Raw genomic sequence first — 70,721 nt, 5'->3', positions numbered from 1 at the left:
TTACTCAATATGTAAATGTGTATATGTCTGTCTATCTGTCTGTCCACCCATCTGTCTGTCTGTCTGTCTGTCTATGTATGAATTTGTTGGAGCTTTGCTCCATCCATCAATCTGTATACATGTATGTGCATGTGTGATTTATGTATGTGTATGTATGTATGTATGTATGTGTGTATGTAAAGCTGTTGAAACTTGTTCTTTGGAGTTTGCTCCATCCATCAAATGTGTTTATGTATATATGTGTGTGTATATATGTATATATGTAAAATGGTTGGAGTCTGCTTGTTGGAGCTTGCTCCATCCATCCACTATGTTTGTCTGTATATATGTATATATGTGTGTATGTGAAGTTGTTGGAGCTTGTCTTGCTTTATCTACTCAGTGGATATAGTGGAGTGTGTGTATGTGTGTGTGTGTATGTGTGTGTGAGAGAGAGAGAGAGAGAGAGGGAGAGAGAGAGAGAGAGAGAGAGAGAGAGAGAGATTCCTTTCTCTCTTCTTTTTGATGGCCCCCAAAGAATTTAAAAAGGTCAGAGAGTTTCTTGAAGGTCACAGGGAAGCTGGGCAGTGGTGGCGCATGCCTTTAATCCCAGCACTTGGGAGGCAGAAGCAGGTGGATTTCTGAGTTGGAGGCCAGCCTGGTCTACAGAGTGAGTTCCAGGACAGCCAGGGCTACACAGAGAAACCCTGTCTCGAAAAACCAAAAAAAAAAAAAAGAAGAAGAAGAAGATCACAGGGAGTGTCGGCCCCAATGAATCAAGCTTTATTCCCTCAGAGAAAAGTCTGCTGAGTGATTACTCTAGCTGCTGGCTGCCATGGCAGCAGCCTCCTTCGCTGCTATCTAACCTGACGCCCATCAGCTCTAATACTGGCCCCAGTTGGCTGCGACTAGCACTGAGCCCAACCACTGACTCTATACTTGCCCCTCCTCAGTTAATCCTATGATGTCAAAGCTGGCTTGACATACATGCTTATTAATTTTCTGTGTATACGTGTATACATGTTTGTATGTGAGGATTCACTGTCTAATTGGCACCCATCATCAAGGTTATTGACCAATCATTCTGTTCTATGATAAATAATTCAAGGAATAATAATTTCTTCCTGTGGGGCTGTCTTCTAGATCACTTAGTATCCTGCCAGTACATAAGAAAATCTTATACCACCATGGTCAGCCTAATTTGGGTTAATTGTAAACTGTTAGATATTCAAGATTACTGGGAGACTGAAAGCAATGGGATAGGCATTAGGACATTCAGTATTCCCAGGGCCCACATTGCATCCCAATGGCACGAATATGTTTTCCGTTGGTAAAAATGAACGTCCACCTATGGGAACAAATCTTAGGAAGTTAAAGATGGAGGATCTAGGCATCCTCATTCTGGAATCCCCCTTTCAATGGCCAATGTTAGACAATGCAAGGAGAGCTGGAAAGATTCATAACTTCCTGTAATTCCAGTTCCAGGGATCCAGTGCCTCTGACCTCTGCACCTACACTTATGCATGTAGATATGTATGTGCATACACACATAAGATAATTAAAAGCAAAACAAATCTTTAAAAATTAAAAATAAAGACAATGCAAAGAAATGTTATATTACTTTGCTTCGAACCTCGCATGTTTTTCACAGAGCTCACTTGGAAGAAACTGTGTAATTCCATCTCTCTGTTGCATAGCTGATGAAATACTGAGCTGCCATCAGATCATTAACTCCTAGGGCCAGTGTTGTTTCTAATTGATATTACTAAAAAAAGGTGGTGTAAGATGACGAGGTGTTACCAAACTCGATGGCATGGGAAGAACGAGAAGATAGCAATGAGCCCGCTGACCTTGATATGTGATGGAGGTGACTTAAGGGACAAATAAAAATCACACCTTGCTTCACAGGAGATTGATGGGGACCATTATGAAATACATAAATATTTTTCAGAGCGACTTACTATACTGGGTCTTACTATATTGGGCAGTCAGCCCTATATATCAGGAAAAAAGCTTCAGAAAGTGTCAAACCCTTAAATGTAACTTCTAGATGTAGCTTTACCATTCTTAAACTGAGGTCAAGTAGAGGAAGAAAGATGCATGGCCTGAGTTGGAAAGGTGGGTCAAAGGCTAGAAGGAGGCCAACCAAGATTTTGAGAAACCATGTCACCTCTAAGCCAGATAGGAAATACTTCTCTGATGGCACCAGGGAAGGAGGCTCACTTTAACTACCAGCATTGCCAAGCAAGGAATGCCTCAAGGACAGCAGTCACCAAGGACACTCTGCACCACAGACGGGCAAAGGGGGACGTTGTAAATAGGACTGTTTTTGACAGCGAAGAGCTAGAATCAGCCCCAGAGGGATAGTCGTTTGCCATGTCAGACTGAAGTGGCCAAATGCCCTCTTCACTGTAGATTCTACATTGCAGGGGGTGGTGGTGGGTGGTGGGGGGCGGAGGGGTCCCTAGAGACTATTGTGACCAGTTCAGTGGCTCTCCTTAATTCCTACCTATACAAAGGCCACAGAAGCCAGTTTTATTTTCTCTGTTTTCACATTATTTAAGTGATTTGAGGGGGGCTTCGGAGGAATTTAAGTCTGTTTACTGTGTCTGGGGTAATCACATAGTCATCCATCAATTTCTGATCACTCCTGAATGCTCTGTTCCCTTACCGAGGAAGGGATTCTTGCAGACTGGCTATTAGCTTTACCCTACCAGTCAGGGGTCCCATTAACCATCCTCAGTTAATATATGTGTAAACATTGCTGAACCTGAACACCATCCCCTACAGTGACAAATGAGTTATTCCAAGAATTCTGGGAGGCCATACCCAAATATACATGGTTTACTCCAGTTCTTGGAAAGGTCTTCCAGATGGGTGGCCTTTAGACACATCTGAAGGCAGAGTCCCTTTGCTGCAAAACCAAACCAAACCAAACCAAAATTCCAAAACCCAGTACTCTCTTCAGCCAGAAACAATATCAGCTTTAATAATATACAAGTCATTAATTGATGAATATATTTAATTGGGTCTTGTCAATGTACATGTAACATTTTTATCCTTTTTCTGTAAAAACTTAGTGGAGATGATCACTGAGCATAAGACCTTGTTGTATTCATTTTACATAGAGAGAGACACAATTGTCTGGTCATGGGCTGGGAAGATGGCTCAGTGGTTGGTTGCTCTCCCAGAGGAACTGGGTTAAATTCCCAGTACCCACATGGCAGCTTACAACCATCTGTAATTCCAGTTTCAGGAAATCTGACACCTTCTTCTGGCCTCCACAGGCACCAGGCATGTATGTAGTGTGGTGCACAGACATATATGCAGGGAAAACACACACACACACACACACACACACATTAAAAATTAAAAACAGAAAAACAAAACAAATGCCTATTCACCCCAGATGAGCACAAGAAGAGAACAAAGTGCTTCATACCAAAGTCTAGGTTGGTGAGACTGTGAGGTTCCAAGGAGACCTGGAAAAGTCACTCAGCACCTGAGGCTTGCAGCACTTCTCACTCCCCTACCTCTCCCCTCCCCCTCTCCACAGGGACTGGGCTTTTCAACTTCTCTTTCATATATGACCCAGCCATTTTGGCCACTTGTTCTCTTGGTCCTGTTCCCTCTCTTGGTCCTCCGCCCCTGACTCTCCTCTTGGTCCATTTGCCTCTCCGCCCCCTGCCCATTTCTTCTACGTTTGCTTCCTCCTTCCTGTCTCAAGGCCATTTCAGTCTGGGTCCTTCCAGATGCCTCTGGCTGAACTCTCCCTCATTATCTATAATAAAACCATCTCAAGTCCTCATTTTCTATTCAGAGACTAAAGAGTTTATTGGACTTGCTTATGGATCAAGGGTGAAGGATTGCCTACAGAGTGTGGGTGATCAGCTGCATCACTACCAAGTCCCATCCCATTACGGACACAGTGACCTCCTGGAAATTGCATCATGGGGTCCTGCTTGTCAATTAACCTTGCACTTTCTATATAGCCTTGCGGCTCTTGAGAGTGCTTTCAGATGCGGAGGAGGAGGCAAAACAGCAGCTAAGATCTTAGACAAGAGTCTGATTCTCCTTATCTCCACCTACTAGAGGGAACTAGCAGTTCCATAACCACCACAGACCTGGCTACCACTGTGTTGCACTGCTGTGGTTGTCATGGCTACCAGAGCAAAGTCCAAGATCGTGTTTTCTTATGATCTAAGAGCAGTAAGTAAAGCCAGTTTCCCCTGGAGTTTTCAATTACTATGTTTTCTCACACAAATGTTCTTCGACACCATATAGTTTAGTGCCTTGAGTCTAAAAGAATGGGCTGATCCTCAAACTAACGTTATGCAATAATACCTTTGAACTGTCCTCCTTCCGGGATCCTAAGACAGCCTTTATCTTTTTGGCAATGCCTTGGCTCAGGAACTTGGAGCTGCATCTTAAGGAGTGAGCCTGTCCTGAGTTACAAATGCCAGAAGCATAAATAAACTTATTTGTGCCTTTCCACAATGCCAGAATGTGTCGAGAAACAACATATTCAAAAGGTATGGCTCTCTGCTTCCTGTGTTCTGACGAAATGTGACCAGCCAGTGGCTCATGCATGCTGCCTTCTCTGACTGTTTCCAGGTCTTTCTAACTATGATGAGCTCTGTCCCTCTGGAACTAAAGCCACTGAGGCCAGGTAATGCATGGCAGGGTCACACTCACTGTGAGGAGGCCCTGTGAGGTCATTGTATGGAGCTGCAAAGGTGAAGCCTTGGTTTAAGTGGAGACCCCCAAGGTGTCATGAAGACACCTACCAAGAACTGCACAGAGTAGAATCAGATCAAGAGAGTGAACTCTCTTAGTTCGGGGTCCCTCTAGCCTGCGTGCGGGGGAACCCCAGTGCACTGGTATCAATAAACCTTTTGCGTTTGCATCAAACCTCATCCGTGAGTGTTTCTGTGGGAGTGCGTCCCCCAGTTTGGATCTTAGGGTCCAAGAAGATCAGAGTTAAAAGACTGACTTGAGTTTCAGAAGAAATTTTGGACTTTTGAAGAAAGTTAAGACTATTAAAAAACTATAGAGACTTTTGAACTTGAACTAAGTGCATTTTGCATCATGGGATGGTCATGAGCTTATGGGGACCATGGGTGGGATGTAGCAATTTGATTGAGAAATGCCCTCCATAGGCTCATGGATTCAAACATTTGATCCCCAGTTGTTGCTTGGGAAGGTTATGGAATCTTTAGGAAGTTGAGTGGGTGGGCTTTGAGGTTTATAGTTTATAGTTTATAGTTTACAGCCTAGCTGGTTTCTCTCTCTCTCTCTCTCTCTCTCTCTCTCTCTCTCTCTCTCTCTCTCTCTCTCTCTCTCTCTTTCTCTATAATTTTAAGTGCTCCATGTGCCCCAGCAGTCCCAACTCAACCTTCTAAGTTTACAGGGTGGCCCCTATTTAATTCCCAGGAATAAGTCATTTATCAGCAAGGGTTGTACTAGACAGGTGGTGGCATTTACATGTCAACCCAGGCATGCAATTATTATCCACTCTCAAATGAAGTCTAAAGCTTATAAAATGGAGTGTCTCAGGACAAGGCATGGCCTGACAACCCACTATTTTCTACAACATGGAGTAATTTAGAATGCCTTATTCTCAGCATGCCCTTACTCAGTATGGGATAATATTTTTTCTTTTCTTTTAATTTTTTTTGAGTAGTGGCAGCCCATGAGGTTGGCAGATCCCACCCCAACCCCTCTCGAGGAACAAGGGGGTGCCTTCCATTTATTCTACACCTCTATGTCTCTTCACTGTGCCAGACTAGAGTCAGGCTCAACAGGGTCTTCTTTCCCCACTGATTCTGCCAAGCCCATTCCTGTGGTTTCGCTGGATAGTAGGTAGGGTCAGTGGGAATCTCGTCCATCCATTCATGTGCATAGGTGACTAGATGACGAGGCATAATATTCTTTTCTGAGATCTCTCAAAGAAGGCTTCACAAACTAATACAATCATGGTTTGTATTTTCTTTTAAAGATTTAGGGTTTTTTTTTGTGTGTGTGGCTTAGTGTATGTATGTGTACCATGTGTTGGGTTTCCCAGAGCTGGAGCCACCTGTGGGTGCTGGGAACTGAACCCAGGTCCTCTGCAAGATAACTGCTTTCTTAGATGCTGAGCCATCTCTCCAGCTAACAAATACACACAATTTAGGTTTATAAGAATATAAATTCTCCCCTGCTAAGTTCCAAATACTGGGAAGAGAGCTGCCTCCCGAGGTTGGATTAGAGATGCTAATATCAACTCCTCAAAAACTAAAAGGTAGTTAACACTATTCATAAATAGTGGTATTCTACGAGATCTGGAACCCCAACTTGAAGTTGTTGCCCAGATTCTTTATCAGGCTCTGGATGGAAGGGGTCAGGGACGTTTTCTTTTGGTTCAGTTTGGTTCTGTTGATGCAGGGTCTCTCTATGCAACCCAGCTGGTCTCAGCCTCCTGCCTCTGCTTCCTAGATACAAGGTCTCTCTATGCAACCTGGCTGGTCTCAGCCTCCTGCCTCTGCTTCCTAGCCGCTTGTTTCCCATTTGTGCTGCTATACTAGGCTTGACTAGGAAATCAATGCTATGAGCAGCATTTACTAAGTCAAAGCATCCCTTAGTTCTTTCCCAACCCTTGGGCTGCCAGACTTGGAGTAGCCCTTCACTCGCTTTGTAGTGGGGACACAGGAAGTGGGATTATGGCTGCTCACTCAGAAGTTGGGTAGCATCCCCAGGCTTTTACTTATTTCTGTAGACAGCGAGATTCAGTCGAATAAGGATGACCTAGATGGTGGAGAATATTAGCCACCAACACTTTAATAGTTGGCCTTGACAAGGACCCTAGAGTTATTATGTCCATATCAAATTCAAGCCGTGATACAGACAAAAGGACATCCGTGGATGACTGAGGCAAGATGAACAAAGTTGTAGGCCTTGTTATTTGCTATCTGTAAAGTATTCTCATGGGGTTGTTGTGGGGTGTACACCAGAGAAGACTGCTTGGACATGGGTTTAAGCCAGTAGAAAGTCTTCATTAGCTGGCCATGGACTACACTGGGTGTCTGGGATCCCAGTGTAGCCCTAAGCCTTTCTCAGGGTGAGATTTTTAAGGACAAGAACCATGTCCTGGGTTAACATACTTCAGTTAACAAGAACAGTTAGCCAGAAGTGGAACTATGGAAGCCAAAAAGCAAGGTTTGTACGTTTAGAGACTCTTCTGTAGCTGCGGACTTTGATGGATTAAGCCTTTGTTTTGGTTTTGGCAGGTGCTGCTGTTTCCATGCTGGGTTTTATGGCCTCACTGTAAAGCTGAATGGAGTCAGTCAGTTGTGCTAAGGTCTGTGGCCTATTACCTTACCTGTGGTTCTTCCTGCCACTGTCAGACAACTCAGTGGTCTGTGGCTGCTACAAAGTAGGTTACTGCAGGAGGTGAGATTTAAAGGGCCAGCCTTTGGGCAGTTCATCTTTTATATAGCTTATGGATGGGAGTAGTGAAATAAGGAATGGTTTAAAAGCTTACAGGGGGCTAGGCATGCTGACACATGTCCTTAATCCCAGCCCTCGGGAGGCAGAGGCTGGCAGATCTCTGTGAGTTCAAGCCCAGCCTGGTCTACATAGCTAGTTCCAGGGAAGCCAGAGCTACATTGAGATCTTGTCTCACAAACAAGAAAAAGAAAGCTAACTAAATAAAAACTAGCAGGCTATGTGATGTTTGACTTCAGTCTTCCTATACAAACAGGACCATTACCAATTGGAGCCTCTGCCCTAACCTCTCCCTGGCTTTGAAGCTTGTGGTGGTTTGAATGAGAATGTTTCCCCATCAGCTCCTGTATTTGAACACTTGATCTCTACTTAATGGCACTGTCTGGGGAGGTTTAGGGCAAATGCCCTCACTGGAGGATGTATGTCACTAAGGGTGGGCTTCAAGAGTTCATGCTTGCACGCCTTTAATCCCAGCACTTGGGAGGCAGAGGCAGACGGATTTCTGAGTTCGAGGCCAGCCTGGTCTACAGAGTGAGTTCCAGGACAGCCAAGGCTATACAGAGAAACCCTGTCTCGAAAAATCAAATAATAATAAAAAAAAAGATTTCATGCTTTCTGGTTTGTGCTTTCAGTTCAAGATCTGAGCTTTCACAAGCTGCTCTTACAGAGGACCAGAGTTCAGTTCCCAGCACCCACATCAGGTGGGTCACAACCACTTGTAACTCCAGTTCCAGGGGGGATCTGACTGGCTTATATGAGACCACACATACACACACACACACACACATACACACACACACACACACACACACACACACAGTATGCACACACACAATAATTTAAAACCAGAGGCGAGCTCTCAGCTCTCACGCCTGCCTGCTGTCAGTGCCTGCCCACTGTGATGGTGAAGACTGATTGACTCTTATCCCTAACTGGGAATCTCCAACAAGAAAACTGACTGTAAACAACGAACATCCCAACTTCATTACCCTGTACCCTGAATCTTACATTTTGAACGGTGAGCCTGTCAGTGCCCTCAGGAATCTTCCTGTGATCTACTTTAGGCCCCTCAGACACCCTTGGAAGAGAATAGCTTCAAACATACCAAGAGGCTATATATGCCTGCTACAGCAACGGTGGGGTGTGGCCCTCTCTGAGACACCTACTTCTATGCTGCTCCTTTTGACTTTTTCCTGGAGTGTCTCTCATTCTCTTAAAATATATGTATTAATGTTTAATAAACCCCAACTCTGCTTCATGCCAACTCGTTCTGAAATTCCTTTCTGTGTCAAAGCCAAGGATACAGTTTTATCTGATTAAAGGAACCTCCTTGAGTTACCTGGAGTGATGGCACAGAACCCTGTAATCCCTTCTACACCGAAAATGTTACTTGGCACAAATGAAATCTGTGTTCTTGGGCCACTGTCCATCATACTTGGCCACAGAATGAACCACCTCTCATTCCCTTAGAGGCAAGAGCTGCTTCGCAGGGACAGCTCCTTGCCACAGAAGACTCTAGTCCCACCTAGTAGGAGAGTACACCATGGGGGCCCATTTGGACATTTTAAAAGCCATAGTAGAGGCTGGAAGGATGGTGCAGCACCTAAGAGTATGGGCTGCTCTTGCAGAAGACCTGAGATCCATTCTCAGTACTCACTCGGAGGCTCACAAATGTCTGCAGAAGTCTGCTTCACTTGAAGACTCATGAAAGAGATGGGAGGAGTAATCACAACTTAGCAGGACTGTGGCCAGTTACAGGCCTTTTCTTCCCCTTCTTTTTCTTCCAGATACTGACCAAAAGCTTATATATTCTTTCCCTCTGTGTTTACTTACTCTTTCTCTGAACATGCACCTTCTGGTCTCACTTTGCCCATGATGTCTCATGACAGTCATGAGGCAAGATTGCCCCTTAGGGACCCTTCTCCTTCCCAGTCTCTCTCTCTCTCTCTCTCTCTCTCTCTCTCTCTCTCTCTCTCTCTCTCTCTCTCTCTCTCTCTCTCTCTCTCTCTCTTTGTATATCTGGGCCATGATCAGGATCACAGAAAGCACCAATGTGCTGTGAAGGTGGCTGTGACTGTTCAGGGGTTAGAGATTGAAAAGTGCCTGGGGGAAGACACAAAGTGGAGTCAGGGCAAGATCTGGACAAAATGGCATTTACCTCAGTCACTTTAACCCTTTGAGAGGCTCACACTTTATAAGGCCATGAGTACATGGCAACCAGGCCAACTGTTTGAAAGCCTGTATACAGAACTGGCATGTGTTTACAAGTGGAAGTAGGCACCTTGAAAATTTTAATACACGAGTGCTCTCCTCTATATAAAAAGACAATGCTGTCTTTGATGTTTCCCCCTGAGGCTACTTTTTCCATCCTCCAATTTTCAGGCCAGGTTTGAGTGCAGAAAACCATCAGATGTTTCTATTTTAAGGTCTGGGTCACTGATAACCTAGAGGACTGTCTTAGCTGTGTTCTATTGCTGTGAGGAGAGACCATGGCCAAGGCAACTTATAAAAGAAAGCACTTAACAGGACTTGCTTACAGCCTCAGAGGGTTACTGGCAACTGCTTGGTTGCATTGGTCCTTCATATTTGTCCCAGAGTGCGCTCCCCACCCCCCAAAACCAGCCCTAGTCAGGGTGATCCCTGACCCTGTAACAGGGAGAACAAGAAGTAGTCCAAGCTGCACTGTGCACTTGTTTATCCCATCACATAAAAATGCCTGTCATGCCGGTGGTGGCGCACGCCTTTAATCCCAGCACTTGGGAGGCAGAGGCAGGCAGATTTCTGAGTTTGAGGCCAGCCTGGTCTATAGAGTGAGTTCCAGGACAGTCAGGGCTACACAGAGAAACCCTGTCTCAAAAAAACAAATAAATAAACAAACAAACAAATAAATAAAATAAAATAAAAAAAAGCCTGTCATGGGAACAGCTACAATGGTAATGCATCAGATGAGAAGATGGAAGAGGCCTTCTGCCTGGACATCTCTCAAGTGGAAATACCGGCACAGTGGTTTTAACAGGGTTTCCTCGGTTGGGTTGTTGATCTGATGATACTTTGCTATCTACCTGCTACTTGCTATTTACTATTGTATTTTTGCTTAATCTTATTGTACTTATATATTGTATATATATATATTATACTTAGTAAGTTCGTTGACTCAAAATGAGGATCATGCTTGCAGTAAGTAGATCACGTTCTAGACCATACTGAACACAAGATTTTTGGCTGTCTTTTTTAATCCTCTATGAGGTTTGTCTGAGGACTTACAATAGACAAAAGATTAACAATGTATATACAGATAATCTTAACTTATATTAAGCCATGTAGTTTGGATTCAAGTCTCTTCTAATAAGATGGTAAATGCATTGTTACTATGTCTTATGATACCAAACAAGGGAAATGAAGCAAATGGGAACGCCAAGTAGAAGAAAGAAGTGGCTCAAATACGAGTAAAGTTATTTTTGGTAAATAAGGATTTCTGAATGGTAAGGTTTTATCCTAAAGATAAAGATCCTAGATTCTTCCAGAAAAGGAAAAATAAGACAAAGCTAGAAAGCTTACACACATCACAAAACATCTGAATAAGTCATATCAGGTATGTAATAGCTGAGACTTGGATACGGTATATGAGTGACATTTTATCTAAAGTTAAATTTCAGCCCATTAATGACAAATTGTTACTGAAATCAATGGAGTTCTCTTATTGATTTCCTCTTGGTAACATTTACTAAAAAAAAATGTCTAGTAAAAACTGTGACTAATCAATATAACTATTTGGGAAACTGAGTGTTAATAAAACCAAGATTTAAAAGTGTTTGGTTATTATCAAAGCTTTATCAAAATGTTACACGTACTGGCTGATTTTGTGTGGCAACTTGACACAAGTTAAAATCATCACAGAGAAAGGAGTCTCAGTCGAGGAAATGTCCCCATGAGATCCAGCTGTAGGGCATTCTCTCAACTAGTGATCAGTAGGGGAGGGCCATTGTGAGTGGTGCCATCTCTGGGCTGGTGGTCCTGGGTTCTATAAGAGGGCAGGTTGAGCAAGCCATAGGGAAGCAAGCAGGGAAGCAGCACCCCTCCATGGCCTCTGCATCAGCTCCTGCCTCCAAATTCCTGTGCCCTTTGTGTTCCTGTCCTGATTTCCTCCAGTAGTTGGGTAGAAGTTTTGTGTGACTGTGGGCTTCTAACTCTGAAGTTAAAGTGCCATCCCATGAGGGAGAGAGCCTCCATGAAACTCCAGGACACTAATTCTCAAACTGTAGGTCAACAGTTGTCAACTGTCCCTTTCACAGAGATTACCTAAGACCATAGGAAAATAGATATTTACATTATGATTTATAACAGTAGCAAAACTAGTTATGTAGCAACAACAACAACAACAAAAATTCTATGGCTGGGGGTCACCATAACACGAGGAACGGTATTAAAGGGTCAGAGGAGGCAGGCTGTAGACCCACTGGACTTTTCTTCTTCCCAAGTCTCAAAATGTCCTTTGTCTTTCTAGCCTGCCTCAGATCTTTTCAGGGAATGGGTCTCTTATGACCCAGATTGGTTTTGAACCCATAGTCCTGTTGTTTCCACTTTCCAGGTGCTGGGATTATAGGCTATGCTAGGCAAATGCTCACTTTAGTATAAACTACTAACACTGGCACTCCTAAACCAAAATGATGTCAGACTGGTGTGATCAATGCAAAGATGGAAGAATCCATTCCATTGGATAACCACTTATAGTGGGGAACTATTGGGGCTGCATGAGGAAGACAGGAGACCTTACAAGGGATCCCCAGCGGGTCTCCTAGGTTCCTCCACCGATCTTAGGAGTTTTCCACTTTCTTCTTTGTGTCCTTTGACTGCCAGATCCATCCAAGAGCAGAGTTAAAGTAGATTATGGTTTTTCTAATTGCTTTATTTTTTAGAATTGAGCACTACATCTCAGAGAATAAGCCAAGTGCACACTGACATGAGGTTTTATAGTCAGAGAAGGGCTTTGAAAAGAAGACTGGCTTGTTTCCTTGGGAGGTTGGGTCAGAGATATGGAACAGTAGGAAAGCAGCTGCTTGCTTCAGGTAGTTAGCTTCCCGTCCAGGCTAGGATGAACTCCTTTTGTGTAAGGATTAAGACAAAACTTCTTTTATCAAGTAGGCAAGTTTGGGAGATTTGGCTGTTACCACTCTAATTCTTATCTGTAAGAGCAGATAAACATTTTAGTTTCATCTTGGTGACTTTAATTCTAGTTTGATCTTTAATCTGGCTTTTCAGATAGTTTCGAAACAACAGCTTCCTGTAATTCTGTTTCCCCTTAAAACCACAAAACAAAACCCTGACACTGTACTCCTGTTCTGTAGTTGAGGATTTTTTCCAAATTTTATCTATTTTCACGTGTGTGTGTGTGTGTGTGTGTGTGTGTGTGTGTGTGTGTGTGTGAATCCTTAGAAGCTAAGAGGACATTAGCTCACCTGGAACTGGTGTGACAGAGGGTGCTGGAAAGTGAAAGAGAGGTCTCTTTACTGCTGAGCCATCTTCAGCCCTGCTGAGCATCGGATCTTGAACTCTCAGTCCTCCAGCCTCTAGTGCCTGGGATTAGCAGCATGCTTAATCACACTACTAAGCCTGGCTTTAAGCAATGTTTGGGATCGAACCCAGGGCTTCATGCATGTTAGTAAGAATTTTACCAACTAAACTATGTCCTTAGACTGGTCTGCTGCATCTTTACTCTCAGTGGTTTCATTTGGGCTTTAAAGAAAAAGGTGTGTGTGTTGCTGGGATTCCAGGGCCTTGTGCATACTGAACACACACTTCAGTGAGTACTCTCATCTCTCCCACTCCTCAAGCTCTGAAAGTCCATGAGAAGCTTTTTGAAGTTTGGTTTTAAAAATGGTTTAATCTGAGTGTGAGTGTCAAAGTGATACACAGAAGGCAGTGGGCATGCTCAGTTAGGACTCTGGCTGGAGGCAAGGCTGGGGAAAACAGGTGGGAAAGCCTAGGCTAATAAGGCAGAGTACTGGGCTATAGGTGCTAGAGTTGGGAGGTAACGAGTCTCAGAGTAAAGGTGCCCCGTGCCACTTGCAGCTTTGCACTCTGTGTTGATGCCAGGTTGATTTACTTATGAAGGATAAGTGCTTATGGGGTCAGTGTGATTCCCATACACTCACAGGTCTCTGGTTGGAAGAAGGGACAGCAGAAAGCCTTTTAGGAGTTTGTTTTGACCAACGTACTCTGCCCTCGGTGTTTTGTGACAGACACCAATGGATATGTGCAACTTGTAAAAACAGTGGCAAAGCAGAGTCAGTTCTGCAAGCTTGAGAGAAATGCCCATGTGTTCTTACATGTTTGCTGAGTCCCTTTCCACAAGGTCTAAGTCACTTGTTGATTGGCTGGATTTATCCTGTTTTATGCAAAATAGAATTGATAAAATATTTTAACAAAATTTTAAAAGTGAGATACATGAAAATATCAAAATGGGTCATTATTTTGTATGTTAGCTGAAGATTATATAATAAGAGACCAGGTGTGGTGATGCACACCGTTAATCCCAGGCAGAGGCAGGAGGCAGCCTGAGTTCCAGGACAGCCAGGACTTGTTAGAACCCTTGTCTCAAAAAAAAAAAAAAAAAAAAAAAAGAAGTCAAATAAATGTTGGGATCTATTATGTGAAGGTGTGTCTCTGCATATTCAGTTGTTAATTCTGTATGGGCAGAGCGCTAAATGCTGGCAGCATCTTAGTTTTGTTATTTCTATGACCCGTCACCCATCTCCTATTTTGTAAATATTCATTCTTCCTCACATGCCTAAGGCAACCTAGAACTGTATCTGATTGGCTATAATAAAGAGGTGACAGGCAAAAGCTGGGCAAGAAGTGGAAGGCAGATCTTCTGGGCAGAGAGAGGGATGCTGGGAGAATATTTATACTCTTTATGACATAATCAACAATATAAGGTTGTTTTAGCAATTTTAGTCCTTTAAAGTTGGCACGGGCAGTGTGTGCATGTGCAAAGGCATGGAAGGCAGGTTAAAAAAAAATCTTTTGCGGGCTGGAGAGATGGCTCCTCCCGAGGTCCTGAGTTCAATTCCCAGCAACCATGTGGTGGCTCACAACCATCTGTAATGGGATCTAATGCCCTCTTCTGGTGTGTCTGAAGACAGCTACAGTGTACTCATATAAATAAATCTTTAAAAAAAAAAATCTTTGCAACCCTAAACACATTGTTCACTATGGGTTTTGATAGATACAAGAATGGATAAGACAGCTCGGTGATGGCGGGTCACCTGCTCCCATGTGGATCTCACTGCTTGTGCCCTTCAATCACCTGCATGCATGAACAGCAGCAGCAGAGAGCACGCCTATGAGACAGCATGACTGTCAACTCCCTCATATGAATTCTGCTAGCCATTCAGGACTTCATCAGTTTCAGAAGAGTCACCCATCAAAGATCAGATGTGTTCCACAAAGGAAGCCAGAATGCAGTGTTCTATAGGACTCCCCCCGGAGTCCCATTTTGTGTATGGTGAACGTGAGGAGGAGAGTATGGCTACACCTTTGGTGACCCCAATGGGAAGGTACCATAGATGTCAGGTCACAGACCAGAGGACCTGTTGCACGAGGCTCTGGGTTGGCTGTGACAAATGAACTGCAGATACAGACAGGAAGCACTGGCCACCAACATGGTGAACACAGCATAGCATACACTCACTGCACTAATGTGGAAGAGACATTCCAAACAATCCTGGAAGGCAAGAGGCCTTGTCACAGGCAAGGAACTGCACTGGGTAAATCAGAATACCTTGGGTTACGCCAGTATGCACAACTCATAGACCTAGACTGAACGCAATTTACTCCTTCCTGCTTCTGTGGAGGCCTGCTCCTTTTAACACAACTGTAGCCATTTTGTACTCAGACTTCATGTTACTCACAAGGTGAAATTAAGTTTATAGTTATTAGTGTCACTGACACTGAAAAATGCTACTGATAAGCCAAAATGACATGATTAAATCACTTGTACCCTGTTCTCTCAATGTTCTGAAATTCCCCTGTTCACCACCTGTCCGCCATCTTTCTTACCTCATGCAGGAGCAGTCTGCTTAAAGGTTAACTGGTAATACTTTACCTAGTAAGCCAACTGCCCACTCCTTGCCCTTTACTTTGAACCTGTTTTTTTTCTATAAAACATCTACTCTGAGAGCAGACTAGTGCTACAATTAGGTTTTTCCCTCTTGTGGACCTGGACGTCCAGTATTATGGTGTGCATTCAATAAACTAGTCTTGCTTAACTGAGACTGGTGTACGTATGGTTTGTGTGGCAATTTCCTAAACCCCAACATTTTCTTTGCTTTTTTGAGACAGGATTTCTGCAGCCTAGGCTATCCTTTAACTCAAGGCAATCCTCCTGCCTCAGCCTCCCAAGTCCTATGATTTTTTTATAAACATGAGCCACCACACTAGGTTAAAAAGGCTACTTTCATTCCTTAGTGTTAGTCAGAATATTAATATTCATAGAGATATATATTTTGAAAGCTCTAGGTGTAGTTTCAGGTGTTAACTTTGTATACCTCCAAACCATTTATTAAGCCAAAATCTTCAAGAATTTCAAGTTCATAAACTTAGCTCAACCAAATAGACAAAGGGGACAGCATGGCTCGCAGTGACCATCTCCTGCACAGCACACGTGCTACTGTGGTGTGGGCTGTCTTCCCATGTTTTCAAGCAAGAGTCTCTAGAGTCTCCAAGGCGGCTGGTTTAGCACCCTAGTTCTAAGGGTTGCTGCTCAATCTGCTGCACAGGAAGTGGAGTCAAACTCCCAGGTTCCTCTCTCGAAAGAGAGCAGAGCCTTCTGAAGGAGGGGCAATCTGCTTACAGGAGGAACCCCAGCATCAGCTGCCCTTATCCGATCAACTGCAGCAGGTCTTTACCTAAGGGACGGTGAGTCCTTGAAGATATCCTAAGTAGCCTCAGCTGAGACCATATCCAGGAAGAAGCCGTCTGGCCGCCTGCCTTGCCTTAGTTACATTTCTAAGAGCTGCTCCATTTCCTCCAGGATTATTGTGAAGTCGCTGGCTTCGCCCTGACATAAGGTTTGCTGTTCCAGGAACTGGATTCTTTCTTCTTCTTTCAACTTCAACTTCACCTTCAAGGCCTGAAAGGGAAATAATTCCAAAGGAAAACTCCTAACAAAACTCTTTCAAGACAGACAACACCTGGACCAGACCATTCTACCCGTGTTCCATGGCGGACAACGGTGGCGAGCTTAGTACTGGATAATATGCTATTTCCCACCTCGGAATTTATCTGTGCTGGTTTGGGGAATTTTCCCACTCCTATATTTAAACTGGAATAAGAAAATCATCTGCGTCTCCTGCCCCATGATTTATCTGGCAATCTGAAGGAGTCCAAGAATCTCACCATGTAGACCAGGTTTCAAATTTCCACAGACCCCTGCCTCTGTAATTAAAGGCATGTGCTATCATGCCTGGCTTCTCAATTTTTTTTTTTTTTTTCTGGTTAATTTATGTGCGTGTGTCCTCCGATATCAATGGAGAAGAAAACAAAAGGCATCAGATCCCTAGAGCTGGAGTTACAAAGTTATGAGCTGCAGGGAGCAGGACCTGGGACCTCTGCAGGAGCAGCAAGCACTCTCAACCGCTGACCGTCCCTTTAGGCCTACACTCTAGGTATTGCTCAGGTCTCCTGAGAAAAGCATGGATTTTGCATAGTCTCAGCTCTCCACTCTGAGCACACTATGGTGTGGGCCACTGGAGGTGTGGAGACTTTTCTCCCTCCCATGGGCCTTTCAATGGTTTTATCCCCAGGAACCTATCTAAGTCCTTAGGACTTAGATAGAACACAAAAAGAATAATTTGTAGAGGAAAAGCAAAAAAAAAAAAAAGAATTGATTCAGTATAAAGACTGGGAATTTAGTTAACAATGACACATCAGTGAGACAGTGTGAGGTATTATCCCCAGGGGAACTGAATTTCCAATATTACCTATGCAATTTTACTATAAATCTAAAATTATTTCAAAATAGTTCATTAAAAACAAACAAGTATGCTGGGCCTGGCCTGATGCTATGGGCTGCCTTCTAGGGTACATGTGGACCTTACCTTACCCACCTAACCCCAAGCCCTACCAGCTGCTCTTGTCCCTGCTGGAAGCCCAGGTCCCCAGCCCTTGACCTCAACCCCAGCAGGCCCTTGCCCTCCATCCTTTTTGCCCATCTAAGTGCAATGGTTCCATCCATCTGAACGTCAATAGAGGGAGCTATGATGGGCTGCTTGCAGGGAGCCCAGACTGGAGTGTAGAGTCTGTCTTGGACCCCTCCAGAAGGGAAGGAGGGAGTTGACCCTTGACCTAGGTCTGATCTGGGAGTGTTATTTAGGACATCCTTGGAGAGTTGATCCTGTTGCTCTATGACTGGTGGGTGACCCCTGAGCCAGCTCTAACCAGCAGGGAGCCCTGGCTACTTGATGTCTCTCTCCCCATCCCTACCCCTGACTCTGGACTGTAGGAGCCATCCCTTCCCCCTCAGCCTCTTCCTCCCCAGGGAGCAAAGCCTCAGGAGGCAAAACTGACGGGGGTTTATCTTCCCAGAGCTGCAACCATGATCAGGAGTGGGTTGGCTCTCAGCTCTACAGTTCTTGGAGGTATGGGCAGTCAAAACCAACCAACCAACCAACCAACCAACCAACCAACCAACTAACTAAATAGGAGGGGACATAGCATGGGGACAGGTGAAATCGTTCAAAGGTCATAGAGCCTGCCACTAAGCCTAATGACCAGAGTTTGAGTCCCATGCACTGTGGCATGTATGTACTATGCACTCCCACACAGGGGCATGTATGCAGTATGCACTATGCACCCACACACTGGGGCATGTATGCACTATGCACCCACACACATTCACACTAAACATGGCAATTACAGCTGCCTGTAACTCAGTTGCAAGGGATCTGATGCCCTTCCAACCTCCATGGGCTCTGCCTCTCACATTCTGAACGTGTATACACTTAGGCAAACTATACTCTAAAAAGGAAAGCTAGGAAGAACTATTCCCTGAGGCCATGAGCTATGGTGAGATGGCAGTGTTGTCTTGGGTGTGTCTGTCCTTACCTGTAGCTCCTCCACCTGCTTCCTGGCAGTTTCATTGAAAACCTTCAGTTCATCTTTCAAAGTCTCCAGCAGCAGCTAAGAGTGAAGAATATACACAGAGGTGAGCTGGGTGTGGTGGCACAGGCCTTAATTCCAACACTTGGGAGGCAGTCACAGATGGAGGTCTCTGAGTTCAAAGCCAGCGTGGTCTACATAGTGTGTTTCAGGATGGCGGAGACTATGAAGTGAGACTCTATTTCAAAAGTAAAAGAGGGGAGGGAGGGAGAGAAGGAGGAGGGGGATAGAGAGAGGGAGAGGATGTGTATGCATTCGCGCACACACACAGACACACAGATAGACACACAGATAGACACACAGAAAGAGAGAGACAGACACATAGACAGACAGAATTAGACGGTGGCTATCATCCTTTCTGTTCATGACATATTCTTAGCACTAACAGAACATGCCAAGATCCCCACTGGTCCCCTTTGAGGAAGCCAGCCCACAGGAGAGCCAGATTCTGAGTAGGTGCTACTCTTAGGAACCGTTTCTCTTTGCCACAGACCCCTTTATCTAGAGCAGTAATAGTCCCTCCACCTACTCCAGTAACCCACCATTTACCCAGGCAATCTCAGCAGACCCAAGAAGCTTGCTTTCTTACTACAGGCTCTTTCCTTGAGGTATCAAACTTATCAAATTTACCGTGTGTTCTTTATTGCACAGACCTCAGGAGCCAAGTCACAGCAAACTCAGAGGGAAGCCAGAGGTGGCTGTCTTGGCTGGCACTGTGATAACTGATCTTCCTCGGGGAAGAGATGAAGACAAATTGGGGAGCCTTTATGCCCCAAATAATCTACCTTTCTTTAGGGAAGGAGCCAAAAGGAAATTATGAATTCAAATAGGCCTGGCATTACATAGTTCTCAGCAATGGAACAGGAAGAAATTTGGTGATGTGCAGAAGAGGGGAATCGGATTGTCTCTATACAAGTTCTATCAGAAGTTTTTGTGTGTACACACACATGCATGTGTGGTGTGTTTGAAACACTGGCAGTCAACCTTAGATGTCAGGCATACTAGGTAAACACTTACTCCTGAGCCATATCCCCAGATTTCTATTATATAGGGTTTTCTCCCTGTCTGTTTGTCTGTCCGTCTGTCTCCCTCCCTCCCTCCCTCCCTCTCCCTCTCTTTATTCCTGTGGCATATGCACACATAGAGGCAATTACAAATTCTTGTGGAGTTCAGAGATTAACAACAGGTATCTTCTTTGCTTTCCACCTTTAAAAAACTATTATTATTGTATATGCACGTATGGCCTAGCACCATGGCCTAGCACATATGCAGAGCTCATGAGCAACTCTGGAGTGGGCTCTTCTCATCCACCGTTCCCTTCCAGGGATCAAACTCAGATGGCAATGCTGGTGTAGCAAGGACCTTACTCCACTGACCAGCCATCTTAAGCCTTCTGACCAGCCTCCCTCTCCACCTTAAAACATTAAAAAAACATTTAATATGCATGTGAATATGTGTGTGTGGAGGCCAGAGGGCAACTTGGGAGAACTGGCTTTTTTCCTTTCATCACGTGGGTTCTGGGATCCAACTCGGTTATGAGGCTTGCAACAAGAACTTTTACCTACTGAACCATCTCAACAGCTTTCTATTATTTAAAAAACATTTATTTATTTACTTGTAGGGAATGGGGAGAATTTAAACCACCATGTGGAGGTCAGAGGACAAAGTGAAGGACCCAGTCCAGGGATTGAACTCAGGTCATCAGGCTTGGCGGCAAGACCCTTTACCCGATCCCCCATCTCGCAGGTCCATCTCCACTGTAGTTTCTGAGGCAGGGCCCCTAAGTTAAGCAGCTGGTTAGGCTGGCTGGACAATGAGCTCCGGAGACCCACCTGTCTCTTCCTGTCTCCCCCCGGGTTTTACATGGGTGCCAAGGATCTGAACTGAGGTCTTCGTGCTCGTGTGGTCGGCGCTCTGCTGACTGAGCCCTCCCCTCAGCCCTGTTTTGTGTTTTAGTACGTCTTCAGTTCCCAGTCATGTGTATCTCCCTGTGAGGATAAAAACTACCTTTCAAGTCAAAAAGGAAGTGTCTCAGCATCTCTGCAAAGCACAGAGACCTTGGATCCTGCGTGGGTGATGGGCCAGCCTGATTCCATCTTAAGACTAAAAGCCATCTTGTTAAAAGGTCAAAATAAGTTCACTCTTGCTTTCTGTAGAACTTGGATTTGAACAGGTCTTGACCTGTTTTCTGGAATTTGACACGTTCCACACTCTATACCCTAACCTCCAGCCCCCACCCCACCCCCACCATTAGATGTTGAGCCAAATAATTTCTGAAATGTTCAGCCAAGTTCCTATGTAACCAAAATTCCTTTGGAAATCCTCCATTCCTCAAAAGCCCACTAGTCTTACAGTTTTGGGGGACTACATAAACCCCACTGTCTCCTATGTTCAATGTATCTTCTTGAACCCTGCTGTAGGGAAAAAGCACTGTCTGAGAAAATATAAAGCTTGCATAATTTGACCAAACAATCTTAATTATGGTCCTTACTCTTACTTGGTGGGTTTACTACTGAGCCCTGGCTGAGGGCCCTATACCCATCTATACCCTTGTTCTCACCATGGAGTCCGTGTGATCTGTGGTGGGTTCCTGCTTTGATGCCAGGGTCTCTTGGCCTAAAATGGATGGATACAACAAAGTGAGCCTCATGTGAGAAGATACCTTAAACCAGAGGAGAAACAGTCCTCCATGGACAAGTACACTCGTATTCCTGAGGGAAGCCTCTTCAGTGCCTGTTCCTGGAAACTCTCCCCTGAGCATGTCTCTCATTGGCTGCCCTCAGAGCTGTGTTTTCTTCAGAGCTGACTCTCTGGGTTTGAAAGTGGCCAGAGTCTGTTGAGGGGTGATCTTGTGCCGTGCGCATTCAGGTGCTGACTTCTGTGTTAAGCCCTGAATTTTCTCAGTGTTGGACAGTACTGAATGTAAATAAGTACTATAGACTACATAGCAAATGCTGCAGCTTGCTTGCTTTCTTTCTTTCTTTCTTTCTTTGTTTTTCGAGACAGGGTTTCTCTTCTTGGGGGTGCAGTATTGGAGATAGGACCCAGGACCTCAAGACCACATCCTAAACAGATGTTCCACCACTGAGCTACACCCTCCCCAGGAGCCCCACTGCAGGTACTGGGATAAAACCAACTTAGGAACTGTTGAGACAGAATTCTCTCTCCTGTCACCTGAGCAAGTTACGTTCTAAGATTTACCTACCGCCCTGGAAAGAAACACAATGCACTAACCTCTTTGCAAACTCACAGCTGTTGGCACTGAATGAAGAAACAGTGTTTAGCTAAGAACAAAGTATCTTTCTAATGATAGTCATGTCATTCTATTAGTCAGGTAGAAACGGACACTTCCTCATGTCTTAGGGTTGTCTAGTCACAGAATTTAGGGAATGTCTATATATTTAGAGAATTTATTGTAATGACTTACAGTCTGTAGTCCAACTAACCCAACAATGGACAGCTGTGAATGGGAAGTCCAAGAATCTAGTAGTTGCTCAGTCCTACGAGGCCAGGTTGTTTCAGCTGGTCTTCTGTAGAACAGATGTGCCGGCAAGTAGTGCAAGCACTCCAAGAAGAGTGAAACTTTCTTCTTCCAATGTCCCTATGTAGACCTCCAGCAGAAGGTGTGGCCCAGATTAAGGGTGTACCACCATGCCTCTATCTAAAACTTGGTTTGTCCCAGGCTGACCCTGAACTCAAGAGATCCACTTGTCTTTGTCTCCTGGGATTAAAACCTTTCCTGGACCTAAGACTTTTGTGGCCACTATGCCTCACGATCTCCATGTCAAGATTCAGGTCAGAAAACTGTCTTCCAGCCTCAAGATCTGGATCACAGGTGTGCTTTCTATTTCTGGATTGTAGTTCACTCCAGAGGTAATCAAGTTGACAAACAAGAATAGCCAACACATGTCAGAACATTAAGAAACACTGAAAAGCCTTTAGGGCTTGGCTAAGCAGCTCCTTCACTCATGTACACAGATCTCATGTGGCCAACACCGACCTATGTGTTGTCTCTTACCTGGGTTGAGACCTTTGCTCTCCAAAATTGCTAAGCAGTTATCCTGAAACTTTTCCAGCAGCTCCACTTTCTGTGTCAGGTCCTTCAGCTCTCCCTGAGTCTCGGTCAGCTTCTGCTGTAACTGCTTGTTGACTGCCTCCAGCAGCTCGTTCTTATCCTTCAGTTCCTCCTCTGGTTTTTGCTTATTAAATGGTTTGCAGCTAAAATAAAAGTTGCAGCAATAGAATAGGTGGCACGTTAGGAGTACATGCTACTGAGCTGTTCAAATGGGCTCCAATCTTGACTTCCTGACAGTGGTCTGTAACCTGAAGCTCTTTCCTCATTTCTAGACTTAAGACAATACCTCCATTTTATAATATTACTACAAATAAAAAGAGAATCCATGGACTAATGCTTAACCTGTCTGCTGACACATGGCAAACATGTAGTCATCAGCTGTCATCCTTAGCATTAAGCCTTCACTTCGAATGCCCCGAGTTTTCAAAAACATGTGTGTACATATGTATGGTGCTTCTATGTGCAGGCGCATGCAGAGGCCAGAGCAGGACTTCAGAGATCTTCCCTATTGTTCTCCATTTCACTCCCTTGAGACGGGATGTCTTCCTGAATCTGAAGCGCACCAGCCAGCAAGTTCCTAGAATCTACCTGCTTCCCCCAGTCCTAATTCTGGAGTTACAGGCAGGTGTGGCCACGCTCAGCGTTTTTACAAGGGTGCCAGGATTCTAACCCAGGTCTTACACTTGCACAGCAAACATCTTACCCACCGAACCATCCCTCAGCCCCGAAACTGTTTTTTTCTTTTGTGGGGGAGAGTGTATACTTGTTAAAATGGGGTTTCTATTGGTGTGATGGAACACTGTGACCAAAAAACTTGGGAAGGAAAGATTTTATTTGACTTGTGTTTTCAGATCATTGTTTGTGGTGGTTTGAATATGCTTGGCCCAGGGAGTGGCACTATTAGGATGTGTGGCCTTGTCAGAGAAAATGTGTCACTGTAGGGGTGGGCTTTGAGACCTTCCTAGCTATCTGGAAGCCAGTCTGTCTGTTTGCCTTTGGAACAAGATGTAGAACTCTCAGCTCCTCCGGACACTGCCAAGCGCCCACCTTGATGATAGACTAGGCCTCTGAGCCTGTAAGCCAGCCCCAATTAATGATGTCCCTATAAGAGTTGCCTTGGTCATGGTGTTTCTTCACAGTAATGAAACCCTAACTAAGACACTGTCTATCATTGAAGGAAGTCAGGACAGGAACTCACATGGGGCAGGAACCTGTAGGCAGGAGCTGAGGAAGAGGCCATGGAGGGGTGCTGCTTACTGACTTGCTACACATAGCTTACTCTGCCTGCTTTCTTATAGAACCCGGGACTACCAATCCTGGGATGGCCTCATCCACAAGGGGCTGGGCCTTCCCTCATTAATCTTTAATTAAGAAAATGCCCTACAGGCTTGTCTGTAGCTCAATCTTATGGAGGCATTTTCTGAGTTGAGGGTCCCTCTTCTCCAGTGACTCTAGCTTGTAATGACATAAGACTAGCCAGCATACCCTACAACCTTAGTTGGCCTAAAATGTAGCCTAGTATGGCCCTGAACTTGTGGGAATCCTGCCTCAGTCTCCTAAGAACTTCTACTGCAGGCATAATCCAACACACCTACAAAGCCTTTTCCGGTTATGGGGGCTGCGGAGATGGCTCAGTGGTTAAGAGCATGCACTGCTTTTCCAGAGGACCCAAGTCCAGTTCCCTAGCACTCACATCAGGCAGCTCATAACTGCCTATGATTCCAGCTTTAGTGGACGTCCGATTCTTTCCAGGCATCTGCACTCACATGCATACATATACAAGTAAAAATTTCAAAAATCATGCCTTAGAAAAAGCTTTCAGGCTTCCTGCCAAGACTACTGCTCAAGATGATGGTGGCACCTGGCATCTTCCCCTGATGGTGGTGCCTGTCTTAATCCCAAAAGTCCCCTCAGGTACATGGCATGGGACCCAGACTTGGACACATCACACAAGCCTAATGTGACTGTCATCTATATCCACAATGGTAAGCCTCCACCCTCAGTCTACCCCACACTCACCTGCTTCTGATGGTCCTCCTGCTGGCCGGCTCTGCAGCTTTTACCTGCCTATGGAAGGAAAATCAGAGCTCATCAGAGAACCACAGTACTTGGTACTACAAACAAGGTGCAGATAGGGACTTGGATTCTTTGCTGTTTTGAGACAGGGTTTGAAATCCTAATACTCCTGTCTCAGCCTCCTCAATTCTGGGATTGCAGGTTCATGCTATCACACCCTGACTTAAGAGAGTTGAGTTTCTGAGGCAAGAACCAAAGAGTACATCCCAGTAAACAGTACAGGCTGAGAGCTGAGTCCATGCATGCTGGTTTCACCTCCAACAACGGGACAGACCTGAGCTTGCTTCCGATGTTATGGCTATCTCATGTCAACCACATTCACCTAGGAGAGGGTCACTGTACATGCTAGATCCTGGGGCTGCACCCTGCTCGGGCCTGTGGATAAGGCTTACAGTTAGCCTCAGCTTTCAGGCTATGACTGTTTGGCCGGATTATTTTATTTGGATGGGTGTTTTTCCTATGTGTGTGTGATATATATCAATCACACACTCTCACACACACACACATATGCATCAAATGTGTGCCTGGAACTCACAGAGGTCACCTGAAACTAGGTTAAAGATGGATTTGAGTTACCATGCTGGTGCTAGGAACAGAACCAGGGTCTTCTCAAAGTCAGAACTGCTAAGCCATCTCGTCAATCTCTATTGAAATATTTCTGGTGCTCAGCAATTTCTAGAAAAGTCAGTATCTCTCCTCATCCCATCCTCTGCTGGGACAGTCAACCCAGGCCCTTGAATACACAGGGCAAGCACTTGGGCTCTCACAAGGTGTCATAACCAGATGTCAGCGATCTGCTCTTACCCATTCTCTCGTCTTGGCTTGGTGACTTTTGTAACATCAGGCTCTGAACCTCCTGGATGATGATGTCTCAGTGTATCAGCTTCTTTGGATTTAACAGGTAGTTTAGAAGTAGCTCGAGTTTGTGTATCTGAAAGGAAAAATGGGAGTGAAACCACAGCTGAGCCACCAGCTCCCTCACTGTGCCACACAGAGCCCACTGAGCTACCAGAAGTCCTCCTTTACATACCGTCCAATATTAGCATAGGTATAGAGGCTGTTTCCAAAGAAAGTCTCTACACTGATTTACTTCAAAAATGTAGAGGCTGCTCTTGACTTTACATCCAAATGCTGGGTTTGCAGGTGTATTGTTTATAAAACAAAATCCCCAATGTTTGATTTACCTATGAGGACTCAGAAGGCAATCACTGTGGTGAAAGCCTGCTAGCTCAGAGAGACATCCGGCTGACCTTCCTACTCCACTGATGTCCTAGAGGGAAAAGTTCCTTCTCCTTCTCCACGCTGTCCTAAACCCCCTTCGACTCACAGACCCTCCTTTCTCTTTCCTGGGTTTTCTTAGGTTCATTCCCTGTCAGCTGGTTGTTGTGCCACCTCTCGATCTGTCATTGACTTCAATTAACTCTTGTTTACACAAAGCACTTGGGTTAAACGTGTGTGCTAGGGCTGAGCCACAAGAAACAGGGTTTTCCAGCTCACAATCTCAGGGGTCACAATGTGATCGAGTATTCTGCAACAAGGTGTGCACCAACACATACGGCTACAGAGTTCATTGCAAGGATAGCTCCATGTGCCTGATACACCAAACTTGACAGGCTACAGCTACATGACAGTGGAGCAGAAGGAAGAGTGCAGCTGGAACTGCCCCTCGAAAGGCTCCCACATCCGTTCTCCCCAGACAACATCTTAAGTGTCGCCTACGTTCACCAAAATGTCTTCCCAAGCACTTTGAGACATCTCTATGTGCTGGCGGCTAGGGAAATATCAGGTACATGACCAAGGTTCAGGAATCAACCACAAGTGGAACAGAGGGAACACGTCAGCTACAGTCTGCTTCACTGCCCTGTACATATAAACTCTTTCCTCCTCCAGGAAGCGCCAGGCTCTAGAGATTCCAGTTCTTGGCCTTTCTTGATCCCTTGTTATGGGATTACTACTGGGCCCTCCTGCCGATCTCCTTACTGGGCCAGACCAGGTAACCCATCCCCACATACACGGTCTAACATTTACATGTCATACACCTGTCAGGCCTCAACCCCTAAGACGTTCTATTTCAGAAGTTTTTAGATTATACTAACTCCACTTTCTTCACTGTAAAATGGCCCCTTTAAGCTGGATGTAGGTTAAAAGGCATAATAATTAAATAATTAAGTTGAAGAGATGAGGTATAAAATACTGAATATTGTCATAGAGCACTTTGTATTTAATAAAAATTTTATTCAAATAACCTGCTGCACATTAATTTGGAGTAAACATAGTTTCTCAACTTAACACATTGTTTATAGGTACAATTTACAGGACATTACAACTTTAGTTTCAAAATTCCTAACACTATGCAATTATTATATGGGTTCTCTGAAGGTATCAGAAGTTACTTTGTGATATTATCTTAACTCAAGTAGTAGTAAGTTAAATACAATAATACATCTAGTCCATGTAATAACAGTTCATAATAAATTGAAAACAAAATTCATTAATTGCAATCAGCTCCAAACATCTATATCTGCTGAACCCTGAGGACTATACTGTAGGGAAAATCATTAGTATAATTTAAGATAGTCTCCTAAAAAGAGAGACGCTAATTCTAAAATTAGAATTAGATGGCTGGTGTAAAGAGGAGAAAGTTTATCAAACTTGTTCATTCAAACCCTTCCCCCCAGGGGCTTGCTGTATAAGCCTGGCCTGCAATTCACTACATTGACCAAGTTGGCCTGGAACACACATGTATCCTCTTTGCTGGGTATCTAGATTGCTGGGATGACAGGTGTGTACCACACCCACCTTCATTTCCTACCTTTGTTTTTCCTTTGTAGGTGGAGACCACCTAAAAACTTTACAGCTGTTGCAGTACATGTGACCATGAAGCTAGGACAGAGATTGCAAGCAGAGAGATGAAAACTTGGGTTTGGTTAGGAAGGCTGGTCCCTGCCAGCTATCCAGGGCACTATGAGGAAGAGGGTGGGGAAGCAACAGCAGAGGTCTCTCTGCAGAGCCCTGGCTCCACTCCTTAAGCAACACTTCTGCTGATGACGCCAGGATGTTTGGAAGGAACCAGGACACAGAGACTAATAACCCTTGAAGCCTGGTAGAAAAGCCTGTTTTATTTCAGTTCAGAGGCCAAGCCTGCCCGCTACTGTCCTCCAATCAGCTGCATGGAACCATCTGGAACGGAATTGTAAAAGGCTGCTCCAAAATCCCTCCTAACACCTGCCCAACGCCAGGACCATCTTCAACGCTATAATCTCCACATTGGGCAGTACAACCACTACAGACCTCACCTGATGACTTTCAACCACGAGAAAAATCAGCACAGAACAAGACAGAAAAGCAACTACAAATTGTTTCGATCACGCCTCTCTTTCCTGTCAAGGTTCTCAGTAACTCTGTCTGGGCCGGGCACTTCTCTGATTCCACTCAACATATATTGACAGTGTGCTCGGGAGAGCCACTGTGCACCTGTTAATGTGAACAAGGAATCCTGGAGCTCTCTCTCCACTATCCCACCTCTCAAATGATTTTCTTCTCTGACAACCCACACCTGCAAGACAACCAATCCTAACCTGGAAATAAAAAGGATAACTGCATAAAAAGAGATTTCTAGGGTTAGAGGGATGGCTCAGAGGTGAAAAGGGAAAATTACTCTTCCAGAGGACTGGAGTTTTGCTCCCATCTCCAGTATCAGGTGGCTCACAACTGCCTGTAACTCCAGATCCAGGGGTTCAAGACTCCCGGCCCTTCTTGGGCACCTATGCTTATATGCACAAGCCTCCCCTGCACCACACACATAATTTAAAAAAAAAAAAAATTAAAAAATAGGGTTCTAGAGAGGCAAGTGTGGTGGCAGTGAGCCTGTAATTTCAGCATTCTGGAGCTGAAATAAGAATATTGCTGAAAGCTAACGGTACCCAGGGCTACAGAGTGAAACCTAGCTTTAAAAAAAGGAGGGGGGTTTAGGGGATGGGAGTGAGGCCAGGCACTGGGGCATGGTGACACAAGCCTTTAAACACTCAAGAGGCAGAGGCAAGATCTCTGTGTGTTCCAGGCCACACTGGGCTGTATGAATTCCCGACTACCACTACAACACACACACACACACACACACACACACACACACACACACAAAGCTATTCCTAAACAACAACCAACAATTTGGATCTAACTGGTAAACGCAGAAGGGGGCTGGGTCAGGAGTAGGAAGAGGGACTCTTTCTTACACAGCCTAGTTGGGGGTGAGGAGGATGTCAGAGCTAACCGAACGCCGCCCCGACATACAGATTTCGACCCTCTTACTCCTAGCACAGTCCACAGAGCCCCGGCTGGTAGCGGTGTGTACACCCACCTGCGGGCTGCGCGTCGCACACCGTCTTAGCACTGGCCATCGTAGCCGGGTGGCTTGGCTGGACCCTGGAAGTGCAAAGCGGATATTAGCAGCGCCGGAGCCCCGCCACGCCAGCCCGCCCGTCCTTCTGCCCGCACACATCCCAGCCTCGGGCCCGTAGAGCCGAACCCCGGTGCCGGGTGCTCCAATCCGGAGTCCTCTCCGCTTCCTTTCAAATGATGCTCCGCAGCAACTGCCCAGTCCTCCGTAGAGTCTGCCGCCGCGCTTTCAAAAGGAAACTTCCGGGAGCTGGGCGGGAAGGGGCGCGGCTCCGAATCTGTGGGCGGCCCTGTTGTACGGAAGACTGTCTCCTGTGCCTCGGCCTTGGGAGCCGCCATGTTGTACGGAAGGTTCGAGCAGCGTTGCTCCAGCCTGTTGGTCAAGGCTGGGCCAAGGGCTCACAGGGGTTGGCTTGAATGGAGCTATTGAGCCACACTGTCAGATTCCAGCCTGAAGGCAGAAACGTGAACTAACCTAGCGTCCAAGTCACAATCCTCTTTATTTGGTCTGTGATTGTTAAGGATCCTGCCAGGAATACAGGTAACCTGAATAGAAGCTACCAGATACCAGGTGAAGAATAGGAGAGCCCACCTGAAGAATACCAGTGGGCTGAAATAGCTAATGTGCTTAAAAACCCGCATCTGGACTTAATTAGAAATTAAAGTTATTCATAAAAAACGAGGCAGAGTTTTCAATTGTAATATTAAAAACACAAATACCAAAGGAGCAGAAATCTGGTGCTGGACACTTAAGAGGGTGGATGGGGTTAAGGGGAGCAACTGATTCTCCATAAGAGGACTAACTTTAGCTCTGCCCTCTTGGAATTTATAATCTAGAAAAGACACTAAACAGATAACTGCAAATATATAACTACCATTCACGGTAAGACAGTGAAAGGAAAACAAAGATGCTCCAAGAGAGAAAAGCAAAGAACCAGTATAAACTGGAAAGACTGAGGTCCTGGTGATCCACAGCTGTAATTCTAGCATTCAGGAGGCTGCCGCTGGGAAATTGCCCTGTCTTCAGTCCTGAGTTCAGCCTACGCTGCATAGTGAATTCCAGGCCAGTTGGAGCTACAGAACAGCAAAATCCTATCTAAATAAAAAGATTCAGTGTGTTTGATTCAGGAAAGATAAGGGGTAGTTAATCTCAGGAACAATGAGAAATGTAAAGTTTTAAGGTTAAAAATGGATCTCTCTCCTGGTGAGAATTTTGGCATTTTTATTTCTTAAAAAATTACAGAACTATTAAATGTTTTTGTTTTAATTCCAGGTGTGGGATACGGGGCTGCTTCAGACTGTCCACAGCAGCTGAGTATGATTTGCTTTGTGCTCTAGCAGTGTGTGAAAGTGTTTGGAATTCTGGGAACTTTTCAGAGGGTATATAAATGCTAGGGCTCCCAGAGATGGTGTGCGTTGTTGGTTGGTTGCTGTCAGTCATGGTTGGTCACAGTTTGTTAAGTAGTCATGTGCAAAGAAGAAAGAAAAAGAAGAAATTAGATATTCTGACATTGAAGATCAAAGTTGCCCCCAAGGAATTCGATGGCCCTAATCTGCAGGAAGTGGTCTAACAATAATGTTACCTGCTTTGTCCTCTATCCCATTTAGTGTTAGGGGGTTGAAAGGGTAGAGAGGGTGAAAGACAAACCCACAAAGTAACCAAAGACAGGCACACACCTCCCCTCTCCTTTCTCCTATCTCCTACCTCCTCTCTCCTTTCTTGACAGGCTCTCACTGTGTAGCCCTCGCTGGCCTGAATTCACTACGTAGACCAGGCTAGCCTTGAACTCACAAAGATCCACCTGTGAATTACCTACCTATGATCTATCACAGAGATATACCTTTACCTTGGGAATGCTGGGATTAAAGACATGGACCAGACTTTTTTTTTTTTTTTTTTTTTTTTTTTGTTCAAGCCCTGAAAATCATTTTCCTCTTATTCTTTTTGTAACCATTTGGAATTTTCTACGCCTTCCCCAGTGCCCAAATAATGACATGGAGGCTTGTTTATTTATGAATTAATGCCTAAGTGTTGGTCTGGTGCTGCTGTGTATTCAAATGCTAAATACTGGCCACCAAGATCTTACATACATGAATTATTGGTTGAATGAAAATGGCTCCATCCAATTACTGGGGTGAATGAAAGTAGACAAGAGTTTGAGTTACTGGGCAAGTAGGGATGATGAAGAAGAAGAGGGAAGGAGAAGGAAGGAGGAAGAAGACGGATAGAACAGGAGGTCTCCATTAGAAGTGATGGATTGGGAGCATGTGACCAAGTAAAATGGACCCTGAGGATAGTGCATCATTTGAGTTTGGGCTACACCGCTTTGGATCCTGGAGGATTACACACATGCACCCGCCCACCCACCCAGGAGCTATCTGGATTCTTGAATGGAACACACACACACACCAGCTAATTTAAAAATGTCTTGGCTACTCAAAGGCTGGGCACTTCTAATCCTCTGCCTGCTACCCTAGGCCCAATCGGGGGTGATTTCTTCTTCTTCCCCTTTCATCCTAGCCCTTGCAACTCTAAGTGTCTTTGCTCTGTCTCCTTTTGCCCAGCCATTGGACGCTGGCATTTGTTGATCTATCAAAAACAAAATGGAGACAAGGACCTTTAGTGTCTCGACATTCAGATTCCCAACAGAATCAAAGCATTAGAACAGAACAGGCTGGTGGAACAGAAATAGCCCAGGAAGTTACAAGTGGCAAGTATTTGGGGATCACAGCTGAGGAAGTAGACAGTCTAGCATATAGGAAACTAGATTAGGGGTAATCCCCCAGTAACTGCACAAAAGCTATATAAATAAATCATAGTCTGAGTTTCATTAATTTGAAAGCAAGATGGGGATAGAAATAATTTAATAATTTATATCTGAAGCATCTTATGTGGGGCACAGAACCCAAACAACCTGAGAGAAGTTACTGGGTGGAGGCACCAACCCTCTCCTCAAAACATAACAGCTTCTAGCTCTAGCTATGTCAGTTTAATACTAAGAGGCTAAGAAATAAAGCCGTTAAAAAAACAAAAAACAACAACAAAAAAATCTCCTAACAACCACATATAGCCAGTAGCCAAAAAGGCATGGAAAGGCCTCTCTCAGATAGAAATTTCTCAGTGCACTTCCTGGGCTATAGCAAAGGGCACAACCAGCACCGCAGGCACTTCCCATGTGTTACAGTGCTTATACACTTAGACCTTCCGGCATAGAGTTTAGCATTACGATACAGAGCAGCAGACCAAACCTCAACAGAATCAATGCCACAGCCTCTTTCCACTGGCTTGGGGTCATATTTATATTCTTTCTAAATATCATGTGTTCTTTGCTTCAGCAAGATATCCTTTCACCTGTGTCTGCTTCAGCAAAACATCATATGACATAACTGAGTCTCCAAAGAAACCAGAAATTTCAGCTTCCAGAAAAACATCACATGATACAACTAAGTTGATAAGAAACCAGAAATTTCCACTTTAGAAAATGGCATTTAAAGATGTCTTATCAATGTAAGCTTCTTTTTGGACAATGAGATAGGTCTGTCCCTGGGAGTACTCCCAGTTCTACTTCAAAGATGATGAGCATCAGAAAACCTCTTTACTGAGTGTGTTTCAAATGTAGCAAGCTGCCACTGGGCAAAAGCTGCCCTTGCTTTAACTGCAGACTGTAGCCAAGAGCCAGGGGGGTCTTCCCCTGTCATATCTGATCTATATCACTCTGGAAGGGGCCCAAAGCCTTTTCTCCTTTTCTGTCAACACAAATACAGTGCCTCTCTCCCAAAATAACATGTCTTTGGTCCAGTAATTGGAAATTATTAAAGGTATAGCTTGACTTCTCTCCCAGAGGAATTTTAATATCATAAATACCACCAAACTTATAATCATCTTCATTTTGATAATTAAAACTACTCAGAGCAATTAAAACAATCTAAAAAATATTATTTATTGAGATAGTGCTCCTCTACAATCTCCTGCTTTTTTTTGTTGTTGCTGTTTTTTACACAATTAGTTTTTAATAGTGAGATCAAGGCCTAAGTTTCTACTGTCTGAGATAGGTTAGGCTCTGTACCCCCTGCAGGGACCTTCAGCGTTTGGATATGCAGATTCCCAATTTTGAGGGCAGAATTAAGACAAAGCATTAGAACCAATTCCTAACAGGGAGAATGAGTAGAAGACAAAATAACTAAAATACAAGCTATCTTTGGATCTAAACAGTCCATGTGTGAATCTTGTAATTTTTTTCCTACCAGAGTCAATTCTCTGTCAGCCTCAGCTAATAATTTTGAACTTAAACTCTTTAAGTCTTTATAAGGTTTGAGATAAATTGCTTACCTCTTGAGTAGTTGATCTAATTGCAAGCCTTAGCCAATTAATATCTTCTAACAAGCTTTGAAAAACACTAAGAGTTGGTAATTGGTCTCTTCTGATTTGTATTTTCTGTGGTTGACTCTTTTGTAGAACCATCTTATATTTTAGATAATTAATAGAATCTTTGTAGTTTTTCAGGAGCAATCTGTAATCCCCAACAAGGCAAAATTCTCTTTACTTCATCAAACAACTTTCCTAAGGTATTTGCATCTTACTCAGCCACCAAAATATGATTCCTATGATGGTAAATAATGGACTGAGGAAACTGCTTATGAATTATATCTAATAGCTGTTGTGCAAAATATTGTCATAAGGTAGGACTGCTTAACAATCCTTGTGGCAAGATCCTTCCATGGTATCTTTTAACAGGCCTGCAATTATAATAAATAGGCATTGAGCAAGCAAACCTTTCCCTGTCATGCTCATGCAAAGGGATTGTGAAAAAGTAATCTTTTAAATCAATCACTATAATAGGCTTATAGTGTTAGGTAACAAGGAAGGCAATTGATTTCTAGGCTGTAAAGAGCCCATTGGATGGATGATTTTATTTATTGCTCTCAGATCTGTTAACATTCTCCATCTTCCAGATTTCTTTTTAATAGGAGAGTTCTAAGGGCTTGTGGACTCTTCTATATGTTGAGCCTCCAGCTGCTCTTGGACTAGCTTTTCTAGTGTCAGTAACTTTTGGTGTGTCATAGGCCATTTTCCTACCCAGACAAGTTTGTCAGTTTGCTACTTTAGTGTTAGGGTAGCTGATGATCTAGGTAGTGACTTGTCAATATAAAGCTGAAGAGTCTGTTGTATTCTGCCTATGGATAGCCTTGTCAGTCTGTAACTGTCTTCAATAACATTTAAAAATTTTAAGATTTCCTTATTAGGAACGTCTCCTTTTCTACAGCCTGTTTCTAGAGTTGGAGGAATGCCAAGCTGTGCTTCCCACTGTTGCAATAGGTTTCTTCTCCTTAGATTTGTGGCTATATTAGCCACATATGGCTTTAGTTTTCCTAATTGACCTTATGGTTCTATGCATTTAATCTAGTTTAGATTTTGTTTTACCTGACGCAATATCCCAATTCCTATAAGCTATATTGATACCCTTTAAAGTGGCCAAGTTTGATTCCAGGAATCTTGTGAAATTATTGTTACATCTGCTCCTTTATTCATCAAGCCTTCAATCTCAATTCCATGTAACTGTAATTTTAACTTTGGTCTCTTATCATTTATAGAAGCTTGCCAAATTATCTGGTTTTTCCCCCATATCTTTAGAATCTCTTAGTTTGTGCATAGGAGCTGCTCTATCTCAATTAAATTGTTATTTACATTTTGAGCAGCTCTGTCTGTCCTATCAGGCTTTGATTTTTCTAGCTGTTTTTCAGAACAGTCTTTCCTTGGTGGACAGGAAACAGATGAATGACTCATGTTGGTTTTTTGTTGGGTCTTGAGCAAGGCACCTTAGTCTGTTTTCCAATGTTGAGTAATTGCCTCAAATGTCTTTGGATGGCCTACATTCATGAACCATATTACTGTTCCTTCCACATCTTCTACATTTTACAGAAAGCTTTCTTATGATTATTATAGAATTTATCCTTATGATCTGTTTGTCTACAGTCCTTTAGGGAGTGATCTGATGTTGTACAGCCACAACAATGGGTATTTTGTAATTTTGTATCTTCTGTAATTATTTGTCCAACCACAACTGAGTTATGAGCATTAGATTTTATATCCACAGTAGTTTTAATCCACTCATACAGAGGTGATGCTCTGGCCTTTCAGGGTCTAATGGCCTTTTTGCACTCAGCATTAGCATTTTCAAAAGCTAGAGATTCAGTTAAACTTTCTCTAGCAGTTGGATCTGATGTCACTTTATTTAGAGCTGAAGTCAATCTTTGAAAAAAGTCAGTGAAAGATTCATTTGAAAGATTCATTTGAATTATCTTTATAAATGATTCAGCTCATCCCTATTGTTCAAACTTGTCCTAAGTGTTTAAGGCTATTGTATGACATTATTCTAGAACAGCAATCAAGGGTATCTGTAATCTCAGTTCAGAATACAAACCTTCACCTAGTAATTGATCCTAATCAATATCAATGCCTCTAGTCCTATCTCATTGCTCCATAACTGCAGTCTTGTCTTTCCACCATATTAGCCATTGTAGTTGAGAGCCAGGCTAAGATGGTTGCCATCAAATCTCTCCAATCTTTTGGAATTACACAATTTTGAGTGGCCCAGTTGTTAACTATAGATTTACATATGGCAAGTGTAAGCCGTAGGTCATTATTGCTTCTCTAAATTACTCTTTAAGTCCTGGGCCTCTATAGGCTGCCTGAATTCTTGATAACCCTGTGCTTTCTCTCATCTCCATCTCAGCATGGCTGATTTTAGGTTTTGTTACGGATATAGACTGTCTTTTTGCAGTCTTGTCACAAGTGCTGGTGGCTTTGGATTGAATTCATCTGAAATTTTTTTCATGATTCAAAGGATTGTCTAAATTTTGTTCTATTGTTTGTAATGTAGCAAAATTTTTTTCAGTCCTTTCCTTATCAAAGTCTGCTTTCTTCTTATCTCTCTTATTGAAAAAAAAATAATTATTTATATGCTGATTTTGTAGGTGAAACAAAATTAACACGGGATCCAAAGCCCTTTGTCATCAGGTTTTTCTCCATTTTTAACACAGAAAGTATTTTCTTTTTAATATTGCTTTACTTTTTTTCTTGAGGACTTCCCAAGTATCTCAGCAAGTCTGCTGACTTTGTATCTTTTCTCAGCTGTCTACACCTGTTTGTAGCTGGCAACCATCATGTCTCTGTGCAGATCAGCTGGCACTTGGTGCAGGCTGCTGGCTCTGCTTCCCTCGGGTTGGTCCCTATGCAGGCTTTCACCCACTATCCCACGTGCTGTGCCATACTGGGTTGGACCTGACTCTGACTTCTGCCCTCTCTGAGAAGGTGGCTCAGGGCTGCACCAGGGCCTGCGAATGCCTGTTCTGGCTCTAGGCCTCAACTCACATAGTAACATGACACCTAAGCCACTAAGCTCCTTGGGAGCTCTTAAGCAGCTATGCCTCTTGGCCATGTAGTGCAGGCTGCCCCAGCTCTGGACAGCTGCAGGCTTTTCCAGCAGGCATAGGGTGTAAGCTGGTTTTCCTGTGGGCCACAGCTCATGAGAGCCGAGGGACCCAGCTAAGCATTGCCCAGTCCCTCTGGTGTGCCTGGGAAGTGCACTAAGGCTCTGGTTTGCTCTCTTTTAAAAGGACCACCTTCTCTCTGGCTAGAAAACTGCTCTGGGAAGTGTTTGTTCCCCACCTTTCCACTCAGGGCTTTTTCTTAGGCTCTAAGCTTGGATTTTAGGAGCCCTTATGTTGGATACTATTTGTAACCATCTGGGCTTTTCTATGCCCACCCCAGCTCTGGAAAAATGACACAAGAGGCTTATTTATTTATAAATTAATGCCTTAAGCCTTAAGCTAGGCTTGCTCTCCAAGTAGTTCTTAACTTATTTTAACTCGTTTATATTAATCTATGTTCTACCACATAGCTGGTTACCTCTCCTCAGTTGCATATGTCTGATTTCCTGAGTCAGGTGTGGTGAACCCCAGAGTGCCTGTCTCTCCTGGAACTCCCACCTTCCCTGCCTTTGATATAGCCCATCGGCTTTTGTTTTATCCAATCATAGGGTGTCTTCATAGAGTACATATAAGCATTATTGCTACATCTTTTATTTTGTGTATGAGTATTTTGCCTGTGTCAGAGGCCAGATGAGAGCATTGGATCCCTAGGAACTGGGGTCACAGAGACAGAAATCAACCACCAGGTAGATTCTGGGAATTGAATCCTGGTCCTGTGCAAGAGCAGCAAGTGCTCTTACCCGCTGGGCCAGCTCTCCAGCCCACTGTTAGTATTCTTTAAACAAGATAATGGCAATAAAACTGGGGATGTGACTCAGTAGAGTGCTTGCCAAGTAGACAGGAATACAGAAACCCCAGGCATGATCCCCAGAACTGCATAAAGCTAGGTATGATGCCCATACCTGTAATCCCAGCTCTCAGGAGATAAAGGAGGGGAGGAGTTCAAGGTCAGTCTCAGTTTCAAGTCAGTTTGAGGCTAGCCTGGGCTATGTAAGACACTGTTTCAAAATTTTTTTAATAAAAATGTGTCAATGATGCATATGTTATTTATACTCGATTAGGTATTATAGGCAACCTCAAGACAATTTAAAGTGTATAGGATGATATATATCAATTATATGCAGATACTCGGCCATTTTACACAAGGGATTTGAGTATCCTGGGATTTGGATCCTGTGAAGTTCTGTAACCAGCCCACTGCAGGTACTTAGGGGTGACTGGACTCTGGGAGTTATTGGTATACAAATGTGTTAAAGTTATGATGCTTGGTAAGATTGTCAAATGAAGTACATAGAGAGCCTTGAAGCCAACGGCAGGGACTCTGCATTAAGAAGTTGTGCTGAAAAGAAGGTCTCTGTCAATCAACCTGATAAGGAGGTACAAGAGAGGCAGGAAGGAAAGCAGAGCTGTGCCCCAGGAGCCCAGGAGGAAGTGGCAAATGTCATCGTTGGGAAATGATGGGAAGGAAAGGGCTCTCAAGGTTCAGGTCTTCAGGGTGAAGAGGTCAAAGCCAAACTGTGCAAGGCCCTGTCAAAGAGAGCGGGAGTTTGAACAGTGGTACTGGACTTGCCCAGTATGTGTGAGCCCCTAAACCCAATCCCACTACTGTGATAAAATTAGTAAGATAAAAAGAGTAAGCTACACCGGGCAGAGGCAGTGGTGAGCATGTGTAATTCCAGCACTCAAGAGGGAGAGGTAGGCAGATCTCTCTACGAGTTTGAGGCCAGCCTGCTCAATCTACAGATCCAGGACTGTTACTCAGAGAAACCCTGTCATGGAAAAAAAAAAAAAACCAAATTCAAAAAAACAACAAAAAAAAACCAAAACAACACAACCCCCACCACACCAAACCCAAAAAAATAAAAAAAAAAAAAAAAAAAAAAAAAAAAATCAATCTAGATGAGACCTAAAAAGAATCCATTTAACTTAGTAAACACAAGTCTTGGTGAGTCTAACAAGAGAAACTATGGTTGGTAGAGACACTGGCCACAGTAGATGCTGTCAGTGAAAGAGGAAGAAGCCAGAGTCAGGAAATGGAGACTAGAAAACGAGGATGAGTTGAGATGGTTTTCTCAGAGATGTAGATACCAGAGTTCGTGCGTGGTGACAGGAGCACAGCAGTTTAGACAGGAGCAGCATGCTTTGAGGGAGAGATGGGACGGTCAGAGAGCAGGGGGGAGGAAGGCGGATCTAAAGTAACATCTGCACACTGTTTTCTTCATGTGTGCCCATAAAATAACAGTGCTGTTGGTATCTTTCTGTTTGCTTTTGAGGTAGGACTTCATATAGCCTAGGCTGGCCTTGAACATATGATCCTCCTGCCTTTATTACCCAAGTATTGGTATTATAAACATGTGCTACTATGTCTAGCCCAAAACAAGTTTTACAAATGATAAACTAGCAGTGTGTGGTGACTCATACCTGTAATTCTAGCCCTTAAGAGGTGAAGGCCAGAAGATGACTTTATGGTCAAGGTCAATCTTGGCTGCACAGCGAATTCTAGGCCAGTGTCTTAGTTAGGATTTCTATTGCTGCCATGAAACACCATGACCAAAACCAACTTGGGTGTGTGTGAAAGTGTTTATTTCAATCATACTTCCATATTACATCATCATTGAAGGCAGTCAGGGCAGGAACTAAAGGTAGGGTAGGAACATGGAGACAAAAGCTGATGTAGAGGAAGAACACTGTTTACTGGCTTGTTCTTCACTGCTTGCTCTACATGCTTTCTTATAGAACCCAGGCCCATCCGCCCAGGGTTGGCCCCACCCACAATGGGCTGGGCCCTCTCCCATCAATCACTAATTAAGAAAATGCTCTACAGACTTGTCTATAGCCAGATCTTATGGAGGCATTTTCTCAGTGAGGTGACCTTGTCTCAGATGACTGTAGCTTGTATGAAGTTGATGTAAAGACTGGCCAGCACTGCCAGGCTGGACTACAGGACGAACCTTGTCTCGAAAAATAATTATAAAGGCCAGTGAGCTGCCTCAGTGAGTAAAGATACTTGCCTGCAAGCCTGACAACCTGATCATATTGTGGAGAAGTTCTGCCATGACCCTTGCCCAACACAGGTTATTGCACATGTGTTTCCAGCAAACCATAAATAAACAAATAAGAGTTATTTTTTTAAAAGTACCCTCTTGCTTGTTTTTCGTTGATGACTAGTTTTTTTGTTTGTTGGTTGGTTGGTTGGGTTAAGACAAGGTCTGTCACTACTCCGCAGCCCTGGCTGGTCTGGAACTAACTATTCAGACTGAATTGGCCTTGAACTTACAGAGATCCTCCTGCCTCTGCTTCCCAAGAGCTAGAACTAAGGGTGTGTGTGGTTATTCCTGTCCCTTGTCTTTGGATTTTTGTTATTGTTTGTTTGGTTTGGTCTTTGTCCATGATTTTAGATAATTATAAGTGACATAGTTTCAGTATGGTTTATATTTTATATGATTTTATGCATTCATATATTTTTCTTGGTGTTCTGTTTGTATAATTACTGTTATTATGTCCTCATGGGTGAGAATTGAAATCCAGAATTTTGAGTATGCAAGGCAAATGTTCTACCTTTAAACTATGTCCTCAGACCCTATTGCTATGGCTACACACACACACACACACACACACACACAGAGACACACACACACACACACACACACACACACAATTTAAAAGATAATAAAACAAAGCAAAAATAATGTGTGGAATCTTGTCTTCAGTTCCAAACACAAAACAAGAAGGACCAGGTCAAGTGGGGAGACCTTTAATCTCAACTCAAGGCTATATGATGAGGCTGTCATGAGAGAGAGGGATAGATAGATAGATAGATAGATACATACATATATACATACATACATACATACATACATACATACATAGATGTAAGGGCGTTAGGTGGAACGGAGCAGTGTTTAAGCTGGGTCTAAGGACCCTTCTCCACAGCTGAGGAAGTGTTCCATCTAGATGGTGGAAACAGGCACCCATCAGTTCGTATGTGAATAGTAGCATCTTCATTATAGTTGGTGAATCTTTCTTTAGATTCAAGTGGTTTCTTTATTCTTAGATTAGGGTTTATGGCTGCCTGGCTGACTGGGTGAACACTCCAAAAGATGGGGGATGATATTTTTTTCAGAGGCCCCAAAGTTCTCTCTTTGAGCATTCTCCAGTACTATGTCCTGAGCACTATGTTCCCCAAACTCTGAACTGACCTCCAAGGCTCTGCAGTGCTTGCCCAGGCTCTCCCTATCCGTGCTACATACTGCAAAGGCTGCAGTAAGCCTGGGCACTCCTGGGGCCTGGCCTTATTAGTTTCTTGTCTGTCAGTATCTGGTCTTTGCTGTCTGATGTCCAGGGTGGTGAAATCCACCATTTCCTGGCTTTTGATGTTTGGTTGCTTGTTTCAGACAGGGTGGTAAATTTGGTTCCTGATCTCCATTTTTGCTGAAAGGAAATTTTTTGTCAAATTTTATTTGTTTGTGTTTATTGTTGAGACAGGATTTCACTATGTGATCCTGGCTGGCCTAAACTGCTCTGTACACTAGGTTGGCCTTGAATGCATGGAGAGCCTTCCACCAATCTGCCTTCCACTGTCTCCCTAGTTCTGAGATTTAAGGGTACAAAACACCACACCTGGCTCTGTTTTATTTTAATTTTTAAATATTTTTTATGTGTATGAGTATTTGCCCGCATGTATGTATGTGTACCACATGTATCCCTGGTACCCACAGAGGTCAGAAGAAGGCATTAGATCCCCTGTAACTATAGTTGCAGATGGCTGTGAGACACCATGCTGGAAACTCAGGTCCTCTGGAAGAGCAGCAAGTGCTCTTAAGCACTGAGTATCTCTCTAAACCCATTGATTTGTTTCCTTAGAGCACTGAGGATCAAACTCAGGGCCTTGCATGTGCTAGATGTATCAGAATTTTAAATATGTTCTTGCTTAAACTGTGGAGCAGATTGAGATTATTCTATTTTGGGGGTAAATGATCACCATATGTTTTCTTTGCAAGCTGAAGACAGAACCTGAGGCCTTGCATACACAGATGCCCTGTCGCTAACTTATATCTCTTGTTTTGAGACAGTCTTGCTAGTTAGCTTAGCCTGGTATTAAACTTGTCCTCCTGTCTTGGATCACAGGCGTGAACTACAATGCCTGACCCAATTTTCCTTTTCTCATCTATTAGCCAAATCAAACTAACTTTCTATAAGAAAGATTTTATTTTCCTATTCAGATGAATGTGGCTAATACATACTCTCCATAAACCTTACTTATTTTTATTATTTTAATTGTGTGAATGTATGTGTGCCTAGGTGGGTATTTGATATACAAATGCATGTACCAGCAGAGGCCAGAGGCACCGATTCCCCTCAGACTGCAGTTACAGGTTACTGTCAGCGTTCAATTTCCTGACTTGAGATCCTCTGGAAGAGTACTATGACACCCTTAACTGATAAAGTCGTCTCTCCAGCCTTTCAACCTTGCTTTTAAAAATTGAATTATTTTGAAAGGATGCTGGGGATTTGAACCCAGGGCTACACACATGCTAGACAAGCACTCTTCTACTGGAAGCCATCATCAAGTTGAATGCTTTTGACACAAGTCTCACTATATATGCCAAGCTAGTCCAGCACTGAGGCAATCTTCCTGCCTCTGTTTCCTAGTGTTGGGACTACAGATGCTCTCTGCCATCCCCAGCAAAACTGAAGTTTTTTCCTACAATGGAGGTGGGGGTGGGGAGGCACTATGGATGTGCAGACACACTTACTTTGTGGTGTTCATGTAAAGGTCAGGAGATAGTCTTGTGAGTCTGTTCTCTTTCCACCTGTATTTAAGTTCTAGGGATGGAACTCTGGTTGTCAGTCTTTTGCTGAGCCATCTTATCCATCCAAAGCTGAAGTAAGTTTTTGTTATTGTTGGTTTTCTAAATTAAAAAGGAAAAAAATCTCTCTAGCCTCACTCACATGTGTTCATATGTGGGTATGTTCACATGAGTACAGGCACCAGTGGTGGTTTGAAAGAAAATGGACCCCATAGACCCTCAAGAAATAGCCTTGTTGGAATGGGTGTGGCCTTGTTGGAGTGGGTGTGGCCTTGTTGGAGGAAGTGTGTCACTAGGGGTGGGCTTTGAGGTTTCAGAAGCTCAAACCAGGCCAGGTGACTCATTTGCCCTTCCTGCTGCCTGTCCATCCAGATGCAGAACTGGACTTACAGACAATTGTAATTCCTGCCATGATGATAATGAACTAACCCTCTGAACTGTAGGCAACCCCAGTTAAACATTTTCCTTCCTAAGAGTTGCTGTGGTCATTGGGCAGTGGTGGCACATGTCTTTGATATATTCATGTGTTGTTTGGGTATTTTGCCCATACTTATGTCTGTGCACTGCTTTTGTGCCTAGTGCTTGCAGGCCAGAAGAGGGTGTCATATCTCTTGGAACTGGAATTACAGATGGTTGTGAGTCTTGATATGGGTGCTGCAATTGACTCTGGGTCCTCTGGATGACCAATAACTGTTCTTAACTTCTGAGCCATCTCTCCAGCACTAGCAGTGTGTGCTGTTAACCACATCTCTCTGGCCTCCCTGAAACTGTTTTTATTTTATGTGTATGTGTATATGGAGGTAGGCACCATGTGTGAGCAGGAGCCCTTAGACGTCACAAGAGGTATCAGATCTACTGGAACCCAATTTACAGAGCTGCCATGCCGGTGCTGGGAACTGAACCTGGGTTCTCTGGTAGCGTGTAACTATCTGTACCATCTCCTCAGCTCCTGTATTCTTAAACAGAATTGAATGAACAGCCACAGAGCTGCTGCTTTGGGAGTTCTCACAGAAGTTCTTCTGCACTTTGTTCCTTTATAATCTTGCTCTGAGAGCTCATTCCCATAATGCTCTTCTGTTGCTGTGGTACACAGTGGCTGTCCAGAGCCACCTGAGTGAAAGGGACAAGGAGAAGTTCTATAAGAAAGCAGGCTGAGCAAGCCATGAGCAGCAAGTCAGGAAGCAGCACTCCTCCATGGTCTCTGCATCAGCTCCTGCCTCCAGGTTCCTGGCCTGTTTGAGTTCCTGTCCTCCACTGTTTGTTATGATAAACTTTTATATGGAACTGTGAGTGAATTAACCCCTTTCCTCCCCAAGTTGCATGTGGTCATGGTGTTTCATCACAGCAGTAGAAACCCTGACTAAGACAAGAGATGATACTGAAAGTTAATTTCCTGAAAACTCAATGTCCCCGCCTTCCCAGGAAGTTCTCACACCCTCGAAGAAGAGCATTGGCTCTTGTGTGAAAGGCTGACATGAAAAGTCCAGGAGGATGTTGGTGGACACCGCCTTCCTTCATCAGTATAGGGAAGATGAGAGAAATCCAGGCCAAGGCAAAGACAGGGAAGTCAGGGATTTGATAGCCTGTCTGGGATGGGCAGTTTTTTTTTTTTAAAGATTTATTTTCATTATTTTTAATTATGTATATTTGTGTGTCTATGTGTGGGTCTGCATGTAGGGCAAAGGCACCAGATTCCCCTAGAGCTAGGACTACAGGCTGTTGTGAGCTGCCTAACACACTGGGAACCAAGCTTGGGACCACTTCAAGAGCAGTACATGCTCTTAACCACTAAGCCATTTCTCAAGAGATGTTTTTTTTCAGACAGGTTTTCTGTAGGTAGGTTTTCCTGGCTGGCCTTGAACTCTTGGTTCTTGTGTCTCAGGTGTATGATGCATATCCTAATACAATTCTAGTCCTGGGAGCCACCAAGCCTGTAGGACCCTAGTTTTCCTTGGTAAGAATGAGTTCTGTTCTCTGAAGCAGGGGTGGGAGGAGCGGGTCGAATAGAGAGAACCAGAAGATGGGAGAAATACTTAACAGTCATCTCAAATGATGGAAACTAGTAGTTAGAGTAGAAATCCTCGCTAGGCAAGACTGAGGGTGCAGGTAAAGATGACAAATTCAAATCTGCATGAAAAAACTTCCTAAGTCTGCTCCAGTGTATGACTTTGTTTGTCTCAGAGATGTAGCCCAGGCTGACACATATTAGCCAAAGATGACATTGATAATCTCTGCTTTCACTTCCCCCATGCTAGGCAGGAACTCCTCCAGCTGAATAAATTTTTAGGCTGTATTGTTTTATTTTAGACATGGTCTCATGTAGCCCAGGCTAGCTCCAAACTTGCCCATGTAGCTGAGGCTGCTCTTGAAAATTCCTGTCTACCTGCTTCTACCTACCAAGTGCTGGGATCACAGACCTGTGTCACCTTGCTTATCACTCAGATGAGTGTTAGTGCACTGTAGTTTTAAGTGCTCTGTAGAGAGAAATTATTTTGTGAATTTTGCTGAGCACACATGATGTTTTCTTTGATTGTTTTTTTTTCAAGCCTCAACAGCATGCTCTTAAACCTCACATGTCCAGGGCCGTACACTTAGTTCAACTGCTCCAAATATAAGGTAAATAAACAGATATGCTGAAATGCAAAACTTGTAATACTTTAGATCTTCATTCTAGCATCAGGGTTGGAGGATATGGGTTGCCTACAGTTAGTCTGATCTATCTAGGCGTGAAGTTATATTCATGTTTTTTTCTCTCTTATTGTTTGCTTTTCCAGCACTGATGACTAAACCCAGGGCATTTGCACATGCTGGTAAACTCTCCATCATTCCACCACTGACCTATGACCTCAGCCCCAAGGTGACATTTTAGGTTATCACTTGGTTTTTCCAGTCCCCTAGGCCTGGTGTCATGCAGAACAGATATGTTTGATTCGGCAGCTGTCTTCCTGTAGAGTTGTGCAGCTATGACTTACAAGAATGGGACCTAGAAATCCTTTAAAAAATATTCTTAGGTGTACTTGAACCCCCTGATTCTGACACATGCACCCCCTCCCACACTCTTAAGACTGTGAGAGAGGGAGAGAAGGAGAGGGGAGTGTGTGCTTATAGATTCTTTGTGGGAGAGTTTTGAGGCAGAGTATCATGTAGCTGGCTTCAAGCCAGCTCTAAGAGGCTGGCCTTGAACTCTGGATCCTCTTGCCTCCCTTGGCCAAGTTCTGGAATCATGGGCATGCACTACCACACCCAGCTGAAGGATCGACTTTTCAGGACTCATGAACTGTAGTCTCCCACAACACGCAGCAGAAAAGCCAAGGTCAACTGCTGAGAAGTTACTGTACTTTCCTCTTGAGTTAAAGACATTTTTGTGGGGTGGGGGTGCTAGAGGTGGATCTCACTGTCTCCTGCATGCTAACCACGTGATGCACCACGAAGCTATACCAAGCCTGAGGCATAACTGCTTATGCCAAGGAACATAAGTCACTTTATCCTCTCTGTGACTCATCTTCCCAGCCCAGCTGTGTGATGGAGAAACACACAGTACATGTGAGTATAAGCCAGGATTCTGTTGAACAACCACAAACTGGAAAAGTGGAAAGCTATTTGGGTGTAACCTGTCCCCCTACTCCGTACTCAAAAGGACAGGTTTCCAAATATTAGTTAGCTCTTCTCTCTCTCTCCCCCCTCCCCTCTGTCTCTCTCACCTTTTTAGACATGGTTTTGCTATGTTGTCCAAGCTGTCCTTGGTCTTCTGGGCTCAAGTGATCCTCCAGGTTTAGCTTCCCATGTAGCTGAGACTACAGATACACGCATGGAGCCCAGCACGATCAGGAGTCATTTATCTCAAATTAGTTATCTTGCAAGGAATTGGCTTACACAACCAGCTCTCTGTGACCTTACCAACCACACAGACCCAGAATATTTGGTGTGTGTGTGGTGTGTAAACCACACCCAATCTGAACACATTATAAAAAAGAAAAGAAAAAAACAAAAAATTCACCACACACATATTATTTTTCTTGTCATTATTACAATAACATGGTGTAAGGACTGACATAGCATTTATGTCATATTAGGCATTATAAGTACTCTAGAGATGATTTAAAGTATACAGGAGAATATGCATCATTATATGCGAATACTACACCATTCTATGTGAGGGACTTGAGCATCCTCAGATTTTGGTGTGCTGGAGGGTGAGGGGTGTGCTGGAACCAGTTCTTCATGGATACTGAGGGAAAACTGTCTTCTGTCTTTTCCACATTCTTTTTTTTTTTTTTTTTTTTAAGATTTATTTATTTTATGTATGTGAATACACCGTTGCTGTCTTCAGACACACCAGAAGAGGGCACCAGATCCCATTACAGATGGTTGTGAGCCACCATGTGGTTGCTGAGAATTGAACTCAGGACCTCTGGAAGAGCAGACGGATGCTCTTATCACCGAGCCATCTCTCCAGCCCTCTTTTCCACATTCTTATGTTCTTTTGAGTTTCTGCACTTGTCCTGGGCTACTTGGGATGGGAGGTAGGTTTTGATAACACAAGAACTCAACAAAATAAAACAAAAGTGTTCTCTGGTTTGCCCCTAGCCTTACCTTAGATTGTTTGGCACTGAAAAATTCCTTTCTGATACTCATATATAAAATGACCTAGATGGGTGGACTTCATGCCATGATCTATGGGTCTTCCAGGAACCTAGAAACCCCTGGAGATGTGCACTAGAAAGGGAAGCTGAGCTGGTAGCCTCCTTAAAGCTCACACTCACTGGAGTAGGAGTTTTAGACACAGGAGTTCTCTGAAAGAATGGTCCTTAGGGGACCTTTAGAGCTGGATCAGTATGTCCCCCTCCTGTCTGATATGCTTGATCTTCTGAAGCCCAGCTCAAACTATCCTTCTCCAAGAGATTTTCCTGGTCACCTCATGCTGGGTACCTGAGCTCAGCAGTAACACTGGCCCACTAATGCCTGCTTCCCAGCAGAAGGCCAGCTCTCCCTTTCATGCCTCTCTTCCTTATAACACCATTTCCAATGCAGGTGTTCCAACTTGCTGATGTTACCTAGTGTCATGAGCTGTGTCACATGTGATAAAACTTCAGGACAGAGTTGTGCTTTTGGGAGAAAGCCAATGGTCCTGAAACAGGCAGTCAGTCAGGAGGAGACAGGGAGCCATAGTGGCAGAATGGAGAGCACTCTGCCATTAATCAAGTGACACCGTCAATCAACCTTACTTACTCATCTTGAGTCTACCTAGAACCTTAGATAGGTCTAGTTTTTAGAAACTGGGGACCTGACCTAGAGAAACTTCGGGATCATGAACAACCCCACTAGAGCAACTCTGTGTGCCTGTCTTAACTAGATTCTGTTCACATTCTTCTGTCCCTCAGTCCCTCAGGCCACATTGCTAGTAGGCATCTCAGACAGTTTCAGAGTGGGGAAGCACAAAGGAAATGAGGAACTCTCAGGTCTACTCAGACTACAACTCTTTCTGGAGGTGGAGGCCCAAAGGGGAGGGAGGGCTCACAAAGAGATGCTCAAGAAAAGAGAGTAGGTAAGTGCCAGAAGCAAAGGGTTGAGACAGCCAGGGGCCAGGGGCCCTGAAGCAGACAGTCAGGAGGAGACAGGGAGCTGCAGTGGCGGCACGGGTCAGGAGAGGACCCTGCTGCTACCCAGTAACATGACTTTGGGTAACAATCAACCAACCATCCTTAGTCAGTGTCGTGACCAACTGCAGGCCACTCTGGAGTAAATTTGCAAGGTCCAAGAAGACTGGCAGGTGTGGCAATGGTAAGGGGTGACTATTGTTCACCAACAGGGGAACATTCTGGAGTCAGCTTCCTGTGGGGGAATCTTGGAATTTAGGGATGCTCCAAAGCTGACCTTCATGTCTCCTGCTTCTCTCTCGGCATCCACCTCTGTCCTGCTTTTGGAGAGTGTCTAGTCACACTGGTGCATGTGAGCAGAACAGAGCAATGCAGGACAGAGGCCCATGTTCACTTCCGGCCCAGAGAAGCTCCCCAAGAAGTGAAGTGTCCTGATTAAGAGCTGATGAGAAGGGATGGGATTCAGTAGGCTCTGGAGGTTCTTAAGGGTTTTTCTAGTCAGTGAGGTACTCCAGCAGGATTCCAAAGATGGAGTACCTTAGTGTCACTGAACTTCTTGCCTCCTGGGAGACAGCTGATCAGTCTCCCCAATGTCTGGAACTGCACATCTGGCCTCCCTCCTTTCCAGATGGGGGCCTTGTTGGCACTGTGGGGGCAGATGAGTCCTCAGCTGGTCACATGGAGAGCCTGGTATTACCTTGCAAGGCCCTCCCACTGAATCCTCCAGATGTAGGGGTAAGTAGCAAAGAGATCAAGGATGGAACATCTGGCAGGGTTTAGAATCCATAGTTGGAGGATGAGACTTCATGTCGATATGGAGAAATATCTTCAGGCCCTAGGATAGTGTGGCATCTGCCTTATCTTCACCAGTAGGGTTCTAGACCCTGGTCTGGCCTTCCTTGGCCTCTCTTAGCTGCTGTAGCCAGAGGTGTAGGTGCTAGGCCTACGGAGCCAAACATCTGGAAGATCTGGCTGACTGTTGGGAAGCACCACAGGGCTGATATCACCTGGCCCTCCACGGCCCTTCCAGGATAAGCTACTGTGGTGAGAATTGGGCATGTTTGGGTCATAGATGGTCTCCTTCAGTGCCAGCCAGAGGGTGTCACGCTTCCCGTTCAGCTGACCCCGTTCAAGTATGGGGTGTCCAGTGCCATTCATGACTTCTGGGGAGGTGCCCACAGAATCTGGCACACGGACACTGGGCTCAGAGGCACAGGTGTCATCTGAGACACTGAGTCCCTCCAGGGTGCTGGCCGAGGAGCACAGCCCATCAGGGAGCTCTTCGACTTTGGACTGAGGGCAGTGGGCAGGGCCCACTGGTAGAGCCTGCAGGGGCTCAGTTTTCTGTCCCTGGGAATCTTGCCTGATCCAGGTTTGGGGGTTGGGACCAGCCTGCTTATATGGAGAGGAGGTTTGCAGGGCTGGACACTGGCTGAAGACTGTCTGGTGGTCCAGGAGCAGATCCCTTGGGGAGACAGGGGCTTGGGCGTGCTGGTGGCAGCAGCTGCCATCATGTATCTGCAGGTCTTCGGACAGTATGGAAGGCCGATGGGAAAGCTTACTGGTGGCTGTGCTGGTGTCGAAGCTGGGACTCCGGCGCCGCGCCAGTGGCTGCAACTCGTAGTGCTCAGAGAATCCTGGCGGCCCTGTTCGTCCCTTCTCATCAGGATCCTCAGTCCCGGCATCCCATGGCAGATGGGCACAGGGCCATAGGATCTGCCCACAGTTCTTCTCTGGCCCGAAGAAACAGCACAGGGACTGGAAGAAGAAGCTGGCAAAGCCACAGCCAAGAAACTTGACCATCATGACGATGATGCCCAGCTTTCGATAGAGCAGTATGGTGGAAGGCAGCATGATCACGCCAGAGGCAAACAACACTCCAGTAGTCATTGCTGTGGCCCGGCTGATCTGACGTAAGGAGAAGGCCACACGGCTCAGGCGATCTGGGTGTGGGCACAAGTGATAGGAGATACAGTAGTTAACGGTTAAGTCTACAGAGAGGCCCACAGAGGCAGAGAGAAAGAGGGCCTCGGCTGTGTTGATTTGCCACTCAAGAAGAACCAGCAAGCCCACAGTGAGCAGCACGGTGCCAGCCACAGCTGCCACAGAGAACAGGCTGAGGGGAACATTCCAGGTGCCCAGCAGCAGTGTGGCAAAGGCTAGTGCCAGAGCCAGACCAAGCACCACAGCAGGCTCTGTGCTTAGACTATGCTGCAAGCTGTACAGCTCCAAAGTGCTGGTGAACCAGCCCTGGTTGAGGCCAGGAGGTGCCTTGCTCATCTCGGTTGACAGCCAGCGGCTGATTTCAGTGTAGAAGTGGTGGACCGGGCCATACTCTGTACTGTATGGTAAGTTGGTCTGGAACTTCAGAACTAGAGCTGCCAGGTTGCCATGAGCATCGAAGCGGAGTCCCAGGTCACGTGTGCCATCAGGACTTTGCTCCAGAGCCATCATCTTGAGACAGTGCAGGTAAAGCTGGGGGGCCCAGGGGAATTCTGATTGGCCACAGCATAGATCGGGACCCAGGCGGCCACAGCTGGGGCTCTCCATCCACTGCTGCAGGGCCTCCACTAAACATAGCGTAGGCCAACCCTCTGGCTGGTCTCCAAAGAAGCTCTGATTCTGGGCTCCGTGGCAGAGAGCCAGGAGCCACTCCTGGGCCTCGGGGCTGCTGGGCGAGAAGTCAGGATCGCTTACCACTGAGCTGTTGGTGCGAGGGTCCAGGGGATCACTAGTGTCCACTGGCAGGACTCCCCACACCAGAACCACTGGCAAGTTGCCGCCCTCGTTTGGAGGCAGATCCTCGAACAGAAACTGCTGGCGGTACTCTGCATCAAAGCGCTCAAAGGGATGGCTAGACCGGAAGAACTGGCCGCCAAGTGGCAGTAGAATGGGCAGGTGCAGGCGAGGGCTGACGCCGCCGATGTAGGCGCCCCCTGCCGCCAACGCGGCAAACCAGCAGATCCAGATGTACCGAAACTTAATGACACCACAGGGCAGCAGGCGCTGGAAGAGCAGGCGCGAGAGGATGGAAACAATCTTGCGAAGAATGCAAATCCGTCTGTGCAACCCCAGCAACATCCGCAGGGGGTCGCTGCCACCCCTCTGGCCCTGCGCTTGAGCCACACAGCCGTGTGCCAGGTAGCGCTCATGGAGCACCACGGTGGCGGGAAGCCAGAGCAGTGTGAGCCCCATGTGCACTAGTACAGCGGTGCCCATGAAAAGAGCAAAGCAACGCAATGCGGGCAGGCGGCTCAGGTAGCTGCCATAGAAGGCAGCGCTGGTGGTGAGGCCTGACACCAGAAGCAGGTAGCCAAAGTGGTGCATGGTGCGGCCCACACGGTGTGCTAGGCCCCCGGAGGGCACCTGGCTCCTGCTGAGGCGCCACAAATCGAAGAAGACGAGCGTGTAATTGACACAGACGCCAGTAAGCAGAAAGAGAGACGCTAGATTGACAAAGGGGAAGTAGGCCATGCGGAATGCCACATGGTAAAGAAAGAAGGCCACCATTAGGGAGCCCAGTACCCCTAGAAGTGACATAAACGTGATGAAGAGTGAGCGCAGGTAGAGGGACATGCCAAAGAAGATGACAACCAGGGCTAGCAAGGGGTACATGGTATCTTCCGCTAGGTAGTACTTCAGTAGTCTGGGCTTGAGGCCCAAGTCCATGCCACTGATAGATGTGTAGTTGTCAGAGACTTTAATTGGGTCACCTAGGCCGTCCAGGTAGATGTCTAGAAGAGAAGAGGTCTTTATAATGGGCACGAAGAGCAGGGCGAACTTGAGGGAGGGCACCTGGTAATCCGCAGTCTGGGGACTCAGAAAGTCTCTGTCTAGCAGGAAGTGCAGGAATTCATAGATAAGGCTGCTTCCGGTACACTTGGTGGGAACTTGGGCACAAAATGGGGGTTTGTCCTGCCCAGATCCCACACAAGCAGGTACCAGGACACCACGATGGTAGTAGGTGGCACAGAACCGTAGCAGGGCCAGCGTGCGGTCTGTATCAGCTTGGGTAGTGTCTTGGCAGGAGGAGCGGTTGGACAGCACAGCCAGATAGTTGCCCAGGGACCAGCTGGGGCAGCACTCGTTGGCTGCTGATCGCTGGCACAGAGCCCCAAAGCTGATGTGAGAGCGGATCTGTGGGGCACACAGAAGTGGGGTGTTGGGGGGCGAAGCTCAGAGGGAAGTCCAGAGGCCCAAGTTACCTTAACCTGTCTTGGGCCCTCTAGCCTCTTGTCATGCTGAAGGGCAGAGAGTAAGAATCTTGACAGCCCAAAAGAAATGCTTTGTCTCAAAGCTGTGTTTGCCCCTGGCCTACCTTCCAGTAACTATATCTTGCCTGGGGAAGTTTCTCCAGACCTTTCCCAGAGGCTTCCAGAAGGGCTCCTATAGCCCCTCCCGGCCAGCTCTGCAACTCCCTAAGTCAGGAATGAGAGTGGATGTGACAAGCAACACATGGAACAAGGCCAAGAGACCAGGGAGCTGGAAGCAAGCAGTAGAAGACATTCCAGGGTCAGGGTCACTGAGAACTCCCAGCCCTTCTTTCCCTGGGTTGCTTAGAGCCTCTTAAGGCCAGAACGTCCTCTTCCCACCTTGTGCCTCCTTTCCTTTTCAACCCTGCTGTTCCCATCACAACAGCTGGTGTAGTACGAAGCTCCCACCTGGGAGTCAGATGTCCTGTTCTGCCACTAACCACATGCACGTCCTTGGGGCCTAGTTCATAGTGCTGCTGCTGCTGTACGGTTATCAAGTCATTCCTAGTGCCAGCATTATGTCAGATTCTTCCAAATTCTACCTCATTTCACAGTCACCATCCCTATAAAGGATATACTATTGTTGTCCCTATGTCATATATACAGGGCTGAGGATGTACCTCAGTATTAGAGCATGTGCTCTGTATGCATAAGTATCTAAGTTTGATCCCTGGCACTATAAAAACAAATCAAAGAAAACCAACCAACTAAGCAACCAACCAACCAACCAACCAACCAAACAAACAAACACCAACACATATGAAGCAGTGAGAGATTAAGAAGTTATGTACCAAAGGAACCCTAGAACTGGCCTTGAACTCAGGCATTTGAGGGCAGAACACATATTCTTAGCCAGTGTCCTCTGGTGCTCTGGACATCGTGGTGTGACACAAGGGACTTGGGGCACAGAGCTACAGAGTGGTTTGCATACTGTTTTTTCACAGCAAACACTTCCACAGATGGCATTGTATACAGTTTTCTATTAGCATAACTGAACTGGCACCGCTTGGGTTGACAAGGCTGCAGCCTTGCAGCCTAGAGTCTCAACTTCCCAGGGCCAGCGTCTCTTCAACACACGTTTGAGATTCTTTTCAAAACCTTTAAAACTCCCTATGCTCTGCTTGAGTTCTGTTTGCAACAGGAGGTTGGAGCTTCTACAATCAGCCTACCTGTCTTTGCTCTGGCCCAACCCAGAGCCTCCAGTAGAATTGGGATAGTTTTCTAAGCAGGAAGAGCTCGTCCCAGTCCACCTTGGCAGTCCTGGCTAAGCAGTACTACAGGCGGGTGACTGGGTCCTTTGTGTCCTCAGTTCCCACCCACACCCTGGCATGTCCCCAGCCAGCTCACCTGCTCCTGTTCTATGCGACACATGGAATGGATGGCTTGCAGGTTCCACAGGCTTCCCCCAGAGGTGGACACAAACACCAGCTTTGCATGGCTCTTCTCTGCAACACAACCCCCACACAGCTCAGTGCTTTGACCCCCAAACCTGGGCCCTCTAAAAGAGAAAAAATCTCATCCTGGGCCACCTGAAGCCTTGATTCCCAGCAGCCTGATGCCTATACCCGATGCCTAGTCTTGCCTGCGTTCATTCAGCTTGACTGCACCTGGTTGGAGCACTCGAGACAGATTTCATTACTCCATCTTCCTTGGCTTGGGCATGGCTAGTGGCCATTTTCTTGTCCCATCTGCCCATTATTTGCTCTGGACCTGCTCATCCTGCTAGTTGAGGGTAGGGACTCTCCACTGAAGTCAGGACTGGCCATGATGCAGCTTACCAGGGTGGCCACAAAAGAAGTTCTCCTCTTCTTTGACTTCCACAGGCCCCACCATCCTCTTGGTCCGGACCACACTTTCCTCGGCCCTGCCCCAGGCTGCAGGGCTCAGGGTGCTGAGGAGGCTTGAGCTGAGGTAGAGAGAAGAGTTTTCCCAAGGTACTGTTCAGGATGGCAGACTCACAGGAAATGGAAGGAGCACCAGCCACCTCTCACATGTCTTTGGAGAGGTCACCTGGTGTGCCTTCCTGGAGTTCTTCCTCCCTTTGCTACTCTCAGTCGGAAGATGGGGACATGTTACCTGTTCATCTCAGGGTCCGGGGAAAGAGAAAAAAGATTCTTGGGACCAGTGAGGACCTGCATGGCTTTCCAAACTTCTAGCCTTCGGCTGATCTCTGTGTCTCGAGGCTCAAAACCCTGCAGGAAGAAGAGCAGAGAAGAACAAGTGTGCAGGAGGGGTGAGGGCAAAGGAAGACTACCCTCCCTCTGGGTCCTTCCCAGCCGTGCCCCTTTGGTTCTCTCCTACCTGAACTGTAGACATATGATTTCTATACTATCCCTGGAGTTCTTTGGTGATCCAGAACTCACCAACATCGCTTTATTCCCCAAGATAGGTCAACTGTCTGCCCCAGACTGAGCTGTAATGTTCAGTGTAGGGGTCTCTCTCCTTCCCATGGCCTCTCACCAGTAAAGGCTCAGAAAAGTCAAGTGGTGGGCTTCCCAACAGCCCAGCTAGGGTACAGAGGAAGATGAAGGCCAGACACCCCAGGAGCACAGCCGTTGGCCACTCAGCAATCAGATGAGAATAGCTGGAAAAGAGGGAGAAAGCCTGCATGAGTTGATGTTGGGTATGGTGACAAAGCTGGTGATCTGGGGTAGTAGAGAAGAGAATCCACGGAGTGGATACCAGCCTAGCCACTCCCGGGAGCACAGAAGAGGACTGGCCCTACCTCTTCGGCATCCGGAAAGTGCGTTCCTGCCTGTGGAAGATAAGAAGAGAAATTTACCATAGTCTTCTGGTGTGTGTGTGTGTGTGTGTGTGTGTGTGTGTTGTGTGTGTGTGGCTGGTTGGGGGTTGGGGAAAAGATTGAGTGCACATTGGGTTGGGAAGAGAGGGGGTGCAAGGCAGAGGACAAGGCATAGAGGAAGTTGGTATTAATTTTTAGAGTGGCCCACCCCCAAGTTCCAGCTTTTGTTTTTGTTGTTTGTTTGTTTCCTGCTCCATCCAAGCTGCCTCCTCCATTAGAGGCAGGGGACATCCAAGCCAACTACTAAGAAAGGAACTGAAGGCTTCAGTGTCTGCTGTCCCTTTTAATGGCTTTTTCAGCCTCCTCCTTACCTGACACTGACCACATGACGCTGCACAGAATGTGGCTTCCAGACCCCATCATGCTGAGAGGGGTCTATGGAAGTGCTGAGGTTGGAGACATGGGCACACAGAGATGCTTGATCTCCTAATCCTAGTAACGAGCTTCCTTCTTGATAGTCTTGAGGTGCTCGAGGAAAGGCAAAATGGCCAGCTGTTAACGGACTGGTTGGGTCTATAGCCTGGAGCGTGGAAACTGTTGGTGGTGGTACCGGAGCACCGGTTGGGTCTTCAAGTGGACAGGTGTGGAGGGAGCAGCTTCTCTCTGGGCTTGCCTCTGGAGCCATGGCTTTGGTCTAAGACCTGGGAGAAGGCAGGCAGGAAGGATGGGAGGTAGTGGGTTATCTGTGTTCTAGAATTGTTCTGTGAGACAAGGAGATAGGAGCTTAGGGTTGGTGTTTTTTCTTTTTTCTTTTTTAGTTCTGCGGACAGATGAGGAGGGCAAGGGCTCAAATCATGCAGGCCAGGGTCTACACTCTCACCCAAACATCATGCATTCACAAAGTATCACTGGCAATCCTGCCCTATGTCAGATACTGATATCAAACATGTTTCTACATACATGGTCTACAAAACCAAGAAGAATTTTCTTGCTTTAAAGGTTTGGAAAGAGATTCAATGAGAGGTAAAATTAGAACAAAGTTCAAGGTCTTCTGAAATTGTAGATGGTGCACTTCCTGTATAGTAGTTGCCTGTTTATAGTCTGTCTGTCTGTCTGTCTGTCTGTCTGTCTTTCTCTGTCTCTCTCTCTCTCCCTCCCTCCCTCCCTCCCTCCCTCCCTCCTTCCTTCCCTCCCTCCCTCCCTCCCTCCCTCCCTCAGTATGTAGTTTGGGCTTTCCTGAAACTCGTTATGTAGACCATGTTGTCCTTGAACTCAGAGAGATCTGCCTGGCTCTGCCTCTCCAGTGCAGGGATTACAGGTGTGCACCACTCTGCTCAGCTTGTCTATACTCTCGACAGACATCCTTGGAGTATCTGCAAAGGGTCACTCGTTACTCTTTCTAAACCAGTCACCTGCACCCTCTCTGCTCCATCGCCCTACTGGATTTTTCTTCATGTATTTGCTGCAACTAGTTATCAGATTAGAGACAAGCATGCCCCACCTCTCAGGTGCGCTGTGGAAGCTGGGAAGGCAGAAACTGACTCAGAAAAGTTCATCTCCATATCCACAGTGCTGTGAACAGCTCTCTGACACAGAAGGTGGCCAGTGTCCATTAAGTGAACACAGTGTTAGACTGGCTATTAAGAGTGGCATTGTGATAAATAAGACCCAATACATGGCCCTGGGAATTCATGATAGTTGGGAGGTGTAGACTGCCCAACATGTTGGTTTCTATGAGAAAGAAATTCAGATGGCTCAGTTTTAGTGGGGGCCAGGGAAGCTCAGCAAACAGGACTGCTGCCTTTTCAACAGCCCCTGGCATGGATCATGAACAAAGCACAGGTTTGCTTTGTCGAGGTGTGCACAGTTCACAGAGGGAGCTGGAACCCCAAGGAATATGACAGGAAGGAGTCAGTGACAGTCATCAAATTAGTCATCAAGACAACACTGTGTGGACGTCTAGTAGTGGGAAGGGAAAGCCTTACTCCTGTGGCAAGATTTCCAGCCTTAAGACAGAAAAGAGATGGCTACAGAGCAGACTGCCTGGAGATCATGGGGCTTCTCAGAGAAGTTCAGGGCCAGGTGATTTGGCAAAGTCTTTTTTCCTTTGCCTTGCTTGGCTTTACCCAGCCCAACAGAGTTTGCCTGACTCCCATGGGAGATCCAGTTGTATGCTACATCAACTCTGACATCCAGGACTACCTGGTACCCTAACAGATGTGTCATGAGCCAGAGCCCTGGCCGCAGTGGCAGAGATGGACATGGCTTTTAGTGGTGGAGTGGCTAAGTTCTGCCCAGAAACCATAACAAGAAAGAGGAAACAAAGTATGGACTCTGCCTATCTCCCACCCCCATCAGAAGAATGGCTGTATCAACAGTTTAAGAGAGAACAAGCATCATGTTGAAGGTAAAAGGGGACAATGGAGGTAGGCTCCAGGCTCTATCATCTTTTGGTGTTGGGCCCTCAGAAAAGACGATGGTTGGAGCATTTCCTTTTGAGCTCTTGGTTTTGATATAACACAAGTGATGTTCCTGAAATAGAACTTGGCATGTGGAGGACACATTTGCTTCCCTACTTGTTCAGGATCCCAGGGAGTATCTTCTCTTAAGTATATTTTGCATGGATAACATGAATCTTTTAGGTACTCAGGTAATACCCTCATTTCATAATGTCTGCATTTGAAATCTGATGTCATAATTGAGATCATTGATATTTATTTATACTAATTCAACATTTAGAAAAGTGTTGATTTGACCAAAGACATTCTAAAGCAAGACCTCAGATGACTCCATAAAGTAATGACATAAGCAGCCAGGTGCTAGGCCATGGAGGCCAATCCCTTTGAGCCAAAGAGAAACTGGACAAATGCCTGGGTCATGCGTATGCATGAAATCATTTGTTAATTTATTTACTTATTGAGGCAGGAGCCCACTGTGTAACCAAGGCTGGCCTTGAATTCGTAGCTCTCCTGCCTTGGCCTCCTGAGTGCTCGGTGTACAGGTACACACCACCATGCCTAGTGTTGTCATTTACTAGAGTTTTTAAACCTATAGTTTTTTTTTTCTATTTTATTTGTTCGTTTATTTATTTGTATATTCTATGTGCCCAATACAGTACTGGGTCTACATTGCATCCTGAGGCTTGAATATAGCCAGCATCAGCAACTGGTTTTTGAGAACAAAGCTAGCTTTCTGTGTCTTACCCTCTTGAAGAAGGCTTTCTACCTACCAGACTGATGTATTAATAAAAGAGGGGAAAAACATTTGCTTCCACCTGTGGGGCTTTCTCTTCTCTTTGAGGAACACAACACACATTTCAAATCAGTTAATCTAGAGACAGTGTGTCAGTCTTTGCTTTTTGCCTCTGAAGGTCTTTAGCTTCACCATTGCCTGCTCACCTCCCTGCCTGTCACGTGATTCCCCCTACCCCCACTCGGCTGCTTGCTTGTGTACATATTGGTTTAGATTATGCCACTGTTCTTAACCTCATCCCTCTGCACTATGCCAGCCATTATACTACTTCAGGAAAGCCTGAAAGCCTCTAGTCTGGCTGCTGAAGAACTTGGCCTTTATTTCAATTTCCCCAGTTTGTTCGTTTGTTTAATTTTTAGCACTGTCCCAATGTGACCAGCATCAGCTCTGCTCTCCCTCTTAGAGGAGGGCCTGCCTCCTAGAGCTTAAGAGTCGGGAAGCCAGGGTAGAAATGAGGGGCCTGTTCCAGCAGCCTATGACCAAGCACTGAGCACAGGACTTATCCTAGGAACCAGGCCCCAACTTGGCATGCCAGCCTCATCTGTGATAGAACTCAGACACAGAGCACAGGGCTGGGAAATGGAGTACTCTCTTTCCCAAACTCCTTCTGTTGAAGATCTAGTCTCCATCATTGGTTTGCTTCCATTTGGGTCTCGATGGCTCCAGCTCCCTCTCTCTAACCATTTCAGTTCCTCTACAGGGATCAAGGACCAGTTGTTCCTAAGCTTACTGTTCTTCACTCTGCAGGATGTTATACCAGTGTAGAGAATCTGCAATTCTCTAGCCTGACTATGGTAGGGTTGAGCCTTTGTCTCAGTCTTCCCAAGGAAATGAGCCAGGTCTCTAATTAGGATGAGTAACTTCCTGGGCTGCCTGCCTGCACCTGCCAAATCAGGGAAGGGGGGGGGGATGGAAAGTGCTCATTCTGGCCCCAGGCACGGAGCCCTAACGTGGGAGCTCCAGAAAGGGCAAATCTGTATGAATTAATCTTTTCCAGAACTCACAGACTAGTCATCTGAATGTCACTGTGATCCCACAGAGTGACCAGGACAGATGAGGGGAGTCGTTCACACCATTAAGAAAATAAATAGTAATTTTAAAAATACAAATAATTAACTATTCAAACATCTCTGCAGTCAATGAGTTTATAAAATACTGTAGAACTGAAAGTTGTTCCTATAGTTCGGATACTTGGAGGCCAGTTTAGCTAGTAGGCAAACGAGATCTCTCTCTCTCTCTCTCTCTCTCTCTCTCTCTCTCTCCTTTTGATATATAGTCCAGGCTGGCCTCAAAGTAATAGAAATCCCTTCTCAGATTCCCAAATTGAGATGTAATAGTCCACACGGGCTTTGAACTAAATATGTAACTGAAGATGGTCTTGAACTCTATGCTTCTGCCTCCCAAGTGAGTTCTGGTATTAATTTGCTACCATACTTGACTTTTTAAATATTTTTTTTTTAAAGATAGAAACTTTCTTTGTAGGCTAAGTGAAGATGCAGAGGCAGGACCTAGAGGAAGGGTCTTGGGAGGCCAAGAAAAGGGAGAAAGCAAGGTCTATGTAGTTCAGAGTAGCCTTGAACTTGTTGTGATCTTCCTGTTACAGCCACCTGAGTGCTGGCATTACAGTTGCACGTCATCCTGAGGCCTGAATGAGGATGCAGTAGAAAGTGTTCTTTGCACACATAAGGCTCAGGTTTAATCTGCAGAACGGCGAGGAAAGAACTGCAGTGTGTGTGTGTGTGTGTGTGTGTGTGTGTGTGTGTGTGTGTGTGATGTGTTTGTAATGTAGTGTGTGTGTGGGTTGTGTATAGTGTGTGTACTCTTATATATGGTATAACTATCTCCAGGGTGGTGCTTAACTCAACAGGAGTATATTTGTGTTTCTTCACTTGAGTTGAACACAACTGTTATGTTTGGGTAGTACCCATGGTCTCTGGGGAACTTCAGAGATCAGCAGAGGTTCCAGAGAACTGTTGGAAGAGAACAAGTAGTCTCATGCCTGGGAGAAATGAGGATACCAGACAGAGCTGATCCTTGGCAAGATATGCCAGACAGCCAATGATGCTGTAGCCCCTTGTACAGATGCTTCTGGTCCTGGGCCCTGCCCTGATTTGTCACTGTTCCCTCCCTCTTCTCCCCCCTTTTTTCTGCAGTGTTTGGGATGGAGCCTAAGGCTTTGCCAATGCTAGAATAAAAAAATGCTTTATCACTGAGCTGCTAGCCACCCCCCAGCCCCAGCCCCACCTTCTTTTGGTCAGATTGTGACTCCAAGCAGAGTCCTTGGTCTGTGCTCTGGTCTGGAGAATATATCCATTCTGTGATTTGCCTTCTTGAATAAGATCTTCCAGACTAATAATTTAATTTAAAAGGGGGGGGGGACATTTGCTTCCACCTGTGGGGCTTTCTCCTGCTTCTGAGAAACAGAATGTACATTTAAAATCAGATAATCTGGAGATAATGTGTCTGCATCTGCCTTCTGCCTCTTAAAAATCCCTTTTATTTCACTCCAGGCAGGAGAGGGATGTAGTGTCATGTCTGAAGAGAGATTCTGGGGGCGGCAGAGTCAGGCAGGACACAGAAATGGCGCCATATTGCTACCTGGTCAGACTGTTCCACCACACGTCTGATGAAGTCAGAAAAATGAAGGGCACCCAGATCTGGGAATGGGTGCACAGCGGGAAGGTGTTTTCCCCTCGGAGGCTCCTTCAAGGGTCATGGCTTCAGTCTAGTTTTTGCCATACACAAGGACTAAAACCAGTATGTACACAAGCAGGAGGCCATGCAGGGAAAACAAACAACGATACGCTAGGCAGCCGAGCAACCGATGGCAGTGGGCAGACAAGCAACTGATGGCGGTGGACAAAGACACTCAGTCCCTGGTGTAGATCCCAAATGTCGCCTTCCCTCCCTAGGACTCCTGCTTTGGCCAGCCTTTTTTTTTTTTCCCTGTTGTACATGCACACCCCTTTGCTCACTGACATGCAGTCTGACGTAGCTGCGGTTCTGAGGCCTTTTGCAAAGATGCAGAAGCAAGGCCTCGGGGAGTTGGGGGAGCTCTAGAGGCTAAGGAAATGGACATCTGCGGCCTTAGGGGAAAGGAGAGAACAGTGGGTGGGGCAGGTCCCCCAGGAGGTGAAAGCAACGAGAGCTGGCATTATCGAGTGTCAATGAGAGAGGATGAACTGACCAGGCAAGAAGAAGGTGTACAAACACGTCTCAGGGAAAGGCTTTCAGAAGAGCTGGGGAATGGATGAGGTGATGATATGTGGCGGCGGCTATTTAGGATACCTGATGCAGGCTTACTGAGAAGATCTTCCAGCAGGATCTACGGAGGGTTCTTCCTACTTGTTCCGGCAGCTGCCTTCTGGGGCTAATATATTCCCCTCAGGTCGCTGCTTGCGGTTCAGAAACTGGCAAAGAGAAGATCGCTGCAGCAGCTGGAGCTGCTACCACCGTCCGTGCCCGTGGGCGGCGCCGCTGTCCGGGCTCTGGTGCTGAAGCAGCGGCAGCGGTAGGCTCCTGCGCATGCGTCAGATCCAGAGGCCAGTCGCTGGGCGGGGCCGAAGAGAAATCCGCCAATGGACGCAGGGCAGGAAGGAGGGTGGAGAGATAGGGACACAAGCTGCTGCAGCGCCGCAGCATCGGGGGCTGGGGGTTCGTTGTCACTAAGGTTGTAAGGCTGCAGTACAGGCCTCTCTATCCTGGCCAGGTCTCATTATTGTCCTTAGTAATGTGGCCAAACCGCCTCTCCTGGACGCCTTGTTCTTTTCACAAGAAACCAGAAAGAACGACCCGGGTAAAATCCTCACAACTTGAACAGCGGTCTTCCACACTTGCAGGGAAGCAGAGAGGTTGGGTCTCATGAATATCCCTTACTTCTCTAGGCTTCACTCAGTTCTGTCCTCCCAAGGGGGAGCAGGGTATCTTCGAGTTGGGTCATTCTTCCCATTTTGGACCCGGCCTTGAGTCTGCGGCCTCTTCCTACATTAAAGTCTCTTCTCGAATTTTTAAAGTGTGCAACAAGGGGAAGCGGGAGTGAGAGGAGAGATGCCCAGCCCCTTTCATGCAGTTACCACCATTCCCCACCCAAGCCTTACAGAGAGACATGAAAGCCATCCACTCCGGAGCACTTGCCAGCTCCCACCAGGAACTAGCTGTGAAGGAATTGAGGTGTTGGTCGAAGGGAGGGCCGGCCTGGCTAAAGGACTGTAGCTGAATTACAGTGAACACCAGAAGTAGGAGAAGCCTCACTGCAAAGGAGTGGAAGAGTCCTTCATATATTTGGATAGGCAAAAGAAGGATTTCACAGCAAGCAGGCTGTTCTGGGCCTGGCTGTGTTTGTTGTGCACGGAGGTGACAGGCTGAGGAGAGTCAGACGAAAGAGGTTTTGTTTGAAGTTATCCCTTAATTGTGTCTAAGTGCTGGTCTAGGGAAGACACAGGTTCTAGTGCATAGGCTGAGTGGATCTAGAGGTTTAGAAGTACCTTGAGTGACTTATAGATGGCTGGGGGGATAAAAGCAGCCTTAAATCGGTGCCGGGTGGCCAGGGTGTGGCTAGGCCTATGAGATGGTTGGTACCATCTTTGATCTACAGTTTGTGGCAGAGAAAGGGCAGGATACAAAGAGAACTGTTTCTTTCTAATAGCTTTAAGGAAACCTGCCTGGAGACAGCAGAGCTGTGGCTGGCTAGGAAGGTTTTGAAAGTGTGAAGGTATGAAAGACAGACAGAACATGCCTCACCTGGAGTGGGATTTAGGAGACTGTAACAAAAGAAGTTTGGGAGTTCAGTGTGTTTTCAGGAAATAGTGAGAATGTATTCAGACAACAGAGAGCTATCAAAACCCCATCAGACCAGTGTTCTTAAGCAGCTCTCTGCTGTGGGTACTGCTTAGTCAAGCTTCTGAGAATGCCAAGATGGATATCTGGTTTTCACAGTAAGGAAATTTAGATAGAACTGGGCTCTGAGCACCAGTTGGATATGAAGACAGGCAGTCTCTAACAAGAACAAATATGGCCTCCAGGAGGCTATTTATTTGCAAGGGAAAATTCTAGTTTAGACCAGGTGCTACGTCAGCTGGGGATTCCATGCAGACTCCTCATCTTGTATCTTCGTTTCTTCTGATTTCTCAGTGATGTGGACCAGGGTGAGGCCCACAGTGCCCTGGTCCATGGCCATGGGGTGGGCCACCAGGTCCTGGAGGGTGATGTCCCCCGGGACAGTGTCCTGGTCCATGGCCATGGGGTGGGCCACCAGGTCCTGGAGGGTGATGTCCCCCGGGACAGTGTCCTGGTCCATGGCCATGGGGTGGGCCACCAGGTCCTGGAGGGTGATGTCCCCCAGGGCAGTGTCCTGGACCATGGCCATGGGGTGGACCACCAGGTCCTGGAGGGTGATATCCCCCAGGACAGTGTCCTGGACCATGGCCAGGGGGTGGCCCACACTGAGGATGACTCTGGCAATGCCCCTGTGGAAAGCCAAAAGAGAAATGCCAGAGTGCAAAGGCAATGCCAATGATTGCAGTCAATTTTTCTTTACCTCCCCTCCCCAAAGGAGTCAGGATTCCTGGGCATCTGCAAGGGGGTGTAGTGGGAAGTTGAGTGATAGAGGTAGCAAGGAACTGCTCCTAACCCTGCTTCTTTTGCAGTAAAGTCTTTTAGATACTGGGCAAGGGAAAAGGGAAGAGTCTGGATGTTTTAGATTTATTCCTTTTGAAGAGCTGTGTGACCTCTTCTTCTGGATCTGGAGTTATTTATTTTTAAGAAGCAAGATTATCTTATAGGTCTCTTCCCTGGCCTGGGATCCTCAGCAGAATGGCTACAAGTTCTGCCTTGCTAGAAACGAGAGCTCACTACATTTGGGAGCAAAGGTGAAGCTGAGGAGACTGGAGAATTTCCTGAATGCCAGGTGGGGAGAAAGCCAGGCTCTGAGGAGAAGAGCAGGTCACAGCAAGGGTGTGTTCTGTATAGATAGAAGTGTGTTAAATGCAATACAATAACTATGGTTGTGGAATGTGCTGGCACATGCCCTTAACCCTTTAAGGGGACAGAGGCAGGAGGATCTCCATGGGTTTGAGACTAGCCTTATCTAAATAGTGAGTTTTAGGCCAGTCAGGGCTATAGAAGGAAGACCTGTCTAAATTTTTTGGCCAGCTATAGTGGCACATGTTTTGAATTCTAGCAACATAAGAGGCAGAGACAGGCAGGTCTCTGTGAGTTCAAGGCTAGTCGGGGCTACATAGTGAGCTTCAGGCCAGGCCAAGGCTACATGATAAGATCTTGTCTCAAAAATAAAAGTAAATAAATAACATTTTAAAGCTGTGTCTGGGTATGGAGTTCAATGGTAGAGAATTTGTCCAGAAACCACAAACCCATAAACACTATGAAAGTGAAACAAAGCCACATCAAAATAGCTATGTCTGGATATATGCCTGCAGGTGGGTACGTAAGCATGTACACAGATGTACACACAGGGTGTCTAGGAATGAGCTGATAATGCCCCTGAGCAGCCGCCAAACCCAATCAGAAAGAAGAGAAAGTAAAGTTAAACTTCCACTTCTCAGATCTAAGAGACCCGAGAAAGTGTTGTTTCACCTTTCTTTGCTGGAGACCAGGAGTGTTTATGTCTTGCTATAGGCCAAAGGAATTCACAGGGCGCTGGGATCTGGAGCCCAGTGGTATAGAAGTGAGGTTCTGCCCCTCTGCTCCATTAGCCATCTAGGGGGTTGATAGGGCAGAATACCTCCAGGGAAGACAATATCTATACCTGGGGGCTATCCTCTTACAATAGTTCCTGCCTCATCTAGGCTCAGCCATTCTAGGAAACAGCTACTTCCCACCCTTCTATGGCAGGGTCACAGATCCAGGCCAGGAAGTCTGTCTGCAACTGGTTGAGAGGAAGAGGTGGTGAACAGGCAGCCTGCCCTTTCTTCCCTAGTAGAAGCCCTCGCTAGGAGCCCTGCAGTGTGGCTGGGGCTTGAGAGCAAGTGAGCCAGACAGCCCAGGAAGCACAGAACAGGCTGGGGACCAGCAGGAGCGAGGCTGGGCTGCTGGGCCAGGGGAGGGAAGTAAGGAAAGGAGAGAGACAGATGGGAAAACAGAGGAGAGATTGCCAAGTAGAAGGTTGCAGTTGGCAGGGGGTGGGCGGATGCGGCAGCATTCCGCCCTTCCCAGGCTGCTGCCTGAGTCTTCCTGGCTTCGTTTTGGCAAAGTTCTGATCCAAGAACAAGGTGAGAGGCCTGAAAGAAGCAGCTAGGGTGGGAGGGGGAGGGGGAGGGGTGGGGGAAGGGGAGGGAGTAGGCTAGAGAATGTTCCTACCTTGCCACCTGTTAGAGAGAAAGGGGGGGAAGAAACAGAGGCTTCAGTCTTTTGGTTCTGAAGGGGATAACTTGCCCCTTCCTCCTCCCTGATGCTAGTTCTTGTGTTCACCCCTGCCCCCACCAAGGCTCCTCAGGCTTGGCCACTTGCCTGACAGTCATTCCTTCATTCATCCACTAACAGCAGATTCATATTGAAAGTCAATACAAAGCTTACTTGTGCATCCCTGTGGGCTCAAGAGCTGGCCGTGTCCGCCCCCCCCCCCCCCCCCATGGCACAGGGCCAGGTAGGAGGTTAAGGTTTTGTTCACACTGCCAGTGGTCTGCCCTCCTAATCTTGGTCAAATTTCAGGGCACTAGGGAGGCATGCTATTGTGGTAAACCCCAATTCTTCCTCTTCTGTCTCCATCTGGGATCCAGCCAGCCTCCCCCACTCATCCCTGAACATCTGCTTATAGCCCCTCATCCCTCTGTGCTGGCTTCTCCTTATATCCTGGTTACAACCTTCTGGTTTCAGCACTGGGCCTTCGCTCTTGCTGTCTACTGCGTGGAAATCTAACTTCACTCTGTCCAGCAGGAATTCCACATCACTGGGATATCGAGATAGCCACTGTGGACATAAGAACTCATTCAGCAGAAGCCATCTGTGTGCTACTGAGTGTCCCAAAAGGTGGGCCTTTGTGGGAGTTCTAGCTCTTTTATGTCTTTTGAGGGGAGGCAACGGCGGCCACTAAGAGCTCCAGACCTGGCAGTGTTCTCAGGGTCTCACCTCGAGCATAGTGCCTAACTTCCCCCAGGTCTCGTGGGTTCCGTGGGAGAGGGACCTGCCTGTTTTTCTCCTGTGGTTAAAGAGCTAGTGAGATGAAGAATGTGTAAACTTGTTTCTTAAATACAAAGTATTCTTTGGAATACAAAAGTTTGCTTGCATTAGAAACTCTTTGCACACCTACCCCTACACACACACACACACACACACATGCAAGCACACTTGGCATTTATAGATATGGCTGTTTGATTGCCTCTGCCCTCCCTTCTCTCCTTTCTCTTCTCTTCCCTCTTCTACCTCCTAGCCACCCAGTCATGCTGCTTACCTGGATGCATCTTTGTGGGGCAAGATCAGGAAACGACACCCGGGGCACCTGCCGTTAACAGATAAAGTTTTATTTGCAGCGATCTAACCCCCAATCTAATCTCTTTCCTTTCTAGGGCTGTACACACATAGTCCTTTCAAAAGAAGAAAGGGGTGCCTGCTAAGTGCCCTGTCATGATAACCCCTCCCCCGTAGGGTAGGTCTCTGCATAAAACCCCTGGTATAGAGGTGGGAGAGGGAGGCTTGGATCCTTCTGTGTATACAGAATAGGGAGGGGCTGAACAGATGGGCGAATATGGGCTTCTGGGGAGGAGGGGACCTTAAGGACTTTGTTCTTGCAGCACAAATGAATGGATAGCCTTCCAGGGTCTTCACTGCTTATTGTTGTCCCTTCTCACGAAGACTGGAAGATGGTGAGGAGTTTAGGGTCTGAGTCAATTTGTCATCCCCTGACAAGCTGTCATCATGTGGAGCTGTTGAGGTCTAGCCTTGACTTTTGGGGCCTGACATGCAAGGCACAATTGACAACCCCAGTACTGACAACCCTATAACACAGTACACTCGAGGACTAAAGGTATCAAGACCCTCTTAACTCATATAGTCACTGTGCAAATGAGCACAGATGTACACACACACACACACACACACACACACACACACACACACACATTCACAAACACCTCTAATACGAAAGCACAGAGTTGCAGATCAAATCTGGAGCCTTGAACTTGGAAAGCAGGCTTTCTACCCAGCCCTAGAAAACTGTTCATTTCTATTGGCTTCTGTGTGTTCAGCTGAAATCAGTCCCAAATTATGCCCATAGTCTTTCTGGCTCTCTACTTTTTTTTTTTTAATTTTTAAAAAAATTAAAAATTTTATATGTATGGGTGTTTTGCTCCAATTCATGTCAGAGCACCATGGTCATGCAGTGTACACAGAGGCCAAAGTAGGAACCGGACCCAAGAACTGGAGTTATGTGTGGCTGTGAGACACCTCCTGGGTGCTGAGAATCAGACCTGGGTTCTCTAGAAGAGCAGCCAGTGCTCTAACTGCTGAGTCAGCTCTCCAGCCTCCCCTAACTAATGATGAGCTTAGAAGTCTTACGAGGCTTGACTTAGGTGTGTGAAGGGATGTTAACGGAAACCTTTGGACCAATCAAGACCCGCGTTAAAAGCAAGAGAAAAGACAGTCCTTGGAATGTCTTTTTCATTCAAGCCTAGCTATCTGAGAAACAGGAATTGTCAGTTTTAGAAGGGACTTTGCAAGCCCACAACTCTCAAGTGACCTCTCTACCTGATGTGTCATTTCTAACTACTGCAGAGTGGAGGTTCAGAGGCTAGACTGGAAACTAGGGAGGAGGCTTTGGGGGGGTGAGGACAGGTAGGCAGACATGCATGCAAATACACAATTAGCTGGAACAGACATAGACAATCCTTTAGAAACCAATCAACATGTGCAGACATATGTCATCCTTACAAAGACCCAGAGGCACAGGAACAGTTCAATGAACAGACACATACCCAGAGAATCTAGGACCATACAGGCACCCATCCACTCACACAGAGCCCTCTCCCTTTACCACCCTCAGCAAGCAGGGCCAGGTCCTTACCTGAGAATGTAGGGTAGGGACAGGAAGACTGAGATGGTCTCCTCTCCAGGGAGTATTTGTACAGGACAGGGTGGGGCTGGGTCAGGTCATATGCTCTTGGGAGAGCCCAGGGCCGAGGATTCAGGTAATGAAGAGGGATAGGCTAATCTCTACCTGGGCAAAGAGCAAGAGAAAGCAGGGGTGGGGTGGGGTGGATGAGGAGAGTAGGGAACATTCTCAGAGCCAAGTGTGAGGTCACAGGTGAGTGCTTCACACAGGGCTAGCACACTGATTTCCACAAACTAGACAAGGGTCATTACCTCCCAGCATGTGGGGGAGGGAAAGTGGCTCTCGGTACATTCCTGCCTTGGAATCTATGGCCTAGAGTTCTTAAATTGTTGCCCAGTCCAGCGAGCTTGTCTGGAAACAGAAATCACACACAGAAAAAGGGACCATGGGAATGAAATCTGGATGAGGCAGAAAGGATGAAAACTTTCGGAACTCAGGCTGCCAAGTTGCTCTGCCTTTGCCAAGTCCTTCGTAGGCTGCTGGTTCCACTGCCCCAGCACCTGCTCTGTGCAGTGATACTTTGTTCATGTGCTCCGTCAGGCAGTCCAGGAGCCCCTGCTATGAGCTTTCTATCTTCTGAGAATCTTTCTTCCAATGCCTCTTATCCCCGCTGATCTCTGCACACCTCAGATTCAGGGACACAGTGGCTCCTTCAGGTACTTGGCCATTGACTGCTCTTCTGGCATTGGTAAGTGCCCAGTAAAGTTGATGGACTTTTTTTTTAATTTTTAAAAAGTTTATGTGGATAGGTGTCTTACCTGCATGTTTGCCTGTGCACTCCATACGTGCAGTGCTTGTGAAGGCCAACCAGAATCCCCTGGATTTGGAAGAGGGCATTGGATCCCCTGGAACTGGAGTTACACACAGTTGTGACCTGTCATATAGAAGCTGGGAATCGAACCCAGGTCCTCTGGAAGAGAAGACAGTGCTTTTAACTGTGAAGCCATCTCTATAGACCCTTGGTGAATGGATTTTGATAAATTTGCTAAAGTTAGTTGTTGTTGGGTAATGGCTTCTTTTGTTGTGGTTTATATTTCTGTGGATTTTTTCCTTCTATGTTTATGTGTTTTTAAAAATTATTTTTCTGGAAGATGACTGTGCTCTGTCCTGATAATACAATGCTGCTCAAAACAAGATCCTTACCAGGTAGGCTACAGAATGAGAATCTATCAAAATAAAAATGAAACTGAGATTGACAATGGCTCAGAGAGTGAAGGCACTCGCCACCGTCCAGCCTGACAACCTGAACTTGATCACCTGAGCCCACGTGGAAGCAGATAACTGACTCCCAAAAGCTATACTCTGACTTCCACACTCAGTCCATGGCATGCCCATGTACACACACACACACACACACACACACACACACACACACACACACGGAGAGAGAGAGAGACAGAGACAGAGACAGATAGACAGACAGACAGACAAGGAGAGACACAGAGAGAGACAGGGAGACAGAGACACACACACATAGACACACACACATAGACACACATAGCAGACACACATAGACACAAACACACACACAGACACACATACAGACATACACACACAGATAGAGAGACAAAGAGACACACAGACACACAGAGACACACACAGACAAGCATACAATGACACACACAGAGATGGGAGGGAGAGAGAGATGTATGTCTGCATGTGTATACACATAAAAAATAGATGTTAAAAAATAACAGGGCTGGGATATTGCTCAGTGATTGTGCCTAATCTGCCCAGGTGTCTAGGTCTGATACCTAGAATTTATGAGTGTCATGGTTTGTATATGCTTTTGGAGTGGCACAATTAGAAGGTGTGGCCCTGTTTGGGTAGATGTGTCACTGTGGGTATGTGCTATAAGACCCTCACTCTAGCTGCCTGGAAGTCAGTCTTCCACTAGCATTTTCAGATGAAGATAGAGAACTCTTAGCTCCGCCTGTACCATGCTGCCTGAACCTCTGACCCTGTAAGCCAGCCCCAATGTTGTCCTTATAAGAGTTGCCTTGGTCATGCTGTCTGTTCACAGCAGTAAAACCCTAACTAAGACAATGGGGGGGGGGGGGAAGGAAAACCATGCTTAAGAAGAATGGAAACCCAGGCTGTCTAACTGGGTTTCCATTCTAACTGCTCCTAGTAGTTTGGGGAACAGCAAAGACTGAGACAGTCTCTATCTTGTCCCAAATGTGAGTTAATAAACCAAATGATATGACAGAATAAACAACTGATACAAACCACACTGTGCAGGAAGTCAGCATGATTATGTGGAGTGAAGGAAGCCACACACAGAGAATACATGCTACATGGTTTTGTCTAGAATAGAAAAGCCTAGAAAACTGATAAGCACAGCAGACCCA

At 45.9% G+C, this 70,721-nt stretch overlaps 2 protein-coding genes across 3 annotated transcripts; both read right to left on the bottom strand.

Annotated features, from left to right (window-relative positions):
• Positions 1 to 12,357: 12,357 nt before the first annotated feature.
• On the bottom strand, positions 12,358 to 29,605 carry Knstrn (kinetochore localized astrin (SPAG5) binding protein). 2 transcript variants are annotated; one of them, XR_013108759.1, is made up of 9 exons: positions 29,295 to 29,605; positions 29,127 to 29,191; positions 25,574 to 25,700; positions 24,713 to 24,760; positions 22,637 to 22,836; positions 21,179 to 21,234; positions 18,565 to 18,639; positions 16,368 to 16,591; positions 12,358 to 12,644 (listed from the first exon to the last, which is right to left on the bottom strand). XR_013108759.1 is itself a non-coding variant. In XM_034495539.2 (8 exons), the coding sequence occupies exons 1-8, from the start codon at positions 29,501 to 29,503 to the stop codon at positions 16,460 to 16,462; spliced, it is 912 nt and encodes a 303-aa protein (XP_034351430.1). In that variant the 5' UTR covers positions 29,504 to 29,605; the 3' UTR covers positions 15,982 to 16,459. The 2 variants fall into 2 exon arrangements, 1 of the variants encoding a protein (XP_034351430.1); XM_034495539.2 differs by lacking the exon at positions 12,358 to 12,644 and having other exon boundaries at positions 15,982 to 16,591.
• Positions 29,606 to 46,284: 16,679 nt separating this feature from the next.
• On the bottom strand, positions 46,285 to 69,334 carry Disp2 (dispatched RND transporter family member 2). Its single transcript, XM_034496055.2, has 11 exons — positions 69,129 to 69,334; positions 68,323 to 68,475; positions 66,715 to 66,762; positions 61,599 to 63,775; positions 55,430 to 55,759; positions 55,041 to 55,070; positions 54,776 to 54,899; positions 54,392 to 54,507; positions 54,094 to 54,221; positions 53,663 to 53,760; positions 46,285 to 52,199 (listed from the first exon to the last, which is right to left on the bottom strand). Exons 5-11 carry the CDS (start codon positions 55,741 to 55,743, stop codon positions 48,972 to 48,974), a joined length of 4,038 nt encoding a protein of 1,345 aa, XP_034351946.1. The 5' UTR covers positions 55,744 to 55,759; positions 61,599 to 63,775; positions 66,715 to 66,762; positions 68,323 to 68,475; positions 69,129 to 69,334; the 3' UTR covers positions 46,285 to 48,971.
• Between the last annotated feature and the right edge of the window lie 1,387 nt (positions 69,335 to 70,721).

Source organism: Arvicanthis niloticus, chromosome 2 (assembly GCF_011762505.2).
Source record: "Arvicanthis niloticus isolate mArvNil1 chromosome 2, mArvNil1.pat.X, whole genome shotgun sequence".
Lineage (NCBI taxonomy): Eukaryota > Metazoa > Chordata > Mammalia > Rodentia > Muridae > Arvicanthis > Arvicanthis niloticus.
This window is presented reverse-complemented; position numbering and strand designations above follow the sequence as displayed.

Excerpts from the sequence above, each read along its gene's own strand:
- Knstrn (XM_034495539.2), bottom strand. The coding sequence starts at position 29,503 with ATGGCGGCTCCCAAGGCCGAGGCACAGGAGACAGTCTTCCGTACAACA. Across the intron at positions 18,640-21,178 it reads CAGATCACACGGACTCCATG|CTGCTGCTGGAGACTTTGAA; the intron begins GTGAGAACAAGG and ends CTTCACTCTTAG. Across the intron at positions 16,592-18,564 it reads AGCAGGTGGAGGAGCTACAG|GCCTTGAAGGTGAAGTTGAA; the intron begins GTAAGGACAGAC and ends TTTCCCTTTCAG.
- Disp2 (XM_034496055.2), bottom strand. The coding sequence starts at position 55,743 with ATGGCTCCAGAGGCAAGCCCAGAGAGAAGCTGCTCCCTCCACACCTGT. Across the intron at positions 54,508-54,775 it reads ACTTTTCTGAGCCTTTACTG|GGTTTTGAGCCTCGAGACAC; the intron begins GTGAGAGGCCAT and ends TTCTTCCTGCAG. Across the intron at positions 54,222-54,391 it reads CCGGACCCTGAGATGAACAG|CTCAAGCCTCCTCAGCACCC; the intron begins GTAACATGTCCC and ends TCTCTACCTCAG.